This window comes from Lycium barbarum, chromosome 1, assembly GCF_019175385.1.
Source record: "Lycium barbarum isolate Lr01 chromosome 1, ASM1917538v2, whole genome shotgun sequence".
NCBI classification, from domain to species: domain Eukaryota; kingdom Viridiplantae; phylum Streptophyta; class Magnoliopsida; order Solanales; family Solanaceae; genus Lycium; species Lycium barbarum.
The window spans coordinates 8,977,459-9,049,547 of NC_083337.1; the positions used below are offsets into that span (position 1 = coordinate 8,977,459).

A 72,089-nucleotide genomic window follows, 5' to 3' on the forward strand; every position below is an offset into this window, starting at 1 on the left:
AAGGCAATACTTCTGTTTAGAAGCCATTAAAGTAAAATTCTACAAACCTAAAGAAACTTACACTTCATTAACATACATTTAAATATATATATATATATATATGTCCACAAAACATAAAATCCTAACTTCATAAGTACCAAACTACCATCATCAGTTCTAATTTCATGTGTACCCATTCCAAATTGCCCCTTCGTCAACTTGGCCAGTGTGCTGGAATAACCTTTGCCTTACAAATCGTAATTCTCTTTGCAGATCATCATTTTCTCTACTTAGAGCACCGTAAAGAGCCCTCAGAAAATCTATGTCTCTTTTGATATCAGCAATTTCATGAGTAATTTGCAAATTTGCAATATTAGGATGGATTTGGTTATGAAGATGGGCATGTTCATGTGCTTGCCCGTGGCCATCATTAACATGTACAATATGTTGATTTTGGTTCATTTTATATGTGATTATATCTGATTTTCAGAAGTAAAGTGTTTTTTTTTCCTTCTTCCAAAAGTTGTGTTGGTTTATATAGAAGTATAAATTAGTCCATTTTAAATTGGAATAACTGTTGCATGGATTTGATTTAAATTGGATAAAGACAGCGGAGGTTTTTCAGTTTCATGAAAATAACTGTTGCAGAAACAGTTACTCCGTTTTTTAAGAATGCTGGTAGCGGCAGAACTTTTGTTTACAAAATGGTAGAGTATGTCGTTTCAGGCATACTTCATGACTTTACATACAAAGCCTGCTGGGAAGGGCATAACTTAAATTTTCAAAACTAACAACTTAAATACATTTCATTTTGTTTTTTTCTCAAGTGAATCTCTCTTTATGCAGGAAGTTTAACAAAAAAATGACACCAAGATGCATCTACGTAGCCTTCAACGGCAAATGGGACGCCGCCTACAATTATGTTAATCATGAAACCAAGCTAATACCTGTCAATGATGGTGTAAATTTTCAATAATTCACTCGACAGATATTTACGGGGCATACACAAGATACTCAGCAAAAAGAGGCCAACATATGGCTTGACACCAGTGAGAAAACATCCAAAGGGATGCGTGTAACAAACGGCATTGATCTTCACACTTGCTTGTACCTGCTCAACAACAATGACAACTTCAGAAATTCCCGTTTCATATTAGAGTTCAATTCAGCTGATGCGGAGAACAACCCATTACAAGAACATCATAATGAATCTATCCTAATGACAGAAGGACAAACCATAGAGGAAATTGACAGACAACTCTGCATTGCTTATGAAGAAGACATGTATGAAGTTGGATTGGATGACGAACAACACAACCCTATTGGACATTACCTTGGGATTCCACATGAGCAGAGCGAGATAGTAACTCCTAACCAGACACCTCAACAGCTACAATGGCAACCGCCAAACATTGAGCAAGTTGTAAACAATGACCTTTCTCAGCATCCAACTTCAATGAATGTTGTATCACTTACTCCGAGCATGACAGTTGAAGAGACACAAACACAGCCATGCAACAAAACAAAGACACTAAAGAGGAAGAGGATACAAAATGATACACAAATTTTGACACCTAGTGCATCGATTGATCAAATAGAAGTTGGCATTTTATTCAAAGACAAAGATACCGCGAAAAAGTGCATGAATAACATTGCAATTACTCGTCATCAACAGTACAAGGTAGAAAAGTCATGCACGCAACGGTATTACATCAGATGTGTTGACCCAACCTGCATTTGGCGTTTCCACAGTTCAAGGTTCAGAGGATCAGAACTTTTCAAAGTAGTTAACTTTGAAAAGAGACTTAATTGTTCAATAAATTTCATCACCTCTGACATGAGGAATGCAACTTCAAAAGTCAAAGCGGAATACATTACAGACCTAGTACACCATACACTACAAGAGATAACACCCAAATTTGTCATTGAAGAAATGAGAAGCAGATATGGCTTGCACATTGGTTACCACAAAGCATGGCGTTCCCTCCAACACGCTTATAATGTCATAAGAGGAAGCCCAGAAAATAACTATAGACTTCTACCGCAATATCTTCACATGATGAAATTAAGAAATCCTGGAACAGTTGCTAACATCAAATGGACCGCTGACAATAAGTTTAAGTATGCTTTTTTCGCCCATGGAGCATCAATTGAGGGTTGGAAACACTGCAGACCAGTAATGATGGTGGATGCAACCTTCTTGAAATCAAAATACCGCGGTGTGCTCATGATAGCAGTAGCAAAAGATGGAAACAACTGCATATTTCCTCTCGCATTTGGTATTGCAGACTCTGAGAATAATGAATCCTACAGGTGGTTCTTCAGACACGTGAAAAAGGTGTTTGGCACGCGCAAATACCTATCAATTCTTTCCGATCGCCACTCATCAATTGCAACTGCAATCAAAGAACTGTATCCAGATACCCAGCATGGAATATGCATCTACCACATGGAGAAGAACTTGCAGAAATATTTCCCATCCGAAGCGATCCTATCACTGTTCTACAATGCAGCAACTACCTACAAACAGGCAGAGTTTCTTACCTATATGTCACAGATACAAGAAATCGATCCAAAATCTGCAGAATACATAGAAGAAGAACCACCGGAAAGATGGGCACGTTCATTCCACACCAATAGGCGTTACAACATGCTCACAACAAACAATGTTGAGACAATGAATTCTGTATTGAGGAAAGCAAGGGAGTTGCCAATAATGGCATGTATTGATTACATCCAGAACAAGCTGCAAAATTGGTTTTACCAGAGAAAATTGGACGCAATAGGACCGTCCCATGACCTGACATGTTGGGCTGAAAAGATTCTGCTTGAAAAGATAAGTAGAGGCTTCACAATGAAAGTAAGTACATTTTACCAACACACACTTCAATATTAGTTTGGTGAGCAATGCATAGTTTAATTTTAACCAAACACAAAAGTTATGCTGGATAAAGGAAGAACTATGACCCTATTTTTATACTTCGTTCTGCCGAAAGGGGCAGACTCTTATTTTAACTAGCATGGAATTATGCCGGTAAGGGCATAACTATGACACTGTTTTTATGCTCACAATGAAAGTAAATAGATTTTATCAACACACACTTCAATCTTAGTTTTATGAGCAATGTATAGTTTAAAATTAACCAAAGACAAAAGTTATGCTGGACAAAGGAACAACTATGACCCTATTTTATACTTAGTTCTGCCGGAAGGGGCAGACTCTTATTTTCACTGTACAGGAAGTATGCCGGAAAGGCCATAACTCTCATATAATCTGAAAATTGCCACAAAAAATATCACTCATTTATATTGTCAATTTTCACATGTAAAAAACATAACTCTCGTCAAATTTGTTGTGAAAGATGAAGGATATCAATACAATGTAGACCTGAAGAATATGACTTGTGAGTGCTTGGAGTTCCAAACTGATGAGTTACCGTGCACACATGCCATGGCAGTTATAGACAAAAGAAGTTTGCCAAAATCTACATACTGTGCGGACTGGTTCAAGAAACAAGCCTGCCATGAGACATACAAAGGTGAAATACTATCAGTTGGAAATCAAGACTCATGCATTATTCCACAAAACATTATGGATATTAAAATAACGCCGCCTGATGTTAAAATAAGACCTGGAAGAAAACAGACAAAAAGATATCGCCCAAGAAGAGAATCGACAAAGTACACATACAGATGTGGTAGATGCAAGTTCTTTGGACACACTAGGGCAACCTGTAACCACAGTCCAGCTCTCAATTCATATTCAAGAAGATACAGGAAGAGGAAATTGTCATCCTAACATCACACTCTTATACATGGTTTATATGAATTTATCTTATGATTCTGGACGCATAATGCACACTCTGCCTGAAAGAAATGGCAAAACTTTGGTATTACGAAGACTGAGACTTCAAGCATCTTATCACACATTTATTCTTCTGTCCATTCTTTCTTTTATTATTTTCTTTTATTAAGTTGTTATCTTCTTGTTGCTGATAATAAAAGACTATATAATAGCAAGAGATAAATGTCCCTACATGAAATCTACAATTCTCTACCATAAAACATTGAGGAAAAAAAAATCATCAACTTTAATTATCCAGTTTTATAATTTATGCCTCCTGTGGCATGTATAACAGTTTTTGCCGGGAAAATAAAATTGGTATCTCAAAGACTACATCCAGGTAAGTTTAATAGATTTATGCCTTGGGACACAACAATATTGTTTCTGTCTGATGTTTTCAAGTTTTACATTTATGCCAGAATCGGCAGGTCTTCCGCTTACAAAATAAATAAGTATGTCGTTGGGGGCATACTTATGTGCTCTGTTATTTATACAATATTTTAAAATGCTGAAAAATTGGATAAAACATTCAGCACAATACAATTAACACTAAGTAAAATATTTCATTCATTAATACTAAAATTTCATTCATACAATTTTTGGAGTGGAAAAAAAAAAAAACAACAACATAGACTAAAAATAAAAATTCATTCATACTAAAATAACAATTATGGGGTCTCAACTAATCCCAATAAAATGCGTTCTGACTGGTGAAAAAAGTTAAAAGGTTTTGTCTTTGTTGCTGGTTGTGGCAAGTTCTCTGAACTTAATTTCTGCCGGAAAGGGTGAAACTTTTGTTCATAAAATGACAAACTATGCCGACCCCGGCAAACTCCTATTACATAACCACGATAAAGTTGTGATGCAAAGGGCATAACTTTGGTTTTCAACAAAATAATAGCTTTCCGTCACAAATAATCCCCAATAAAAAACATTTTGGCTGGTCAATAACTTCAAAGGGTTTGTCTTTGTTGCTGGTTTTGGTAAGTTTTCTGAACTTAAATTATGCCGGAATGGGCAGAACTTCTATTTACATAATGAGAAACTATGCCGACCCCGACAAAATTCTATTACATAACAACCATGAAGTTGTGATGGAAAGGGCATAACTTGGATTTTCAACAAAATAACAGCTTTTATGAACAGAGAAGTTGAGATTAAAAATGAACACCATCAAATTACAAAGGGGCTTAAAGTTGAAATTTATAACACAAACAAACTATACAATCTTATAACATTTACAAAAAACACAACGACGCACGGAAAAAAAATTACATAGTGCAAAAGTAACTAAAACAAACTATTTTTTTCCTTTCTTCACATATCTAGCTCAACTAAAACAAACTATTATTTTGCTTTCTTCACAGATCTTGCTCTCTTTTTCATCTCATACTCACACTCCATATCGTTAGGCTCATGATAATCACTTCCAGCTGTATCTGGTGGCGTGTCATAACCCTTTTTGAGCTTATCTTTCCCATGACAAACTAAATTGATTGATCACTCTTTCATGTAGTCCATCAAACCAGAACCATCCCAATCAGCAGGATTTTGACCACTAATCAGCATATCAGCAAACTTGATAAAAAAACGACCACAATTATAATATCTGAAAGTCATAAAAGAGAGATGTTTTAGAACAACAGAAAAGAAAAACCAATAAAAAAATCAACAAAAAAACAATGGAAAAAGCTAAAAAAGATAAGAATGAAACGTACGATCCTTGCTTTGGACAGGCAACCCAGGTATATGTCGGATTACTGAAGTTATTGTATGATGGCCTGAATAATTGAAAATCATTGACCATCAACAACTTAGGGATCATACCACAGTAGGCCTAGACAATGCGAACCAAACGATCATCATTATGATTGAGTGAGTTATAAACTACCAGTTTACGCTCATCAATCATGAAAACAGCAAGTACATAGTGAGAAATTGCTTTAGGATCATCATATCCTGGGCGAATAGGAATTAATACCCTGTCGACATTCTCCCATGATATACCACATTTTCCTCTTTGCCCATACACAATATTACTCAGCAAAAATGCATCATCACTGCCGCCAGCAAACAAGTGGTAATTAACCGGGTCTTCGTAGTATCTATTGATGTCAAATTGCACAAGCTGATCAAACATCATATCTACGGTTGTGTACTTAACAACATTGGTAGCTGGAGTATGATACATCATTTTCTTCCTCAAATAATATAGCATCACATCAATATGCTGTGTTAAGGAAAAATAAATAGCGATTCAGCAATAAAGAAAAAAAAAACAATAACTAATAGAAAAATAAGAAAAGAAAAAGTAAAAGACAATCACGAACCTCATCATTAAGCGCATAGACATCATGGTACAGCTCCAAAAAATACATCCTATATTTTGGCTCAACATCACCCAACTTATAAACTTCACGGAGTTGGTTCAACTTTCCAAGATACATTACCTCGTCTTCTGCCCTGATTAAAGAAATGGGAACAAAAATTACAAAAATACAAGCAGAAGTTTGGTTCACAAAAAGGAAATTTTATGAATAAGGTTTGCCGGAAGAGGCAAACCTTATGCTTGAAAAAGGGAAAAGTATGCCGGAAGGGGCAAGATTTAGGTTTCAAAAAGTAAAAGTATGCCGGAGTGGGCAGAAAATAACTTTTCAAAAGAGATGAGTATGCCGGAGGAGGCAGAAAATTAGTTTGCAATAAAATGTGAAAGTATGCCGGAAGGAGCAAGAGCTAAGTTTCAAAAAGTAAAAGTATACCGGTTTAGGCAGAAATATAACTTTGCGAAAAAAGGTAGTATGCCGGAGTAGGCAGAACAAGAGTTTGGAATAAAAGGGTGGATTATGCCAGGAGGGGAAAAAATACAGAGATTGTACTTAAAAGACTGAAAAGAAAAAAACATAAACCCAAAAATAAGGAAGAAAAATGCAAGAAAGCACACAATAACTAAAAACTTACCCAGTAGGTCGAAAGCTACTTGGTGGAAGATTTCGAGGATTGATAAATTTTTTCCGAAAGGTCACGGCAAGTTTGTGTTACACCCCGTATCTTGGAACTAAGGTTAGACTCATATCATTAGAGTTTTAGTGGAAAAACTGAAGGTTTGAACGTTTTGCGAAAATGGTTGATAGGCCTACTTCGGGCAGCGATAACTCCTTGATTAGTTGGGAATTTGAGAAAGAACCCTCAATGAAAGTTGTAGTATGTAGAAATACCTTTCTAACGATATAAGGACCAGGTCAATCAGAGATCAGAGTAAGGAGATATGATCGTCTCAATATGGCTAATAGTAAGACACTTAAAATTCTATAGAATCGGCTAAATTTTCGATACGTCCGCCTTAAGGTCAAATTTTGTGAAAATCCGTTGGCAATTTGAGAAAACGTAAAACATGAAAGTTGTAGCGCTTTGAAATATATTTCCAACGGTATATTGTGGAGCCCAAACAGAGCTCTGTACAAGAAGTTATGACCATTTTACCGAACACTGCGTAGAACCGACACACGTCGCTTTGCAGGGCGCGTGCGAAGGCCCCACATCGCGGGCCGATCGTACAACTCTGAGTATCAAGCAGCAGAATGTCGCGTGATGGCCCCGCATCGCGGATCCATCGCGTAACAGGTCGGGTTCGGGTCAAAAGTCAGGATTTCATGTTTTAAGTTATATTTAAGCTTGGGGTTTATTTCCCTAACACCCCTAGTCACGAAAAATCACCCTAAATTCATAGAGAACAAGTCCCAAACCTTAAGAACCTTTCAAGGTAAGTTTTATCATGGTTCTAGGTTGAATTCAAGTCCCTAATCCCTTTCTAACTTGAGTAAACCTTTCCAACACAATTCTAACATATACTTTAATGATCTAAGCAAGAAATAATTGTTCCTAATCTAGGGTTATCAAGAAAACCCATCTCAAGGTTCAAGAATCAAGATTTAGGAAATCTTCTCCAAAATTCAAGTCTTTAATTCAAGATTTTGGAGCAATTAAGGTATGTAGAACTTCCATCCACATGTGGGAATCTCTACGTTCTTCCCATGCTCCGTTTCTTGATATCCATGAAGTTCAAACCCTAGGGCATTAAACCCAACATATTGGTAGCCCGTAATTATGTATTTATGTACATAAATGTTGTATCTATATCCGTTATTGTATTCCTAATATTCCATTACGGTTATTAGGAACCCTAGCTTAATCCATGAATCATGAATTCTTCCTCATGTGTTCTTATTATGTTTATACGAAACTTTATGATTTTATGTAGCAAGTTACAAGCATGTTTTCAAGTCAATTATATATATATATATATATATATATATATATATATATATGATTTTGAACTATTGTTATTACTCATGAATCAAGAACATGTTTGCAAGACTATGATAAGTTATCTCATGAAATCATATTATAAGATATTTCATGAAACCATGTTACAAGTTATTTCGTGAAATCATGATTACAAGTTATTTCACGAAGATCATGGGCTTCTTAGCCAACTATATCATGTTCATGTTTTTGGGAATTGCTTAGTTAACCGAGAAGGCTTAGATAGCCTGAAACTACGTTGCCACCGTAGGATAAGGGTTGTCAGCAAGGAGGCAACACCTTCATTATGCAGTTTGGATCCTTACATGCTTATTATCACTTAAATCGCATATCCCTGGCAAGGTGTGAGTGTTCCCCTGGTAGAACGCAAGTACCAGATCATGTTGTCGGTTATACTATAGCGTTCCCCACGTTACAAGTAGTTTTACATACATGTATTTTCCATTGATTTACTGTTTTCAGACTTTACTCACGTTTCATGCTCATGTTCAAGTTACATTCAGTTTCGGTTAATGTCCTGTACCTATGTTGTGCCATGTTCTTCATTTCAGTAGGTTTTACATACTAGTACTATTCACCATGTACTAACGTCCCTTTTGCTCGGGGCCTGCACTTCACGGTGCAGATACTGATTTTCAGGAGCATACACCTGCGCAGTAGGATCACTTCAGTTATCAGGTTATTGGTGAGCCCCACTCCTCTCGGGGTTCAACATGGAGTCTGCATTAGTATTCAGTTTATGGTAGTCCAGGGTCATGTCCTGGTAGTTAGTATTCAGACATGTTTTAGAGGTTTCATAGACATATATTAGTTCACAGAGTCAGCTATGCTTTCATGTTTGCAGACTATTATGTTTTCATGATATTTCATGTTATGAGAAAATTCTAAAACTTTATTCCGCAAATTACATTTCATGATTCATTTAAATTGCATCATATAGATTGTATTGTTTTGATGCCCATGTTGACAAGCAAGCCATGAGGTTCGCTCGGACACATGCAAGCAAGGCCCGAGTGCCGTGTTACGCCCAGGCCATGGTTCGGGGCGTGACAAAGCTAGTGTAAGGCTTGCCTTAGGCGAATCCCGTATCGGTTTAGGCGAACCCACATCGGTTGGGGAGGAGAACGAAGAGTGCTTTATAAGTGCTTGGATACCTCTCCCTTATAGACTCGTTTTAAAACCGTGAGGGGCGAAGGCCCCAAAGCAGACAATTTCTACAAGCGGTGGCCTGGGCTGTTACAGTTGGTATCAGAGCCGATGGTGGGGCAAACCTCAGCGAAGACGCTAAGTCCCAAGGGGGGTGAGTGTAAGGCTTACCTTAGGCGAATCTCATATCGATTTAGGCGAATCCCACATCGGTTGGGGAGGAGAACGAAGAGTGCTTTATAAGTGCTTGGATACCTCTCCCTTGTAGACGCGTTTTAAAACCGTGAGGGGCGAAGGCCCCAAAGCGGACAATTTCTACAAGCGGTGACCTGGGTTGTTACAGTTTGCTTTTGAAGTAATGGAATGGGCACATCCTTCTGTACTGTTCATCCCAGTCACTTTCGTCCTTCCGTGACCCAAAAAGAAGATCGTTTCGTCCAGAATATAGCATCCATCCGGGTGCCGGGGTATCACCCACTACTTTCCTTTTCCTCTGGCGCCTTGTCTTCAAGGAAGATAACACTTCCGCCACTTCAACAACAGGTTCTTCTTCAGCAATAGGAGGGGTTTGACTAACAGTATTCTATTTGACAGCGGAAGAAGCGACATTTACAATATCTTCAAAGGACACATATCGAAAAATTTCCTCTATTCCTTGAGAGTTCTCATCCTTTCCATCAACAACAGCGGACTCCCTTGGAGTACTGACTTGAACCGGGTCTGCATTGGCTGGTTCACTCCTCAATAGCTCAACCGCTTTAATAGGCTCGGGCATAACACCAATATGAGGAACAACAGCGCGTTCATCACCCTCGTTAGAAACTTGAGCTTCAGGTGTTTCACGTCTAATATGCTCAAGATTTTGAGCCATATCTCCTTTTGGTGGAGATACGATGGATTCTTCGCAATTGACATCACCAAACTGTTCACCGCCCAATTGTTCCTCCACAACAACCTACATAAAGTAACAAGTTAAGAAATACAACATCCGTCATCAAAGCAAAAATATTAAAATAAAAAATTAACAAATTCTGCAAATGGTAAAAGATTGAGAATTATGTCGAAACAAGCAGAAATTAGTTTCACAAAAAGGAAAATTTATGAATAAGTTTCGAAAAATATGCCGGAAGGGGCAAACCTTATGCTTGAAAAAGGGAAAAGTATGCCGGAAGGGGCAAGATTTAAGTTTCAAAAAGTAAAAGTATGCTGGAGTGGGCAGAAAATAACTTTCCAAAAGAGATGAGTATGCCGGAGGAGGCAGAACATGAGTTTGCATATAAAATGTGAAAGTATGCCGGAAGGGGGAAGAGCTAAGTTCAAAAACTAAAAGTATGCCAGCGTAGGCAGAAATATAACTTTGCGAAAAAAGGTAGTATGCCGGAGTAGACAGAAAATGAGTTTGCAATAAAAGGGTTGATTATGCCAGGAGGGGCAAAACTATGATTTGCATAAGCAAAACAGAAAAGAGCAAACAAAGTGTTAAAAACAACAAAGTATAAATGTAAATTTACCAAAGGCAATTCAGCCTCAACATTTCCAGTTGCATTTCCTTCAGCTTGAGATACAATGGATTCATCATGATTAGGCGACACCAACGTATCACCCTCTTCTATCCTATCATCTCTGGCAGGAGATAAATATCGTTCGAGATGATCAGAAACCACCACAGCGTCATCTTGAATTTGCTCAAGATTTTTAGTCATATGTCCTTTCGGTGGAGATACGTTGGATTCTTCACGATTGGCGTCACCAAACTGTTCACCGGCAAATTATTCCTCCACAACAACCTACATAAAGTAACAAATTAAGAAACACAACATCCATCATCGAAGCAAAAATATTAAAATAAAAAATTAACAAATTCTGAAAGTGGTAAAAGATTGAAAATTATGTCGAAACAAGCAAAAGTTAGGTTCACAAAAAGAAAAATTTATGAACAAGTTTTGAAAAATATGCCGGAAGGGGCAAACCTTATGCTTGAAAAAGGGAAAAGTATGCCGGAAGGGGCAAGATTTAAGTTTTAAAAAGTAAAAGTATGCCGGAGTGGGCAGAAAGTAACTTTCCAAAAGAGATGAGTATGCCGGAGGAGGCAGAACATGAGTTTGCATATAAAATGTGAAAGTATGCCGGAAGGGGCAAGAGCTAAGTTTCAAAAAGTAAAAGTATGCCAGTGTAGGCAGAAATATAACTTTGCGAAAAAGGTAGTATGCCGGAGTAGGCAGAACATGAGTTTGCAATAAAAAGGGGGATTATGCCAGGAGGGGCAAAACTATCATTTGCATAAGGAAAACAAAAAAGAGCATACAAAGTGTCAACTACCAGATAAGTGTGCCAGGAAACTTAGGTTTAGAAAACAACAAAGTATAAATGTAAATTTACCGAAGGCAATTCAACCTCAACATTTTCGGTTGCATTTAGAGATTCAACTTGTTCAACATCTGTCTCCATGGGACATGTCACATTTGCTTGGCCTTCTCCAAAAACATCTTCAAATACCACATTTAGAGAAGCATTTGCATCTTGTAATGTTTTGCGCAATTTTCTTCTCTTGTAAAACCGGATTTTGCCACCCAACTCTGTCTCATCAACGGTTCTTTCACTAGAAACGGCTTGCACATCTTCCATCTGAATTACTTGATTATTTCAGCCTCAACATTAGACAAATCAACACCGTTGCCCCCTCGTCTCCGGTGGCAGTTTCAGCATCCCAAAATGCCTGTTCAATATCAGCAATATCTTCCCCAACATGAGACTGCACCGATCTTCTTCATTGCCTAACGGAAGATTGCTCAACATTTTTACGAGACATGGCTTGTTTAGTTTTCCTTTTAGCAGTAGTACTTTTACGAACAGATCTTGTGCTCTTGCGCCTACCCTTTTCAACATGACGAGGAGAATCAACATGTCGACGAATATTTTCAGCATCAGAAGCAGTTTGGGATTCAAAATTTAACCCTGCTTTTTGCAAAGCAGAAATCAGCTGATCCATCCGGGCCTTCTCCTTCTGTTGATTATTCAAAATCCTATCCTATTTAACATCACAAACATTTTCCAGGAACTGTGAAAATAAACAATACAGCAAAGTGTTAAATTCAAGAGAAAAAAAAAGAACAAAACTTTTAGAGGAAAAACAGAGAGGACCCATGAGAAATACCTCAATGCGACGCTCTAGAGAAGAGCTTTCAGTGGATTTGCCAGCAATACTGGTATCTTCAGATTCACTTCCATCACCACTTGAATTGTCCGGAGATTCATCAACCACCCCTTTACCTCGCTATTGAAGTAAAATCCATACAACAATAAATAATAATTACATCAAAATAGAAAAAGAAAACCACATTAAAAGTTGACACGAAAAGTAAAGGGCAATAAACACCATTACCTTTCCTCTCATGTATTCTTCGGATACAAGCAATTTCTTGACATCATTGAAATGTGGAGATTTATTACTGACATACGACAACATCAGAGGTTCACAACAATCGCCAATAATTTCAACATATTGTCTGAGATAGTCATTGAACCTAGACCAAACCCAAACGCTAAAGCCAAAAACAAAACCAACAACACCATAATCAATGTTATGTCTGTTTATCCCTTGCTTATATATTGATTTGAAACATCTCAGGAGTTCAACAAAACACAAAGACCCCCAATTAAACTGCTCAAACAATTCACTGTCCTCTATGTATACAATATGCTACCACAATACCTTCTTATCAATTCTACCGCCCAATAAAACACGACCAAGAATGTATACCTCTACTAGCATCACCGCATCAAGGTCATCTTCAAAATCTACATTTTCAGCACTCATCACATTCTTCAAATCCCTCATTTCCAAATTCCTTTTACCATCTTCAACACCAAAATATCTTCTCAAAAGACGACTGTCATTGGTTTTGTTATATTTAGCATAGAAAGATCTATGAGGTTCAATAATTGATAACCCAGTGACTCTCTTAAATGATTGGTCTGTAAATGTCACAAGTTTATCTTGTATATTAAAATGCATTTCATTTGTTTCAGAACACTGAACTTCCGACAACAACATAAAATTCACCAAGATACCCGACATTTTTATATTATGTAATTCCATAAATTTCCCAAAAGGATGATTCTTCAAAATTACCAACTGTTCTTTTGTAAGAAATTTCTCAACAAATTTAACAAACTTTTCATCCCCTCGCCATACAGCACTGATGCGTGTGTCTGTCCACTCTTCCGGAGGAATATAATAGTCAGCAACTTGTCCAAATTGTCATCTCATGATTTAGCACACTAACATGAGCAAAACATAAAATTCAATCAGGAAACAAAAGGGAAAAAAACACATAAAAAACATTACCAACAAAAATACATTACCACAATGCATTACCAAAAACGTAAAAGGAAAAAAAAAACAACAGAAAATCCTATTCAAATAAAATACAGACACAAACAATTGAAGGAAATAACTTATCAACAAGTAATAAAATAGTAACTAATAACTTACAGATGAAATTGAAACCCCACTAAGAGAAATCAATGAAAAAACTGATAAAGATGATATAGGAAACGTGACAAAGAAACTGCCTTCTTCAGCTTTAAAGTGAACAAACGAAAATAAAAAGTAAATTACAGAAAGAGCGGGCAAATATATATTGAACAAAAAAAAGAATTTAAAACTGCACACGTGCTAACCGCGTGACAAAACTTATGCCGAAAGCGGCATAATGTAAGTGTGTTAGGAATTTGTCGTTGTAGGCATAATTGTGTGGCTTTATATAGAAGTTCAAATTAGTCGATTTTAAATTGGAATAACTGTTGAAACGATTGTATTTCAATTGAATGAGGATACAGGGAGTTTTGCAGTTTTTTCTAAAAAAAAAAAAAAACCTAAACAGTTAGTGAAATTTGAATTGAAGTAACTATTGCAATTATTGACAAAAATACAAAGAGTTCTTCAGTTTTTTTTTTAAAAAAAGAATTAATACATTTTCAACTGGAAGTAAATGTAGAAATACCTATTAGATATATTGGGAATAAGAGTCACTTTTTCATTATCTTTTTTTATTTCTAGCGAAAAAAAAAACTGTTACTACGAATTTAGAAGTATGCCGGAAGGGGCAGAACTTCTGTTCCCAACGGGCAAACTTATGCCGTAGGCTGCAAGATTATTTGGCTTGACTTTTGCAAATTAAGCTCTTTGGATTTCAATTGGATGAGGATACGGCAAGTTTTGCAGATTTTTTTTTTTTAAACCAAAAACAGTTACTCAAATTTAAATTGGAGTAACTGTCACAACTATTGACAAAAATACAAAGAATTTTTCAGTTTTTCTTTCCATTTTTTTTTTTAAAATAAAACAATCAATACATTAATTGGAAGTAACTGTCGCACTTATTCGAGATGTTTTGGAACAAGAGTCACTTTTTAATTATCTTTTTTATTTTTAGGAAAAACAGTTACTTCCATCTTAGAAGTATGCCGGAAGGGGCAGAACATCTGTTCACAAAAATGGCAAAAGTATGCCGGTTAAGGCAGACTACAATAGAGCGCCGTTTGAAAAAGTGAAATTTCACTATATGTACAGAAATGAAAGACCCATTTACATATACCTCATTCGAAAAAGGGAGAAGCACAATAACATAACACTTGCCGTAAATAACAACAAAAAAATCAATTCACTTTCCTAACTCTTCTGCAGTACAATATATATCTTCAACAGCAGAACTCAACCGTTTCTCAACTGGAGTACTGCTTGGTGTAAGCAAATACCAATTACGATAACCATCATCTTCTTTGTTTCCATCTTTGCATCTCGGACGTTTTCTACTATCTTCAACAGTAGCTACTACTTCATTTACATTTTGTTATACTTCATTAGAAGAAAACACATGATCTCCGCATTGAAAAGCATTATTAATTGCAGCAATTTCTTTAACGCGGTCTTCATTTTCTTTCACAAATTCCTTTTCAAACTGAGAAAGAGTTTGAGTTTTATCAGACAGTTGACTTGACGAAGAAACAACAGCATCACAGAGCATATCGAGCATGAGAGACGTCTCATTTTTTGTAGACCTTGCTTTACAAAGCATATTCTCCATGCATTCCTGCATATCTTTTCCAAGATGTGCATCTAACTTCACCTCATCATTCACTGAATAACCCAAATCAGGTTGTCTTTTACCAGATGCACAAGCTTTACAAGATTTGTTTTCGCTATGCAGTCGAACTAAACTTTCAACACAATGCATCACATAATCAAATTTACTTTCCAAACTGTCAAGTCTACTTTCTAAACAAGTTCTTTTAGCACTTTCGGAAGCTGCTACACATGACTTTGTTTCATCATGTACACGAACTAAGCTATCCACAGCATTAATCGCACCAACAAAATTTTTATCCAATTCTTCGAAACGGCTATCCAAAGACTACAAAACAACGGGAAAAAAAAATTAAACAAAGAAGAAAAGAAAATGAGAATAAACAAAAACAACGAATGCAACATGCAAAGTATACATATCATATTAACAAACTCAAAAATAAAAAAATAAAAAGCCATACCTTTACTTGATTGACAATTGTAAATCGTTCATCATCAAGTTGCTTCTTCACACTAGAAAAGACACCCTGTATAACAGATCAATAAAACAATACATTACTTTTGATGTCACTAAATTAATGTTGAACAAGTATGCCGGAACCGGCAGAACTGAAGTCTGAAAATGAAAACAGTTTGCCGGTAGGGGCAGAATTCAAATATGAAAGGAGAAATGTATGCCGGAACGGGCAGATTTTAAGTTTGCAAAACCAAAAAATATGCCTCAAGGGGCATAAACTTTCATTTCCAAAACCAAAACAGAGAAGATTGCAAGATGTGTTACCTACTAAAATTAGTCTCACAATGAGAACAGTATGCCGGTAGGGGCAGAACTGAAATATGAAAGGAGAAATGTATGCCGGAAAGGGCAGATTCTACTTTTGCAAAACCAAAAAGTATGCCTCAAGGGGCATAAACTTTAATTTCCATAACCAAAACAGAAAAGACTACAAAAATGTCTCCTACTAAAATACTATACCACAAGGCCTCTAACTCAGAATTCAATTAAACAACTAAAAACACAAAAAGCAAAGTACAACTTACATCAACTATCTGAGAAGTAACTTCAGATGGCAAAACCGCACGGGAAGAACAAGGGCCCGAATCATCAGGAAATTTAAGTGCAACTGGATAATCCAGCATCTCTTGTTCCGTACCAACAACAACAGCATGGACAATAAATTTCTTGAATCTCTATAACACAATATAAACACATCAATTAGACAAAAACACAAAAAATAACAAGAGGGAAAAAGAACCAAGAAAAAGAAGCATCAACAAAAGGGAAACACATACTTTTTCAGCGTGGAAGAAATTATCAGTAATAACTTTATAATCAACTTGCTTTGAAGGACCCTAAGACAACATACGAGGAGACTTCAGACCATGAAAACTTGAAAACCCTCGAAAGATAGGGAAAACCTCCAACAGCCACACATTTAAAGCGTAAGGGAAACCACTAATCATTTAACGTGTAGATGACATGTTCTTGAAAGTTTTCACACAACCACGAATCAACCGTACCAACCAATTAAAACTAAGAGAACCCCAAGGATAAGACACTCGAAGACTGTCATCATCAATTATCTTCATTAGATGACCTTTAACAACACATTTCTCGTTACGACCCAACAAAACCCTCTCCATTATATAGACCTCAGCTAGTCTAATAGGATCACTAGATCTTTCCCAAAAACCACCAGTACGATTACTTGACTTGATCTGTAAGAAACTCTTGAGATCACACAACCTTATTCTATCCTGATTTGGAAAATAAAGTCTCAAAAATCTATTTGGTCAGCTAGACACAACACTAAAATCGCCAACACATGAATCTAACCAGTAATAAGACGAAAAGACTCGGAATCAAATACACACACGCGATCAAATATCTTAAACTTTAACGCACTATCATTACTAGATGAAAGTTGCGATAAGATCAAGCAATGGAAAATACTATCACTCAGGCGAACATCAACCAAATCCATAAACTGTCCAAACACACCCTTTTTCAACAAGTCCAATTGAGAGACACTAAAAAAGGAAAAAACCAAACTCCAAAAATGAAAATCACCACTCCACATGCCACCTCCTTCAACCTAGTGTTCAAACTTAACCAAGAGATGTTCCTCCTATAAAAGAAAAATTAATGTCAACAGAAACCAAGAGTTTACATAAGAATAAACCAAAAATGAAAATGAAAATAATTAACATATGCCATAATAAAAAATCAGCCCCTAGACTGGTACACAAATACCTGCATAATAGAAGAAAGAACCAAAACACATAAGATTGTATAAAAAGCTAACATTATTAACAAAACAACACCAAAAACACATAAGATTGCATAAAAACCAAAATTATTAACAAGACAACACCAAAAAACCAAGACACACATAAATTAACTTAATTCATGAGTTATGCCGGAACAGGCATAACTTTATGCCGGAACCGGCATAACTTCAGTTTCAAAAACCAAGAACTCTGCCGGACCCGGCATATGTTGCCTCAGACAAACACATTCTTCATAAAAACCATATTATTAAACAAAAACAATAGCAACAACATACAACAGTTGTTCACAGGCAAAACTTCAAAGATTCAACAAAAAGAAAACCAAAACGCATATCAAAATCAACTAAAACATATTACGACATTCATAATACGACATTCAAAAAACCAAAATATATACATGGGGAACGAAACTAAAGTTAAAAAAATCATACAGATACTATAACAAAACACTATAATTTTAAATAAAAAAGGATCAATTAAATATAAAAAATGACGAAGACAAAGATATCAATTCAACAAACAACAATTTAACATAAAAACAAATATTGAAATGAGCAAAAGATCAAAATTCGTACCTAAATTTTAGAACAGATAAGACAGACACAAAACAGGGGAGGAACGAAGAAGCAAAAAAAAGAAAAGAAAAGGGCAAATGACGAAATAGAAAGGGTTTTAATGGGGTAAGGGTAATTTCGTCAAAAAACTTTCATTAAACAGGCGGCAGGGGCAAAAATTAAGGAAGGCATAAATGAGGGGCAAAATATAAAGACCAGCCCAAAAGAAGGGCACTCCGCGCAAAAAAAAAACAATTCTTCTCTATTGGGATAATTTCAATATACAATCCACCATAAAATACAACATCTACGTAGCCATATTTTTAATTTACATCCTCATGGCCAACTTTTTTTTGCAATAATGTTTATACACACGATATACAACATTATTCACTTACTGTAGACAATGTATAAACCTTGTATAAAAGTTTATAATAATGTATAAAAGGGGCCATTTGAGGTAATATTAGAAATATGGCCATTTTGGGTAAACTTTTTCTCCAAATACACAAAGAGTTTTATTTTCCTTTCTCGAGAATTCCCTAATTCTGAGATAATCCTTTTGGAAGTGAATTACAGTTGGGTTTGATGAAAGGGATCCCTTGATGAACACTAGATTGGGCAATTTGCAGGATTGTCCTTCGCTGGAGGTGGTCTTTAATTTTTGTTCCTCAAATTGGTGTTCTTTAATTTTGCCCTCTGCCTTTGCAAATTCTGCCTTAAGACAGAATTTCGCAAGACAGAATTTTCAAAGGTAAAGGACAAAAATTAAAGATCACTAATTTGAGGGATAAAACTTAAAGACTACCAATTTGAAGGACAAAAATTAAAGACCACCCCAAATGAAGGACAGTCCGCGCAAAAAAAAAAAAAAAAAAGAACTAGATTACTTTTCGACAGGATTGTGTATGGGATGAGCCCATTTTCCAGCTGAGGCTCTCCAGGAATCGAACTTAAATGAGCCCATGCCTAACTACTAATTAACAGAGAACTTTCCTTTCTAGACATTATTTAGTAAATGGTCAAATGTTTACTTTTTTTAATAATTTATGAATCTTCTAGATCACAGTACCTTTTGAACAAGTTGAAAACCATATGAAGAAATATTAAATCACGGTCTATACGATTATAAGTTATTGTAATGTAGATAAGAGTCTAATATTCTTGTAAGATTGAGAATGTATGAGCAAACACTAGATCCAAGTCTAATGTTTTTGGAAGGTATTCTTTTAAAGGCTATAGTTGAATAATTTTTAAATTAGGAACAAAACCTAAATGATTACTAAAAAAAAAAACAATTATGTCATTTTTTTGCACGGATTGCCCTTCAAAGGCGCTGGTTTTTAATTTTTTTTCCCCCTCAAATTGCTGGTCTTTAATTTTTGCATCTCGCTTAAAAAAGTGACCGAAAATACCCTAAGGTTTTGGGTTCGATCCCCGCTCAGTCAAAAAAAAAAATCGCAACACAAGACTTCGCGAAAAATCTCAAATTTTTTTATTTTTTTTTCATTTGCCTTAAAGGCAGAGGTTTGCTTTAAGGCAAAAAAAATATTTTTTTACTCTGTTGGAATTCTACAAAAGTTATAAGGCCTAATTTTGTAACGAAACTCTGCCTTGCGATTTTTTTTAAAATGAGCCGGGGTTCGAACTTAGAACCTCGGGGTATTTTAGGCGAAGGGAAAAAATTAAAGACCACCCACGAATAAGGTCAATCGTGCAAATTTCCCAATTAGGCATACCTCGGGGTTGGTCTTTAATTTTTGCTCTTCAAATGGATTGATCTTTATTTTTTATCCTTCAAAATTAAACTTATGCCTAATAGGGCATAAGTTCTTTAAGAGTGAGGCACATAATTTGAGAGATATTATGATGCACAAAATATAAATTTATATCTCGTGAAAAAAATATTTCCCTTAAGGGACAAAATTAAAGACCAGCACAAAGTAGGTGCATATGACCCGACACTTATCTTATGGGCTTTCTAACTGAGCCCTAGGAGCCCGTTTGGATTGGCTTATAAGTTAGCTTATAAGTTGTTTTCAGCTTTTTTGAGTGTTTGGCTGGCCAGCTTAAAGTCATTTTATGCTTAAAATAAGCTCAAAAAAATAATTGGACCCATTTGACTTAGTTTATCTAAAGCAGCTTATAAGCTGAAAACAGCTTATAAGCCAAAAAAAATAAGTTGAACTACCCCAACTTATTTTTTTCAGCTTATAAACTGCAAACAGCTTTAAGCTGTAAGCCAATCCAAACGGGCTCTAGATGTTTCATAGATGCATTCAATAGCCAGTTTTCATTATGTTATTTAAGTTATGTATTTTAAATTAATTTAATTTAATTAATAGCCGATTAGACTTAACACAAAAGTGATTTTCTCCCAGTTTGTTTTTTAAATGCCCCCCCCCCCCCCCCCCACCTCTCCTCCCCCTCCAACTTCGAAAGCTTTTTTCGGTGTTGGTTAACAACTTAACATAGATAATATAGCATTTATCGCTATGCGAAGTATCGATTTATTCAGGGACGGATTCACGATGTTACTTGTAGATTCACATGAATTCAGTAGCTTTAATTATTTATTCTTAATATATGTATTGAGAAATTCGCTAAATATTTATAAAAAAAATTAATTATGAATTGAGATATCATTGTATATTAACTTGAAGTTGTTGTAGGAATCATAAATTTAGAATGATGGATTTCGGCCTCTCAGAATATGTAATGCTCTTTCCACTTTAAATTCAGTTAGGGTAGAAGGGGGCCAAGGAAGGATAAGGGGGTTATATAAAAAAAATTGCACTTCTAAAATAATGTGTTATTAACACTAATTTTAAAGGGAAATTTGCATGGCATAACTAACTACTGGTACATATTTATATTTAGTAGCTATAGTTTAGATTAATTACATCTTATAGCTAAGAGTAATATGTTAAATATAATTAATAGTTGCATATATATTTAAAGTAGAATACTTTATTTTTATTCTACTCCCTCCGTTCCCATCTCCTTCTACTCTCTCTATCATCCGCGCCCCACTGCCGTCAACCACCATCACTGCCAACGTCTCCAACGAACCACAACTACAAAAAATTTGAAACCAGGTAGCTCTCCGCCGCCGTTGGTTCGAATACAATTTTTTTGTGGTTTCAAATGCAGACCTGGTTTCAATGCACATAATTGTAGTTCTCCGCCGCCGTTGTTGGTTTGAATGCAATTCTTTTGTGGTTCCAAATGCATATCTGGTTTAAATTTTTTTGTAGCTATTTTTTGTGTATTCGTTTGCAATTTTTTTTTTTTTTTTTTTTTTGGCTAAGGAGAAAGTTAGGTGTGTGAATTTTGCAAATTCATGCTACGGAAATGGTTTTGCTGCAATGTTAGATTGTATACAACCAAATCTGCACTTCTCCACCGCCTGTCGGCGCAATGGACTGAGAAGTGCGGCGGAGAGATCGTTCGGATCTGAGCTTCTTCCGGTCACGTTCCGATGACAAGTGCGGCGGCTGAGGGATTGTATTCATTTTGTTATTTTTTAGATTGTATTCAATTTGTTATTTTTTTGTATTCAGTTTTTGAGTGTATTGGTTGATTTTTTAGGGTATCTATTTTTTGTATTCAGTTTTTTGAGTGTATTGATTAATTTTTCAGTGTATCTATTTTTTTTGTATTCAGTATTTTAGTGTATATACTACAGCTGAATCTATTTTTTGCTATTTATGTTTTTCGAATAGAATCGAATTTAAAATACAATAAGCAATAAACAATTTATGGGTCAAAATTACATATTCATAGCCCATATTTTAAATTACAAACCTACAGCCCAACATTTCATGGCACAACTTGACTATTCACCTTTATACAACAATATACAACTTTATACACCTACTGTAGACAATATATACACCTAGTATAAAAGTTTATAATAATGTATAAGACTAGTATATAATATTATACAATAATATATAACTTTATACATCTACTGTAGATAATTGTATAAACCTTGTATAAAAGTGTATAATAATGTATAAGACTAGTAAAAAACTGAAGAGGAAAAAATAGCTATGACGGGTAATTTAAAAAAGATGGGCTAAAACGGGTAAATGTTTTGTCATAATTGGCATACTGTGTAAAATTCCCATTTTTTTTTTTTGTATTTATGTTGTTTGAATACAACCGATTTTTAAATACAATTGAATACAATGTAAAAATAGCTACAAATGAATACAACTAAGTTGAATACATTTGACGTGAATACAGCTGAGTTGAATACATTTGACTTGAATACAACGAAAAGAATTTTTTAATACATTTTTACTCATTGTATTCATGAATACAGCGAGGTCGTTTTATGAATACAGTGAGCCATTTTATTAATATAGCGAAAAAAAGTAGCTATGCCATGTAAATATTGAAACTTTAGCTATGACAAATTTTAAACCCCAAAGTGTAGTCATTCATATAAAATCCCCAATTTTAAAAGGAGTTCCTACCAATATCTTGAGATCACTTGAATCTTTGACATTTAAATAAAAACCTCAAAAGTCTCTAATAATTGAATGTTCCTATTTTCTCATTATTCCGTTAAAAGTATGATATATTTATATTTGATAATAATATAACTTTAAACTTTTATTTTACTTTTGATGAGAAATTTTTATAGCCACACGTGTTATGATATTTAATAGCACAACTTTGCAAATTTTTTATTTCTTCTTTTAATTAAATTTCATGGGGCGTCAATTTATGTCACGTAAATTAGAGGATACAAATATCAAATTTCACCCACCCCTCCATAATTATATACATATAGCCATATAGGACATACTATTATTTAGTGACTTTTTGAATTATTCTATGTTAAGCGACAAAGCTTCCCGAATTTATGGGTAAGGAGTATAGTCTTATTTATCAATATTTTCGTACCTATTGATTCATCCAAAAATGAATAATGTAAGAAATGACAAGCTATAAAAAGTGTCACTACATTATACTTTAGAAGGAGACAACCAAAAAGACATTAAAGAAAAACGGGGTCCCCTTAACAATCAAGATTAGGAATCTCTCGTCCACAAGCAAAATAACAACAATAAATCAATTACATACCGTTCTATTGACAAACAGCCGCCCAAAAGCATTCACAATCAAACTTTTAATTATAACAATATTGTTTTTTCGGATATCTTTTTAATTGGTGTAGCAAAATAATACGACAGAAAACATATAATATAATATAATATGAAAAATTGATTTTAAAAGAAAACTTAATTATTATAGTGAAATATTATTATAAGAAATGACTGTTATGAAAAGATGTTACTATTATAAAAAGGTTTGATGGTATCCCATTGATTTTTTCTTCCCTCAGCAACATCCTATAAAATTCCAGCACAGCATTACAAGATTCAAAGTCAAAGTTCATCGACATTTCCAAATTGTTAATTGCAAAGGCCGCAAGTCCTTCACGGATTGGTTTGACATGATTGGTGTTTGAAGTTTTGGAGTTTTTTTAAAAAGCTTATGAATTAAATCTTGGAAAAAAAAGTTATTTCTTTGCCAGCCAGTTTTTCAAATCTTTCAAAACCTCAAAAGATCAAAACATTATATAGATAGTATGAACTGCTTAAATAAGAATTCTTGAACAACAAATAACCAGTTCAAATAATCACAACCACAATGTAATGGACAAAGCATTTTTCTCTCTCTATATCGAACGCCATTAGAATAAAGCTTTCCCATTGATGCAAAAACTGAAGAACTTTTCTCTAACGATATTTGGTTGAGAACTAAATTTTCAACAAAATTTCCAGAAACAATAATTTTGAACCTTTTGTTCAAATGCTAAAGTTTTTGAAAGATTTGTAAAATAGAATTTAGATTTTTCCCCAAAAAACACTTTTTCAAATTTTAACTCAAATGAACTATTATTTACAAAAATTCAAAAAATAAATAAATAAACAAATTTATATAAACTCTGACATTTCAAACAAATGCCACCTAAGCATGACAATATTTTGTGACTTGACTAATGATCAGAAGCTTAATAATCCAACTTCTAAGCTGTTCAAAATGGCAGCGACTTGGACAATTGAAGGCCTACTCTTTCTTGAATTCCCAACACAAGCTAAAGCAACTTTAGCCAATCTAACAAGTGGCCTAATATCACTTGGCAACACAAGTCTATTGTCCAAAAGTTCACTAAATTTCATTTCTTTAATCAATGGTAATGCCCATTTCACAAGTAACCCTTGTTGATCACTTCTCCTCCCACTCAACAACTCCAACAAAACCACACCTAATCCATACACATCACTTTCTTTAGAACAACCCCTTTTTTCATTACCAATCCAATATTCATCATCAATATACCCCATTAGCCCTAATTTCCTTTGATCATAATTTCGCAAGAAAAAGTACAACCCATAATCACAAACCCTAGCACAAAATTTGACATCTATTAGAATATTTGAAGGCTTAATGCAACCATGGACTATATGTGGCGCCATAACTTCGTGCAAATATTCTATTCCTCTAGCAGCACCCGCAGCAACTCTCAACCTACAATTCCAATCCAATAGGGACGTGCCATCATCGCGATTTTGATGCAAATAAAAATCAAGACTCAACATACCTCCGAATTCCATAACTACAATTCTCTCCCCGGGAGCCTCCGAAAACCCTAAAATTGGCACGATGTTAGGGTGATCAGCTAAAGAAAGCCATTTCATCATCGACGAGAAACCAAAGCCAGCATTGCTCAAAACAAGCCTTGGATGAATCCTTTTTATAGCAACTTGTTGATCTCCATTTGGCAATATACTTGCATATACAGTTCCTATACGGCCTTGACCGATGATTCTTCGATAATTGAATCCATCCGTCGCTGCATGAATATCCATTAAGGAATAAGAGCATGCAATTTGCTTAGTAGGAAGAGTTTCTTCAGCCTTGATTGGTTTTTTCTTGCAACAAATGAAGAGGAGGATCACAAGAATTGTGATAATAATTGCAAGTATAACCAAAATAACATTATAAACAATTATGATCTCTCCACGGCTCATCTAGGATTTTTTATTTTTTTTCCTCTATAAACTTTGGTGTTGTGATTCAAGAAGAGAGCGTTTAGAAGAAAAGATTTAGCTAGTTGGTTATAATGAATGAGGTGAGAGTATTTTTTTTTTTTATGTTTATATATGGAAGTAGAAAGTGAAAGAAAAGGGGAGTACCTTATATTGGACTTGGTGTGTACTCTTTGAAAAAGGTTGATTGGAATTATTGGGAAAGGAAGTTGGAAAATCTAAAGCATTAATTTGGTATACTTTTAGTTCAGGGTTGGCTGCTAACTGTCATTTGACAAACGAATAGGGGTTTGGTAAAATTCTCATTGTTAAAACAAGTTTATTCTTGTAATATATTAGAGAAATTTTTTTTCTTTATATATCTAGTATTCGAAATTTACTTGCAAGATGAATTTACATTTGCATCAATTAGATCCCACTAATTAAGGGGAAGCTTTGTACCAGTAGTTTTTCTATTTTAAGGTTCGAACCAAAATATTTAATTAATGGAAGAAAGATCTCATTTGTCTCATCGTACTCCTTAATGGTACCTGTCTTATAATTGTTTATAATTATGCGTATTATATTTTCTTAGTTTTATTCTTATTCTATGCCTAAAGAGGTTTGAATATTAGTATTTTAAAAGAGAACTAGTTATCGCCCTGTTCTAACTAAAACTTTTACTATGGTAATTAATATGATTGTGAAGAACATTACAAGCTCCAGTTGACACGTGTCTTTAATTTACAGTATTAATTTTCACAGTACACAACTCTTTTGGAAATATAATCTACCCCATTTAACCAATTTTATAGGGAATTTCCGCCAAGGGCGTGTTGAAAAATATTTTAAAATTTTAATATTTGATTGGTCGAAATAATTTAAATAATTTATTTTGAAAAAGAAATTTCTTAAAAATAAGAAAAATAACCTTTCTGGTTGAGTATTTATGAAAAATAAGTTTCATATATAAGTGTGCAAAATACATCAAATGACCCCTGAACTATACTCGAAATGTCGAGTTCACAATCAAACTATACAGACGATTTATTACACACCTGAACATCTAAAAAGTGAATTTAATACCACCCTACAAGCTGACGTGACACAAAATAAAAAAAATTATTAATAAGTGACGCGTTTTTTATATAAAAATATTTTTTTATTTCATTTTTTATTAAAATTAATGTTTTTGTAGCTCCCTCACCCCGAGCCCGCCCCGCCCCTCTATCACTCCAAACCCGCCCACCTCTCTTTCTTTTTCATCCCTGCACCCTTCCACCCTGCTCTGTTTTTTTTTTTTTCATTCTCCCTCTCCTCCCTTCACGCTTGCTCCATCCCCCACCACGCCGTCCCTCCTCTTCTCCTCCATCTTCACGCCACACCACCCCCACCCCCCAAACCCCTCCCTTTCTTCATCATTTTCCCCCTTCTCACGGACTCATTCCATTTCCGCCATTGTCGGAGCTCCTATGAGCTCGTCTCCCTTTTTCGTTCATCTGCACACCCTCATGCCTCCATCCATCCATCCCTCATTTTTTCTTTTTCTTTTTAATTGTAAAATTCAATTTTTTGTAAACCCCACCCCATCCCTCATTTTCTTCTTCACTTCCACCTCTGCCGAAGCTCCTCCACCACCACCATATTCATAGCTAAATATTATTCTTCTTTTCTTTTTGGGTCAAAAAAACAACATATTCATAGCTAAATTTTAAAAACAGATCAATTGGGTTTCAAAATATAACGGGTTAGAGGTGGAGATTTCAAAACTAGAAAATAAGATTCAAAGTTAGTTGAATTGATCTATTCGTCAAAAGTAAGAGAATCGTTCACTTATTAAATCTATTTTTTTGGTTATGTTTAGGACCTGTGATTTTAAGGAGATGAATTGAAAAATTAAAGAAGATGATAATTAATGCTCTTAATTTTTATTCTTTTTTTCTCTATCTCAAAATGGTAACTCAAGGTGAGCACATCCGTCGAAAATGGAGGAAACTAATAGCTGAATAAGAAGGAAGAAAGAGAAAGAAATGAGAAAATATAAGAAAAGAAAAAAAAGGTAAAATAATTCACTTTCTGACGTGGCACCTACGTGGCTGGGCGAGTGTGTAGCACCTCCCCATGTGCAACTGGTTATAGATGTATCAGAGGTAAAATAATTCACTTTTAAGATGTTTGGGGGTGTAATAGGTCATTTATATAATTTGAGTGTGATATCGATATTTTGGATATAGTTTAAGAGTTATTTGATGTATTTTGCCTATATAAGTGACATTTCAGGTTGATGGTGCTCCCACCTCCAATACCCCATACCCCACGACTGCCCCAGCCTACTCCCACCCACCTCACCCCCAACCTCCAACCCCACTCTGCCCACCCAGAAAAAATCACTTAACCATTCCTCTATTTCTGGCCTAACTACACAAGAGAATCCGCTGTTAACCACCACTCTAATAGGAATCGCCAGATTTATAATTATTAATGAATTTTATAATACAATTTTTTTTCCTGTATCTATGACTATGAACTATGTGAATTGAGCGGTCAAGCTTTCAAATCAAGGCCCAAAAAGCTCAATCAATAAGTTAAAGAGTATTTTAGAGTGGCTTAATGAAGTTACTTCAGAAGGGTGGAGCCAGAGACTAAGGTATGGATCCGATGGAACCTAGAAACTTTGGTTCAAGTACTGAGTTTATCTTAAGAAGCTCAATTAATGTAACATATATTAATTTAGAACCCAGTATTATAAAAGAGATTAAGATTCTGAATTCATAAATTTCAAATCATGCATTCGCCTCTGCATCCAAGCCTATACTGTTTGTCCTAGATTATATATAAATATTTTTGGGACAATATTTTTTTACTTATCAAACACCAAAAAATAAATAAGAAAACATCTTATTTTCAAGAAAAAAAGTTTTTTGATTCCTTCGTACCAAACACACCCTAAGTTTCACTGTATTTGATTTTTCCAGAAGGGTACAAATGTTTGATAAGCTCCCATCATTTAAGAAATATCTATTTTTCGTAGCTAAAAGTCATGGTTTTGATGGAAATTTTTTACTATGCGTGAGGCATGCCAGTTATTTGCTTGATTGACAAATGGACTGATGTAGGTCCCATTTTCCAATAATGATGGACATGATATGATAGATACCGATTATCATATCGAAATTAAAAAAATTTATATCGCGGTTTCAGTATTATAATATTTAGTATGGTATTTGGTATGTATTTTAAAAAAGTTTGGTATTCATTACGGTATTTGGTATTCATAAAGAAAATATCGAATACCATACCGAAGTATATAGTTACATATACAATTCATATATTTTTGTATTATAATACTAATAAATATATAAACTAGTATTATTAGAAAATTAATTGTTTAAACATTGGAACTTTAGCTACTCTATCTTAATTAAAATATTTTTTTTTATGTAATTGATTTACGAAGGGGATTGCTTGTACTTTCTTTTCAATATTTTTAAATGTGTAAGGTGTTAGTACAATATAATTAAGACGTTTCTTGAGTAGCCGCAGTCAAAATTCTTTACGATATGAGTAAATGTAAGTCGAAGTCGAACAAACTATTATACCAATTTACCATACCGCAAAATATCGAAACCGAACTTAAAAATACCGAACCATACCGAATTAATTTGGTATGGTAAAGGTATAGTATTTTTAGAAATCGAAAAATCAAAATTACCGTACCAAAATTTTAAATACCGTACCATACCCACCCCTAGTTTCCAAGCAATCAATGACCCATACTCTTTTATTGGCAGTTCACTATTTGGTTTTTTTCCTTTCTTTTTTGCAACACCTCTTCTTTATTTTATCTCAACTATATCTCTCTTTTACTTAAATTTTCACAGCTCTTTCTTATAGTCCTATCAAACAAATGGACCAATATCATTATTATTTATTTCTCTACGTGTCTTTATTCATATACTCTCCTGTCCTTTCACAAATTCATATCACTACAAGAAAGTATAGAAAGTATGGATCCTTACTACGTGTGAGGCATGCCAGGTATTTGCTTGACAAATGGACTGATGTAGGTCCCACTTTCCAAGCAATCAAAGACCCATACTCTTTTCTTCTCTATATGCAGTTCACTATTTGATTTTTTCCTTTCTTTTTTGCAACACCTCTTCTTTATTTTATCTCAACTATTTCTCTCTTTTACTTAAATTTTCGTAGCTCTTTCTTATAGTCCTATCAAACAAATGGACCGATATCATTAATATTTATTTCTCTACCCTTCTTTATTCATATACTCTTCTGTCCTTTCACAAATTCATTTGGCTGGCTCTTTCTTTTGCCATTAATTCTTGTACTCCTCAACCAAATCAACAGGGAAAAAAAATTAATCCTTGTACCTCAGAATAAAAAATTAAATTTGTGAAAGTTTTCATTTCACATCTAAAAAAATTAAAGGAACCTCAAAAGGATAAATCTTAAATAAGAAACTCACTCAAAATTTATATTTGTGGTAATCACCGGATAGACACCAATGCAATGAGAAAACTATTCCCTCCGTCTCAAAAAGATTATCTTGATTCGGATTAAGAAGGTCAAACTAACTAACGTTCGGTGTGAATTCGGACATAAAATCTTCAATTTTTTTGAATTAAAATTACATATTCAGAAACTATATAAAAAGTACTATAAGTCACAATAGTTAACACTTCAAAATAGTTAGAAAGTATTTGAAAAACTTATGATCAAATAAAATATTTTTGACTGTCCAAATAGTGACTAAAGCAGTCTTTTTGGGACGGAGGGAGTAAAAAATATGAAAAAGAGAGAAAATTGGGCACATAAATTGCTCGGCAAGTTCTTCTTCTAATCTCTCTAAAAGTTTCACCAAAACATATCCTTCTTATCTATGAGAAAGTGAAAGCACACATGTAAATACTCTAAAACCTCATTGTCGTTTTCTAACTTCATTTAAAAAAAAAAAAAAAACAAATTCTATAGTGGAGATGTACTTATTGTTAAAATTCTCTAAGTTTTGAAGTTTAAAAATCACCAAAAAGAACATAAACAAGGAAAAAATGACTGGAACCTTTATAACGTTCAGTCTTTAGGGGATAAATTTCATAAATCATCATATATTATGCATTATTTTCCTCAAATTAAAGTCACATAATTATATTTTTTTAACAAGAAAATCATTAAAAAATTCACCTTACTACAAAAAAGTCTCAATTGCTTGAAAACCCAACCTTCCGATTAGTGATAATTTTCTTACTCTACATTTTAACTCTTTTTTTTAATTTTTAATCTAATTTATACGGATCCAATCAAATGAGGACTGACTTGACCCAATTTTTTAACCTTTCGATAAGTGCTATTCCATCAAAAAAATTATAATTATATTAATCCATTTACGTCTATTTGATTTTTGATAAAAGAAAAGCAAGACTAAAAAGAGAAGTGAATCTAAAGGAGAGAGGGGCTGACAACGGGACCCACAAAACACTTGTCAAAAGCAAAGGTGCCCTCACACAACGATTTTTGATTGTGTCTCACCCATGGTAAAAAATTTCGTTTTGATGTTATCTTTTTCTGTTTTTTTCTTTCTGAAGTTGATTTTCCATACTGTTGTTTTGCTAAACGAAAAAGCAAGCCTCAATCATTTTATAGCAAGATGTTAAATTATGCAGAATATTCTTTGTGCTTTTTGTACTTTATAATGCATTTTCGTTTGGGATGCTTTTTGTCGTTTTAAACAAATTAAACTTGAATGTTTGGTGGAACCAAAAGTAGACATGATTAGAAACAGGGTGCGTTTTGTATAAGATATACTCCCTCCGTCTCAAAAAGATTGTCCTCTTTTGACTTGACACAAAGTTTAAGAAATAAAAGAAGACTTTTGAAATGTGTGGTCCAAAACAAGCCTTAGATATTCACTATTAAAAAACTGGCAAAATTCGACGGACAAAAACCGACGGACTGCGTAGCTTTGAAAAACCGACGGAAAACTGACGCAGTGCGTCGGTTTTGTGTATTTCTAATTTTTTTTATTGTTTTAATTAAAAAACTGACGGACAACGTCGGTTTTTTCCGCAAAATTTTGAAATTATATTTTCGCCAAATATTTTCTACAAAAACCGACGTCCCACGTCGGTTTTATTAAAAAAAATTAATTAATTTTTTAAAATATATATTAAATAATTTATAATTCATTTTGTTTTGTAAAATATTAATAAACGAATTTTTTTTAAAGAAACCGACGGACTACGTCGGTTTTTTTTTTGGTCAAAGGCTAGTCAACATTTAAAAAAAACCGGCGGACTACGTCGGTTTTTCCGTCGATTTTTTTTAACAATATGATAGAAACGGGTTTGGCATATCATTTGCTATCTTCCCCCCAAAAAAAACACTTCTCTCTAAAATAAAAAACCCTAACCCGCCGCCCACCCCCCTCTGCCCACGCCCGCCACCTGCTGCTACCCGCCGCTACCTACGCAGCCCAACCCCACCTACCCCAGCCCCGTTTTTAACTTGTAATTTGAGGTACTTTCTTTTTAAATTAGGGCTTTTAAAATTCTTTCAATTTTAGTTTTATTTGTAGATTTTAGGCGTAATGTTAGTCTATTTAGCTTTGTTAAACATCATTTGTAATGTTATTAATGTTGAATTTGTGAAAAAAATGTAATCTTTATTTGACTAGTTTACTTTTCATTTTTTTTTTTTTTGCTTGAGATTGTGCTATATTTTATGTTCATTGTCAATGTATGTGTGTTAGCTTAGTTATCATTGTTTGTAATAGGGATAAGACATCATTACCCTCCTCACCTAATAACGTTTTTGCTACGACACACCTTACCTAATGTTTGGTCCTATCACCCCCCTAAACTATTTAAAACTGTAATATTTTACCCTCTAAACGCTGATGCCCACTCTCATATGGGAGAGTGACATGCACTCTCCTTGCCACATGTGCATTTATTTATTTTCTTTTTTTAAAAAAAAAAATCAGCTTACGTGTAAATTTTGAAGAATAAAAAAATAAAAAACTGATTTTTCTTTTAAAAAAATTATTTTTAAAACCCGTTTTTTTTTTAAAAAAAATTGAAAACGCGAATTAAAAAACTGATTTTTCTTTTAAAAATTTTATTTTTAAAACCCTTTTTTAAAAAAAAAAAAAAAGCTGAAAACGCGAATTAAAAAACAGATTTTTCTTTTAAACAATTTATTTTTAAAACCCGTTTTTAAAAAAAAAAAACTGAAAACGCGAATTAAAAAATTGATTTTTCTTTTAAAAAAAATATTTTTAAAACCCGTTTTTAAAAAAAAAAAAAAACTGAAAACGCGAATTAAAAAACTGATTTTTCTTTTAAAAAAATTATTTTTAAAACCCGTTTTAAAAAAAAAAAACTGAAAACGCGAATTAAAAAACTTATTTTTTATAAAATTTTGAAAAAATTAATTATTTTTTAATATGTGGAAAACTAGATTTATATTCATATGTTAAGAAAATACAGATTTTTAAGAAAACAATTAAGTTTTTCCCTTTTTTTATGTTTCTCACTCTCTCAAAGAGAGTGAAACACACTCTCCTTGCCACGTCAGCGTTTAGGGGGTAAAATATTACGGTTTTAAATAGTTTAGGGGGGTGATAGGATCAAACATTAGGTAAGGTGTGTCGTAGCAAAAACGCTACTAGGTGAGGGGGGTAATGATGCCTTATCCCTTTGTAATATTATTGATGTTGAATTCGTGCAAAAATGTATACTTTATTTGACTAGTTTTTTTTTTTTTTGTTGGAATTATGCTTTTTGTTAGAATCCATAAGTTAGTAGAATTTTTATTGAGCATTCAAAATTAGAATTGATTGAGATTGTGTTTTTCAAAGTAGAATTGTTAACTTATAGTATTTCTATAACCTCAAAACTAAAGTGTAGACTTTATTTTACTAGATTTACTTTTCAATTTTTGGGATTGGTTGGGATTGTACTTTTCAAAGTTATATTAAAGTTAGAATCCATAAGTTATTAAAGTTAGAATAGTTATTGAGAATTCAAAGTTAAAATTGGTTAGGATTGTGTTTTTCAAGGTTAGAATGTTAAGTTATAATATTTCTATAACAATATTATAACCTCAAAACTAAAATGTAGACTTTATTTGGCTAGATTTACTTTCCAATTTTTAGAATTGGTTGGGATTGTGCTTTTCAAAGTTATATTGAAGTTATAATCCATAAGTTGTTAAAGTTAGAATCCATAAGTTATTAAAGTTAGAATTGGTTGGTGTTGTGCTTTCTTAAATTATTGTTAATTTTGTGAAAAAATGTAAACTTTATTTAACTAGTTTACTTTTCATATATATGCTTGAGATTGTGCTAATTGTTATGTTCATTGTCAATGTATTTGTGTTATCTTAATTAGAATTGGTTGGGATTGTGCTTTTCCAAGTTATATTAAAGTTAGAATCCATAAGTTATTAAAGTTAGAATTGTTATTGAGAATTTAAAGTTAGAATTGGCTGTGATTGTGCTTTTCAAGGTTAGAATTGTTAAGTCATAATATTTCTATAACCTCAAAACTAAAATGTAGACTTTATTTGGCTAGATTAACTTTTCAATTTTTAGAATTGGTTGGGATTGTGCTTTTCAAAGTTATATTGAAGTTATAATCCATAAGTTGTTAAAGTTAGAATCCATAAGTTATTAAAGTTAGAATTGTTATTGAGAATTGAAAGTTAGAATTGGTTGAGATTGTGCTTATAAAAGTTATATTAAAATTAGAATCCATAAGTTATTAAAGTTAGATTTGTTATTGAGAATTCAAGTTAGAATTGGTTGGGATTGTGCTTTTAAAAGTTATACTAAAGTTAGAATCCATAAGTTATTAAAGTTAGAATTGTTATTGAGAATTCGAAGTTAGAATTGGCTGGGATTGTGTTTTCTTTAGTTATATTTAAAGTTAGAATTCTTAAGTTAAAATATATTTCTATAACCTCAATAATTTGTGGGTATATTTTTGTAGATGGATCGTATGTGGATGTATAATATAAATAATAGTGATCGTGTGGGTGTACACGATGAATTTGTTGACAAGTTTACACACATGCAATGTCACTTAACCCTTTTCAAAATGAAGGGGTAATTAGGTGTGCTTGTTCTCGTTGCTGGTATAAGAAGTATTTGAAACCGGAAGCGGTTAGGGTTCATTTATATAGTCGTGGGGCTTATGTTTTAGTTTGGATTTCATAATGGACTTATGTTTTATGCTTTATGGAACTAGTTAATGGTACTTTTGGTTGGACATTTAAATATTTTTGAACTTTGAAGGTCTATTTAGATCGTATCTAATGTGTTTAGATAGTGTTTGATTGTTACTTAGAGTGATTTTATGTGTTGTAGCTCTTTTAGAATTGATTTGGAGCATTTTAATGCTAGTTTTGAGCAGCTTTTGGTACTGGTTTCTGTGCAGGTGTGGCTGCAGAAAATGCATGAATTGCATGCGGGAAATTTTCCAGAAAACCGACGGAAAACCAATGCAGTCCGTCGGTTTTCTGGAAATTAATTCTTAATTTTTATGAAAAAACCGACGCACTGTGTCGGTTTTTTATTTAAAATAAAAAAATTTAAATAAAAAATCGACGTAGTGCGTCGGTTTTTTCATAAAATGTATATTGTTTTAATATAAGATCACAAATCAGAAATTAAAAAAACCGACTCAGTCCGTCGTTTTTTTTTTAAAATTTTTTAGAATTATTGGATAAAACCCGACGGACTACATAACCGACGCAGTCCGTCGGAAAAAACCGACGTGGTCCGTCTGTTTCCAAAAAGCGAGGCTATGTAAACCGACATACCGTAAAGGGTCGGTTTCATTAAAAAAACCGACGCAGTCCGTCGGTTTTTCCCGTTTTTTTAGTAGTGATTTGTGTGGCTATAAATCATCTCATAAAGTTAAATTGTTTCTAAATATAGAAATGGGACAATCTTTTTGGGACAGACTAAAAATGAAAGGAGGACAATCTTTTTGGGACAGAGGGAGTATAATCTTTCAATTCATGTGGCACATTTTTTTTTTAGTTTGTCCAAAAAAGAATGTTACATTTTTATAATTAGACACAACTTAACTATAAATTTTTCCTCTTACCCACAATGAAATGATTTATAACTACATAAATATCTAATATTTATTTTATACCATAAATTCAGAGGCGAACCCAGGATTTTGAGTTCGGGGGTGCTGGACTCAGGAATTTTGAGTTCGGGGGTGCTCTATTAACTATTTATATCTGTTTCCTTTATATTTTCTATACAATTATACACTCCGTGATTAAGTTTAATGGGTGCCGGAGCACCCAAACTTTACACATGGGTCCGCCCCTGCATAAATTTTAAAAGTCTTTCTTCTTTTCTTAAACATTGTGCCATGTCAAACGGTAGCACATAAATTTGGACGGACGGAGTACGTAACATTTTATGCTGACATGATAATCTTTTTTATTACTGTTGAGTATATCTCAATCGGCCAAACATATTATTTCTTGCATTTGATGTTACTAAACTAAGATTATTATCGATAGTAGTTATCTATTGTTGTAGGTAAATCTTAACCAAAGCTAATGGCAAAAAAAGTTGTACGTTGTTGGTGCATATGAATTAAAATCTTTTGCATATAAGGAGTATTTAGCCAAAAAACATGGCCAATATCGGTTTCTGTAGCTAGTATCTTTTTTATTTTTCACCCGGTATCTGATATCTGCATTGAGGTTCGATTAATTTAGATTCGTAGAATGTAAAATCCACTAAAAGAGAGAAGCGCTCCTTATATCTGTAGAAATAGTGTCCAGTGGAACCTTTTCGATCCTGCATTTAAGAAATAACCATTGTCATGAAGTTTTAATTCAATGGCAATGCCAGAAATTTCATTTATGAAAATTCGGAACTTCATAATCATGACTTTTTTTCAATTACAATAGCTGAAAAGAGTCTATTTATAAATTTTATGCTATTTTTTTCTTACAGAGAATTCAAACTCGAAAACTTTAATTAAAAAGTGGAGGCATGCTATCCACCCTAACCGGGAGTGGTAGCTAGTACTTCATTTTCCTGTTTATTTATTTGTCGTGACAACTCCTTGTTTCCTAACCTATTAGCTTTTCTGGGGTCCCAATTCCTTGATTTCTGTTTGGTTATTGAGTCTTAGTTATAAGAATATTTAGTTACAACAACCCCAGCTTCCATTCAACCAACCTCATCTAATGCAAAATTCAGATGTGAAAAATCGTACTATTTCTTTTAATATATGCCAATTGGGCTGGATTGCTGAACAGGGTTTGCAACTCTTGGATACTCTGAAATGCACTTATTATTTAGTAACAAAAGACTTAATTATATTAGATATTATGTATCATAACAAAATACGGTCATACTAGACTGAATGAGTTAAGGTATTGGAGTCCTGCCTATTGTTATTATTACAAGCCATAATGTTCTGCCAAAATGTTCCTAATTTATCTGCTATATAGACATCAACAACAAATAAAGAAACAACTGTAAAGTGGACTATGTCCCCAAAAGTTTTGTCCATTCTTCTTAATTTCTTTAGCCAATATGTGCGCTACATAAGATTCTCAATCTACCTCATCAGCAACCTGCATTCACACAAAATTGGGTTAAAATTAAGTTCTTGTAGTGGAACTAGAATTTTGATTCTTGTAATGCTTAGTCCCTGAAAGCTAAAAGTTCTAATTTTATGTTTGTTGTCTATGATAAGCCTTTCATGAAACCGAGCACCTATTTGCATTATAGAATGTTTGGTTCAAAACTTATTAAGCGCATTCTCCTCTTTCTCATTTTCCCCCCTATTCGTGGACAGTCTATTCCTAAAAAGAATTAGAACAAAAAATATATCAATTAAAGACCCAAAGTCCTAATTGTATTTGCGGGGAGTTAAATACCAAACTAGGATAACCTATAATGTAACACTAAAATGCAAGAACAAATTAATGATAGGAGGTAGATGTGTAGAAGGGAGAAGGCAAAGAAAAGAATAGAACAATAGCAACACACCATCAAATCTTGAGTTAATGAGTTCAGAATAATTAGTTAATAATAGAAAAATCTAAACTGTCTACGATAAGCAGAAAATTATACTCAATGACATTGAAAATGGGTGGTCTTAAACTTTTGACCCTGTTCTTCCCATGGCCAAACTTTTAAGGTAAAAAATCAAACCTTATTAAACTTGAAGTTTTATCCATGGAACAAGCGAAATCAAACTTAAGATCGCTCACCTCCAAAACCATTCTTGTAAATCACCCCCACGTAAGCCTAGAGAGCTGACAAATATAGAAAGGACAGAATGAGCTTAACATATTCAAGTAATTGCACGATTTTCCCTTCAAATGGACTGGTCTTTAATTTTTTCCCATCAAAATTGAACTTATGCCTAGTGAGGCATAAGTTCGTCCAAGGTGCGGGCGCGTAATTTATGCCACTCTAGGCATAAGTTCAATTTTGTAGGGCAAAATTTAAAGACTGCTCATTTGAAGGACAAAAATTAAAGACCAGCACAAATAAGGGACGAAAGTGCAAAGGGAAATTTGCAGGATAGCCCTTCGCTAGGGTGGTCTTTAATTTTTGTCCTCTGTCTTTGCACATTCTGGCCATGCTTAGGCAGAATTTGTATGCACAGATTCGCAAAATTTTGCCTTGCAAAGGCAGTGGGCAAAAGTTAAAGATCACCAATTTGAGGGCCAAAACTTAAAGACCACCAATTTGAAGGGAAAAAAAAAATTAAAGATCACCCCAAATGAAGGTCAATCCGTGCAAAAAAATAAAAAAAGAAGTGCAAATGACCCTTACATGTTTGCAAAAGTGGCCCACGAGTAAACTCGTAAAAGGACTTTAAAGTTGGGCCTCATTAGCATGCTCAAAAGCACACACATCTATGGGCCTTCTAGTAAGCCAGCCTAATAAAGCTTTCTTGTCCAAATCCAATAGACATCATCTGCTGAAATTGCAATGGAGGCGATTGGGTGAAGAACACGAATAGCCATTTTTAGAGTATGTAACTGACAAATAATCACATAGCCAAAAGTAGTTGAAAATAGTTATTTTAACATGAAAATAGAATTTGGACAAAAGTACTTCACGCTTAAAAAGGGTAATTATCATGCAGTTTCACTTGTTAATAGTTCGAACTCCAATGTTTTTTTATAAATTCTAGCATTTCTTTATCAACTCCAACTTTTAGCATTTTTTCATCAACTCCAATGTTTTATCATGAACTCCAACAATTTCTTCCCGAATTCCCACAATTTTTTCTGAACTTCAACATTCTTTTCATGAACTCCAACATCTTTTTCATGAGCTTCATCATTTTTTCCTGAACTCCAGAGCAATATATTGGTGTGTTTCCGTGTTTTAGTTAAGGGTAATTTTGTCCAAATTTTTTCTCCACACTAAAAGTGGCTATTTTTCAATTCCATATCAGAAAAATGGGAAGCCCACGCCATTTTTAATAAAACTTTAGGACTTCTTTTCCTTAATTAAATTAGACCTAGGCCAAGCAAATTTGTTGATGTATGTCATGAGTACTTTGATGATGATATTGTATACTTCCAAACGAAGAGGTGACTCTAAAGTAAAATCTTCAATACCCATATGTTGTTGCTAAAAGAATTAGAAGAGCAAGAAAAAGCAAAGTTTGTTACTTTTTATTCTAAAGCAAGAAAACCTTCCAGAAAAGCAACAACATCATCCATATGCAAACGCTGCTAGCAGTTATCAAATATAACAAATTAAAGAGTTCATCCACAAGGATCGTGGTGGAGCGATAATTGGTAAGTATTTCTTCATCCTTAATTAGATGTCTCGGCTTGGGGCCATATTGGAAACAGAATGACCTTTGTTAGGGAGGTTTTATTCCTAAATGTGACTTTTGTCGGTGCGAATCCGAATTTAAACTTTATGGGTTTAATCTTTGAGATTCTTAGCATTGAACATATTGCATTTTAAAATTATGTGTTCAGACCTACTACTTGTTGTAATTTTATTGAATTTTATATTCCGTCGAAAGTATTGAGTTCAGATGAACCTAGAACCTGACTGCATCCGTCCCTAGTTAAAAATTGCACTAATTATTGGAGTATAAAAAACTTTACATTATCATTATATATAACTTAAATATCAAGGCAAGTTCAAACTTGCTTTTCTTCAAGAATCCTAAAAAGAAGCAAATTCCAGAAAAGTTAAGATTTGCTAACAACAGCTAACGCTGTAGGAGTATCATATATCCAAACTAATTTACTTGAAATATTAGTCTAGGAAACTTTGCACACATTAAAAGGGGTACCTTTTACATACTTTTCATAACTGTAATCACCAAATATGGGAACTGTTTATGAATTTTGTTCCTTGCAACTTACAAGGCATCATTCACCATCTTGTGCTCCATTCTTTTTCTCATCTAAATTTTATCTTTTCCTTTACAGGATAATCTTACGTATAGTCATTCAACTTTCAATTTATTGCACCAAAATCATAAAACTAACCATTGTATTATCGAGAAATAACTCAATTATGCTATCAAAACAAGTTTAAAATTTAAAAAATGCTAAATTCGATCCTCAAAAGCGCAAGTTGATTGCCACATGTATAAAATATCATATGAGTATAGTCACATCAGCTACTTAACATTCATAATATTCATGTGGAAACAATAAAAAAACTAACTATTTTCGACCCTACCAAATACCTGAGGTCTTTCACCACGTGGCACATCATGAGTTATTTATTTTAAATGGGGGTAAGAAAATGAGTTTTTTAAAGAAATTGTTCAACGTGGATATTATGCAAGGTGAGTTGCTAAAGTGGCAGATGTACTTTTCTGTTACAAAGTAAGTTTTATGAATTTTTGATAAATTGAAAATTGGTGATGCATGGTCTAAGAAATCAATCCTTTCCTTCACTTATAAATGCATCTTGAATTGACACACAACAATAATTCTAACACAAACTTGAAAAAAAGTGAGGATATGGAGATCAAAGTAGAAGAAGAAACATCCCAAAATCTTGATCAAGAAAGGAAATCTCCCCTCTTAGAAGAAAATTTAACCCTGCCAGAAGTAGAAAAAAATCTTATACAAAAGGCAATTACTCAAACATTTCAAAGCACAGCCCACTTAGCCAATCTTCTCCCTACTGGTTCTGTCCTTGCCTTTCAACTTTTGTCACCAATATTCACAAATCAAGGCCATTGTGACAAAATAAGTCAACTTTTAACTATTGCACTTGTTGGAGTATGTGGACTATCATGTTTCATATTGAGCTTCACAGATAGTTTCACAGACAAGAAAGGAAAAATTTGTTATGGATTAGCGACGATACGAGGGTTGTGGATAATTGATGGATCAGCAAGAATTCCACATCAAATTGCAAAGAAATACAAGCTGAAATTTATTGATTTCTTGCATGGTTTTATGTCAGTATTGGTGTTTGCTGCTGTTGCTTTGTTTGATCAGAATGTGGTGAATTGCTTTTATCCAAAACCTTCTGATCAAACAGAGGAGTTGCTTACTGCTTTGCCAGTTGCAATTGGGGTCATTTGTAGTATGTTTTTTGTTGTGTTTCCCACAAAGCGCCACGGAATTGGCTTTCCACTCACCTCTAATTAGTGTAGTTAGTGAGGATTTATATAGTCGATCCCAACTTGCATGTCTCACCACTATAAAAAACATGAATTTCCGGCGGATGCTTCCATCGGAATGCTGCGAGAATTATGATATTTACCACAAAAAGTCACAAGCCATTATCCCACAGATTTCGTCGGAAAATTCCATCAAAAGTTTCACGTTTTTTAGTAGTGTTTGAATGACTTGGTGCATGTATTCATTATTCTGCTTTTGTTTTTTTGAATGAAAAATTGACTGTTATTTTTGTTTTTTATCATCACTTATTGTAACTTGGCCATGCTTAAAATATGGAGCTGTAGATGACTTTTGTATGATAACTAGTAACTGCTTGCTTGAATAAAATTATAACTAACCAGTTATCACAACTATAACTGTTACATCCCGTATTTTTGAACGTCGGATTATTTGTAAGCTGAGGTGGGGCCCACACGTCAAGATTTTTTTTTGGGACATGTGACAAATTATATGAATCACATATGTGAAGTTAAACACAACTCAAGAAGGACCCTTGGGCCAAATCAAAGTGGAAGTCCTCCAAACGAATATTTTTAAGAAAACGTTTTCGGGTGACCTGACTTTGGGGGGGCAAAAACGGTATTATATGTTTGGAATTTGGAAAAATACCAAGAATTAAAAGTTGTAGATAATTGAATTATCTTTCCAACCATAGGTCGTGGGTTCCCAGATGACGTCGGTACAAGGAGATATGGACGTTTTAAGGTCGAAAGGTCAGTGGGCTAGGCCCAACTCGTGACCAACCGGGTTGGCCCAAAAAAAAAAAGATAAAAGGGGAGAAAATTTAGGCCCAAAAGAGGGGTGGCCGGCCATATGGCCCAAGCCCATGGTAATTCATTAATCCATGTATTAAATGAGACATTAGACCACAATTCTTTCATTTTCAAGAATCTTCAAGAACAAAATTGAGAGAAAAAGAAGAGCAAAAACTTGAAGGACCACACGGCCAAGTCCTTGGAAAATTAGGTCCTCAAAATCTTCCTCCAAAAATTATTAGCTTGTGGTTTTCCTACTCAATTAAGGGTCCTTTACAACTTGGTGTAGTTGTTTTGGAAGAAGGAGCACTTATTTCTTCAAGTTGACAACTTGTTCAAGTGAAGAAATTTGTAGAAAAAGGTAAGAATCAATTCCTTTTTCTTATGTTATGAAGGTTTGTTTATGTTGTAGTATGTAGAAATGAGTGGAAATTATGGAAATATGGAAGTTTGCAAAGTGGGTATGTATGTGTGTAGAAGGATGAACCAATTTTATTTGTTATGTTAATTGTGTTGTTGAAGCCTTGTAATGGAAATGGAAGGAAATGGTTCAAGTTGGTATGGAAAATTGTTGAAAATGGTTATAGGAAATTATGTGATTTTAATGTAGTTTTTATGAAATTATGGAAGTTGAATGAAAATTGGATGAAATTGGAAAGAAGCCATGTTGGCCGTGTGGTATATGTTGTTGAGATAATGTTGGATTTATTTTGTTTAACATGTTAGTTGTGTTATTGTGATCTTCACAATGCAAAGGAAGATTATATGAGTGAAGTTGACATGAAAATGGAATGTAGAGAATTATGACACATTAATGTGATTTTATGATATTAAGATAATGAAGTTGTTAAAGTGTATATTGTTGTTGGAGATGAATTAGTAAGTAGAAAATGTGTTGGAATGGTTTTGTTGCATATATAAGAATTTTGGATTGAATATGGAAGTTGATGGAATTGTTGAATATTGAATATATAGCTTGGAATACTTTTGGTTTATGTTTGAATGGTCTTATATTAGTATGTGAATATGAAAATATTGATATCGGGTTGTAAGTGCAAAGTTGGATTTGGAATTGTCGCATTATTTGGAAAATAAGACTATTTACGCTAGAATGCGTTCCTAGACGATTATTGATGTTGTATATATTGTTGTTGGTATGGTTGTTGTTGTTTTAGCCGAGTTTTAACCTCGGGGATGATATATATATAGGGGAGATGCTGCTCAAATTTTTATAGACAAGAATTGGTTAAGGTTGAAATTTTAAGTCTTATGAATAGTAAATTGGTAAATGTGACCATTTGTAGGTTTTGGACGAAACGGGATTTGAGTTTTGGCAAGCGTAAAGGGCAAGAAAGGTATGTAAAGCTATCCCGATTCTTCTCTTGGCATGTCCTAGATGTACTAGGCTTGGATTTACGCCTCGGGGAATATTCTGTCCATCGGAATCCGCGTTTGAAATCGTCGCTTTTTCATTCAATAGAATTGAATTCCTTAAGTATGCTTTGATGAAAAATTATGAAATTTTTTTCCAAATTGCTTACGAAGTTATGGAATGTCCTAGAACCTTTGTAGGTGACCCCATAAGCTTAAAAATACGTAATTTGAGCCCACCGCTTCATTGGTTCCGAGGTGGGCCCACTATTTCCAATTTTACCCTTTATGTGTCTATGACTTGTCTTCGAGCGTTTTCGTTAGAGATACTCTAACTACTCCTTTATCTACTAAATAAAAATTATTTTAAATATTTCATTAAGTCTTATAAATTGTTTTGAATCTTGAAAACGATCTCGGATAGATTATGCCTCCGTAACCCGTTATGACATCTAAATTTACTTACTATGTTTCCGTCCGATTTCATTGATTTGATTTGACATTCGATATGCCTCATTGAGTCTCTGGAAATATATATATGGTATTTTTAGTGCATTTAGTTTCTCACTACTCCGTTCGTGGATGCCTCAATGTTTCCCCCACTGAGCCCGGGCCAGGATATGTTGTCAAGCGTGATCCTTTGCATTGTTCGCCGTGCCTCGATGTGAGGGGGCAGGTATACGCGTACATGGGTTTGTGGAGTATGTTGTGCCATGTACGCTTGTTCTGATATGATTTGCTATGGCCATCTGATATGACATATTATGTTACGGGGTTATGCCCCTGTTCTGATTCTTCTGTGTTGTGGCACCAGCGTCGGGAGGGTGGCCACGTTCTGTCTGCCGAGTCCCTTGGCAGGGGCCGGATTTGATGTGACATATGTTTCTGTACACACTCTGCATGTTTTGAAAATATATATCTGATACTTTGGGTTTTCTATTTACTTTCTGTACGTTCTGTACCAGTTATGATTTTGTTTCTGTAATTCAGGCTTTGCATATTCAGTACATATTTCGTACTGACCCCCTTTCTTCGGGGGCTGCGTTTTCATGCCGCGCAGGTACCGACGACAGGTTTGCTGATCCGTCCGCTTAGGATCTTATTCTCCTATTTTGGAGCGCTCTCTTATCCAGAGCCCATCTTTTGGTATAGTCTGTCACTACTGTATATATATATTCTCGTTCATGGGTACGGCGGGGCCCTGTCCCGTCATATGATTCTGTCGGTCTGTTTAGAGGTCTGTGGACATGTTTGTGGGTTGGGGTCTTTCTGTACAGTTGCGTGTGTATGTTGTGTTTGGGCGATCTCATTCGCCGCGGCGGCCGGTCCGCATATGTTTAAATGTTGCTTCGTTGGCCCGGTGTGGTCTTTTGTTGGTATTTTCTGTGCGCAGGGTTATTTTGGATAGCCTGTAAAACAAAGGAAACTCTGCCGAAATTTTTCTGGAAATTATCTAACTTTGAAATATAGCCTTGTCGGCTTCCGCTATATACTTGAATGCGTTTGATAAAATTTGAGATAGCATTTGATAGATGTGTTCGGGTGCTCAGATCGGGCACTAGTCACGGCCTATGGGGGTTGGGTCGTGACAATAACTATGGTAATAATTAAATATATGGAGCAAGATGTTTCATTCTTAACATTGTATGGTCAGTAGCGGAGTTAGGATTTCCGCCGAGGGGTTCAAAATATAAAAAAGTAAACATACGAAGAAGCCTAAGGGGGTTCAACATCTACTATATATACATAAAAAATAATTTTAACCTTATAAAAACAGTGTTTTTTTCTGCCGAGGGGGTTCAGATGAACACCCTCAGTATAGTGTGGCTCCGCCACTGTGTATGGTTGATAGGTTGTTTGAGTCACTCCAACCTTAGGAGTCAGTTTGGTTGGTGGGATGGCATAAACTAGAATATCCTATTTCATTCGATTAGTTATCCTACCTTCTATATGCGATAACTAATTTCATCACTATAGTACAAATGGTAGGATAGTCATAACCAAATGCAAGACAAAATAATTTCATATTTTATTCCTGAATTATTATCTTTAGGGATAACTACGTATATATACATCTTAAGAAGAAATATTTATGAAACGTGACGATAGTTTTATCTTTATAAAACATAACATTACAAACCCTATACAAAACATGTTTTTTTTTGCTATTTTTTAAAAATATTTTTTCCTTCAAAAATTTATATGCGAAAGTTGTATGAAATGCGTATATCTCGATCAAGCTTAAAAAGTTCGTTCAAAATTTAGTGTATGAAAAATGTATGAAATGTGTATATCTCGTTCAAGGCTTAAAAAATACACTCAAAATTGTGTGAATGAAAACAATATGAAATTTGTATCTCGCTCAAGCCTTAAAATTTCGCTCACATTTTCATGTATAAAGTTCATGTTAGATTTCTATAAAATTAATAAAACTACAACAACACTGTATACAACTTTGATACAATATTTAAGACTTAAAATAATCGCTCAAATTTTTGTGTATGAAATGTATATATCTTGGTCAAGACTTAAAAAGTTCGCTCAAATTTTATGTATGAAGAACGTATGAAATGTGCATATCTCGATCAAGGCTTAAACATTACGCTCAAAATTTTATGTACGAGAATGATATGAAATGTGTATATTTCGCGCTCAAGACTTAGAATTTCATTCACATTTTTCGTATATAAAGTTCATATTAGGTTTCTGAAAAATTAATACAACTACAACAACACTGTAACAACTTTTATACAATATTCAAGGCTTAAAGTTTTCGCTCACAATTTTGTGTATGAAAATTATATTAAAATTTTTGCTTACACATACACATTTCATACACAAAAATTTAAGGTAATTTTTCAGCCTTTGAGCAAAAAAAATATATTATTTTTTAAAAATATAAAAAATATATTTTAAAAAAAATAATTTTTTTAAAAAAAAATATTTTCTGGAAAAAAATAAAAAAACGAAAAATGTATATAAATCCGTCATGTTTCGTAATATATCGTTATGTTTTGTAAATAGGGAAAACTATCTATATATTTTGTAATAAAGAGTCTTAAGTAGGTACCTTATGTAATTTTTCCTTATCTTTATCCCACCTACCAAATGACCTTAATTCAGTGTACAATATCCTACGAGATTGGGCCTCAACAAGTCGAGCTCCATTTTGCTCAACAGAATGCAAAGTCCAGAACCAAAATGACTCAATAAAAACTAAGTGAATCAAAATACCCCAACAAAAAAAAAGTTACAAAACTATCTTTAGCGCAGTAAAATACTGCGCTAAAGTTTTTTTTTTTTTTGCGTAGTGCAGTAAAATACTGCGCTACAGCGAGCACTAGAACAAAAAAATTTGGTAAACTTTTTTTTTTTGCCACATTTAGTGTGTTTTTTCATACTTTGACCAACGATTAGTCGTGTGTCAAGACTCCGAAACGTCAATATTTTATGTAGAACTTGATATTTTTTTTTGCATACAATAATGTAGGCTCAATACATCAAGGATAAGTAGACGTTCGGATGGTCATTTTAGGGGTTGAAACGGTGCCCTAAGTAAGTTATTTTTGAAAAAACTTAGTATTTGACTCTAAGGTTATTTTGGTCAACTTTATATGTCGAGAAAATTAGTCAGCTTTATTTTCAAAAGTTGAAACCACAGAAGTGAAATTGACATTCACAGCTACATTATCTTAGGATTTTTATGTTGAAATCTATTGCGTATCATCATATTATAAGTAAATAAAACTGAAAATTTCACGCCAATTTGGGGGAAAATTGAAATTGAATGGGATAAAAGGTGTTTTTTTTTTTTTTTTAAATCGACTTGGCCTAATCGCATAGATCTCGGAAAAATACCTAAAATAAAAAAAATCGCGTAAATCGGACGTCCGAGCGTAAGTTATGACCATCTAAAGTTTGACTACTTTACAACTAGTTTTTCTTCCTATATTTTTTAGAATTATATTTATATTCAAGATAAAGTTATGTCTTGATTAAAAAATAACACGCTTAAATTAAAACCTTAAAAAATAAAACACCCTAAAGTTTCCAAACAAAACTTACTTCGGGTACCTTTTCAACCCCTAAAATGACTATCCGAACGTCTACGTATCCTACATTATTGTACGCAGAAAAAATATCAGGTTCTATATAAAATATTGATGTTTCGGAGTCTTGACACATGACTAATCGTTGGTCAAAATATGAAAAAAACACTAAGTTTTTTTTCAAACAAAACTTACTTCGGGCACCTTTTCAACCCCTAAAATGACTATCTGAACGTCTACGTATCCTTGATGTATTAGGCTTACATTGTTGTATGCAGAAAAAAAATCAGGTTCTATATAAAATATTGACGTTACGGAGTCTTGACACACGACTAATCATTGATCAAAGTACGAAAAAACACACTAAGTGTTGCAAAAAAAAAAAAAAAAAAGTTTAGCAATTTTTTTTTATTGCTAGCTATAGGGTAGTAAAATACTGCGCTATGCAAAAAAAAAAAAATTCTTTAGCGCAGTAAAATACTGTGCTAAAGCAGTTAACGACTCCGTCTCCGTGAACTGCTTTAGCGCAGTATTTTACTGCGCTAAAGGTATTTTTGTGACATTTTTTTTATTAGGGTATTTTGGTTCAAAATGATTTTTTTGGGGGCATTTTGGTTCCGGACTCACACAATGCAATCCCTCAGTTGGGAAAATTAATAAATGTTATTTCTGCTATGAGTTTAAGTTCTACACATGAAAGAATATTTTATACAATCAGATTAATTAAAAGATAATTACACATAGCTCTCTATAATAAGCATTAATTAGCGGCATGAGAAACTATTAACAATTTACTACTTATAATAAACTAAAATGAGTTGATATTGCTTTTTGTTTTTGTGTGGGTTGCCCTTAAAAGGCACTGGTCTTTAATTTTTTCCCCTCATATTGCTGGTCTTTAATTTTTATCCTTCGCCTAATACCATGAGGTTTGGGTTCGAATCCCGATTCAGTAAAAAAAAAATCGCAAGGCAATGTTTCGTATCAAAATTAGGCTTATTCGAGTAAAAGTTAGGCCTTAAGACAGAGTTTTGCAAAATATCAACTGAGTTAAAAAGGAAAATTTAGAGTCCATAACTACCTCTAAAACTTATTCATTAGTAACAGCTACCTTTTTTTTAAATTATATTTGGTAGCTTAATTATTAATCAAATTACCATCTATAGCTTGTTTTTGTAACTGCAGTGTATTTCCCTAAAAATAAGATACACACAATTTTTTTTTCCAAATATTTTTCTCTCACCTATCAAATCTATTTTCTCCCTCACCCCTCTTTCTCTCTCCGTTCCATCTCCCAGTCCTTTAAATTGATTTTCTCTGACCTACCAATTTTATTTTCTCCCTCACTCTTCTTTCTCTCTCTGTTCCATCACCTACCCTAGATCTCATTTTCTCTTACGAATCAGAAGAATCCTACAGTAGTAGCAGCAGCCATGGTCGACGACGGAGTGAAGCTTTATTAAAAAGAGCCATGGTCGACGACGGAGTGAATCCATGGTCGACGTTTGGGTATTGTTTTCTGCGAGAAACAAAGAGTTTGGTGGGAAATGGCTAAAATGGGATACATGAAAGCTTTAATGGAAACAGCATGGAAGTTGTAAAAAGATGAAGTTGATATAAGGAAAAATGAATGGCTTACGAGAAAAGCAACTTGTAACAAATGGGAAAAAGAAAAAAGGTTTTGATTTTTGATTGAATCTTGTTGAAGAATACACTATGGTTTTGCGAGAGAAATGGAGAAAGATAGAGCAATGAGCACAACTACCAGTGGTAGTGAAGCCATGGTCGACGAAGGAGCGGAAAAAAGAGCTCTAACAACGGTGAAGGACGACAGAGTGAAACTTTATTAACTAGTCCAATTGAAAGTCTTTATCTCCGGATAACGTCCTTTTTGTAGCAATCTGAGACGACCCGCTTCTTTCCCATGAGAACACCATTAATGAGAGTTGTGGAGCTTCATGCCCACCAAATGTTTGATAAAATGTTTCAGTATATTTCAGTGTATTAACGAACAATATATTTAAATTTTCGTATATTTCAGTGTATTTCAACATATTATTTCGCTGTATTTCAATGTATTTATCTTTTTTTTTTTGGTGTAAATATAGTGAATGTTCCAAATATAGAGCCTATTTTTACTACACTTTGTTTTTACGACTTTTGTATTTTGCTGTATTTCAATGTATTTCTAATTTATGAAACAGTTTCTGATATATTTTATTGTATTCCATTGTATATACGCATACTATAACTTTATATTTCTTAAACAATTAACCATTGTATATACGCATACTACAACTTTGTATTTCTTAAACAATTAACCATATTTCATTATATTTCAGTGTATATTTTTCTGTATTTGGAAGTTTTTAGATCTTTAGTGGTTTTTGAATTCAAAAAGTTTTGATTGTGGTAAAAGTTGAGAGAGATTGTTGAGCTTTTATGGAAGAACAACCGTTTTGCGTGATTTATGGTAAGTTTTAAATTGAATCCCATAATTTTTTTAATATAAAATTGTTACATAAATAGGGTTTGATTTTACTCTTCAGTGATTTGTGTGAAATATGATTGATTTAATTTGACTTACCATTTAAAAAGGAAAAGAATATTATGTTAAAAAAATATAGCCTATTTTTTCTCTTAGATTTAAAAAAAAAACATGTTTAAAAAATAAAGCCTAAATTTACTCTAATGCGTTTTGTATTTCTCTGTATTTCGGTATATTTCACTGTATTTCAAAAATATGAGATACAACTGAAATGCAGCCAAAAGCAGCTGCGAATTGTAAATCTTCAACTTGTAGCTATAACTAGTTAGAAGTTATTAAAAGGTAGCTATTTATGTAAGTTTCATAAAAACAATTGCCTTAATGCAAATCTCTAACTTAAGGTAGAAGGCAAAACTTTAACTTAAGTCGAGTTTGTAGTCAAACTCTACCTGATGAGGCATAGTTTGACTGCAAACTTTACTTAAGGCAGAGTTTGAAACTCTGTCTGAAGGTAGCAGAACTCTACCTTGCGATTTTTTTTTTAAATTTTTGACTGAGCGGAGATTCGAACCCAGAAACAAAGGGTTTTTAGTGAAGGACAAAAATTAAAGACCACCAATTTGAGGGACAAAAATTAAAGACCATCCTCAAACAAGGACTATCGTGAAAATTGCCCTTGATATTGTACAAAACATTTTGCGCCATTAGTGGTCAACTCTTCCGTTATTTGTAGGTAAAATTTTCACAAACAACTACCTTTTAGCTCCTTCTAACAACCTATAACTATATGTTCTACATTTACAATTCATAGCTGGAGGACCTATATTTAGCTAGTAGATGCATCGACTTAAATAATATAACGGAAATACACACGCTGAGAAAACTGAAAGTGCTATATTTATGGAAACAAAATCTATTCCAATTTAAATTAAAATCAGTTTTTAATGTTCCCTGATTCACGCAAATATCCTCCCATTCCATATCTGATCTCATATCTCATTCAAACAGCTAACAAATAAAATAAAAAATTGAATTCAAAAAGTACATTCATATTTTTAACCAAAAAAAAAAAAAAAGGTTCAAAAACTAGTTCATCAAAAAACTTTGAAAAATAATAATATCAAACCAATGAACAGAGCTCGTTTTAAACGACGAATATATATTTGAATTCATCTATTGAAATATCAAATTAAAGTTGAGTTCATAATTGAGGTAACAACGTTTTCACCGCAACTTTTTTATTTTTTTGATTTTTCTGAAATTTTGAAAAATATAGTCAAAATATATCTGAAATATAGTCAACAGAAACCAGAATAAGTAATATTGAACATAATAATCAAATACAATTAAAATATAGCCAAAATATAGCCATAATTGAGGTAACAACGTTTTCACTGCAACTTTTTTTTTTAATTTATTTTTCTGAAATTTTTCTAAATATAGTCAAAATATATGAAAAATATATCTGAAATATAGTTAACAGAAACCAGAATAAGTAATATTGAATATAATAATCAAAATACAATTAAAATATAGCCAAAATATCTATGAAAAACAACTATTAAAATATCAATCCAAAACATTAGGAATTGAAAATTCAGGAAGTAACAAAAAAAAAACAACGAAAATATAGGTTAAATACACGGTGAAACGTAAAATCAGTATAAAATCTTACCTTTTTTGAGAATTAGATTTGAATTATGAGTGAAATTAATGAGTAGTTAATTAGAGATAAACAAGGAAGTTGAACTATTATAAAACTGATTTGAAATTGGAGGAACTTAAGGGATATTGGGCATAATGACGTTTATTTAGGGGGATAGGAGAGAGGGACCTTTTTTTTGGCTTAAATTTAGGGGTGTGGGAAGTTACCAGATGAGTGGTAAAAAAGTGATAGCTATAAGAAGTAAATATGTTATATTTTAGCTACTAAATATAATTATTGTAAAGTTTAGTTATGTTCCATAAATAGGTAATAATGTAAGCTATGCCAAGTAAATTTTTTACTATTTGTAGACCAGATTGGATAGGCCTTCCTTAAATGGGCTCATGGATTAAACTCATTCAGATATGGGCCAATCTAACATTCTTCCTCCACAAAGTGACCAAACCCATGTTCGAGCCCATGCCTGGCCTGCTCATTAGCTCTCCCTTTTTGTGGGGAAAATTAGGTGGAATGATTAGCTTTGAGACCTAATATTTAATCACTATGTATTTGAAATGTAACTGAGAAATAGCAATTTTTAATGTGGAGAGAAAATTTGGACTAAAATTCTTTTAATTGGTACACTTAAAAAGTTCAGTACGGTACTGTTGGAGTTTGAATTTTTGCCAAGTGAACAAATGAACTCAAAAAATCTTTCGTTGAGTTCTCACTTTGACAAGTATTGTGCTAGAGTTCGAAGAACTGATTGACAAAATCCTTGAGTTCTCAGTTGTAATAACACAAACTCAAGGAAACAACAACAACAACAACAACAATAACATACCCAGTGAAATCCCACAATGTGGGGTCTGGGGATGGTAAAGTGTACGCATGCCTTGTCGCTACCTCGGAAGGTAGAGAGGTTGTTTCCGAAAGACCCTCGGCTCAAGACAAAGCGAGATAAAAAAAGGTTAGATACAGACAAGGAGAGAAAAGCAGTATTAAAATGAAAATAACGAGAGCAACAAAGCTATGATAAAGCATCCTGAAAAAAGAGGCAATAGCTACCACATATAAATAAGGTAAAAGACAGTAACTACAGTTGATATACAAAAGCATACACTAATCTCACTACAAAAAATAACAAAATGTAACAGAAGACTAAGGGAAAGAAACTATACAAGTACTACACGACTACTACTACGGACCTTCTAAATAGGGCAACACATGACTACCTACTACCCTTCTACCTTAATCCGTGTCCTCCATAGCTTCTTATCTAAGGTCATGTCCTCAGTAAGCTGTACTTTCGCCATGTCCTGTATAATCATCTCTCCCCAATACTTCTTCGGCCTGCCCCTACCTCTCCTGAAACCGTCCATAGTAACCTCTCACACCTCCACATTGGGGCATCCGTGCCTCTTCGCTGCACATGACCAAACAATCTTAGCCTCATTTTCCACATCATATCATCCACCGAGGCCAGATCCACTTTATTCGGATATCTTCATTTCTAATTATCATGCCCTGAACCATGACCTGGGCGTAACACGACACTCGATGCCTGCCTGCATGTGACCGAGCGAACCAACTGGCTGGTTGGATTAACATGTGGTATACTGATATCTAAGTATGATAAACACATGCTAATCAAGTGAGAATAACTGACTGAAATATATATCTGTGCAGAAGAAATACTAAAAGTCTATAATACTGAATAAGTGGTAGCCAAAAGGGCTAACTGAATAATCCAACAAAATACTGAAATATCTGATTGACTGTAATCTATGAAGCCTCTACTGAATAAGGAAATACTGACTGACTATCGGGACAAGGCCTCCGGCATACCTTAATACTGAAATACTGTCTGCTAACTAACTGACTAAATATAAAGATAAATATAGGGCCTTGGAGAACTAAGGCTCACCACTGACTAGCTGCATCTGAAAGCCTCCTAGCAAGCTGCGTCCGCACCCTGTATATCGGTATCTGCATCATGAGATGCAGGCCCCGAGCAAATGGGACGTCAGTACACTGGAATTGCACTAGTATATAAAGCAATTGAATGAAATAATAAGCTGAACTGAAACGGAACTGAAATACTGATAACTAGACTGAAACAGAGAAGTAAGGATATGAATACTCCCTGTCCTGAATAACGAATAACCTGCTTACTGTCTGTGACCTTAGGTCCAATAATAATAATAATATGCATGCAAAATTTGTGGCATGATGCCTAAGTATACGTATACATAATCTGTGACCTTAGGTCCATATCTGTGGGCCTAATGCCCTAATACAGGTATTCAATAACAAGCAGTGAGACTGAGATATAACTGATAACATGATACTGATTACTGATTTTGAAAATGAAACTGGTAACTGTTCATAATAATTCTAAGTATTCATACTGAGACTCATGAGATAAAATTCACAAGTCTATATTGATTACGTACTGAGTTCATGATATTCAAATTAATCACCATGAACGAATTATGAAACTATAATCCTAGAAGATAACAGTCTTACAGCTATTTAAGAAACTAGGGTTAAACTGTATTCTGAGTCAATTTACTGATAAGTATGAAGAATGAAGCGTAGGGAGAATCATGAACATTCCCTAACGTAGATAGTTAGCCTCACATACCTGTAATCGCTCCAATCCAACAAACTAAACTGCTTTTTTGACGTAGAACGCAAACTCTAACTTTGAATCACTTGGGAAGGATTTACCTTGGAAATCCTATGTTTTGGTTGAAGAATCATGTTACTGGTCATGAATAATTGTTGGAATTACTTAGGAATCGTTAGAGCGATCTTACCTTGATGTGGGAGGAAGAGGAGAGGAGGAAAATGGATGCTTAGGGCTTTAGAACGAAATTGTAATGTCTAATAACTAAAATTTCGAGCTAATTGTTACATTTATGGCATGGGGCATTTTGGACCCCCAGGCTCGCCGAGCGCGGTCTATGGCTTGCCCCTGCCCCACTTTGGGGCTAGTTCGGCGAGCTCCCTTGTCCATTTTACACTTAGACGATTTTCTTGAATTTTCCCAACTTTTTGACCCTACCTCGCTGAGTGCGGTCCAAGGCGAGTCCTTTCCTCGCTTTGGGGCGAGCTTGGCGAGCTCCCCTGTCACTTTTACACTACGGTAACAATGTTCAGTAAAATGGGTATAACTCCTATACCATTGGAAAGCTATTTCAAAGGGATACAACTTTTATGTTTTAAGTTTTCTCAAATTATTAATACATTTTCACTAAATCGGGTTGGAAGGAAGACCTAGCGAAAACTTAGCCGATTCTATCGAATCTGAGCACCCCTCTATTATCCATTTTGAGACGATCATATATCCTAGATCCGGACTCCGGTTGGCCTGATCCTTATATGCCCAGAAAGGTGTTTCTATGTACTGCAACTTTCATTAAGGAACCTTTTTCAAATTCCCAATGAATCAAGGTGTTATAGTTACCTGAAGTAGGCCCCTTAGCCACTTTCGCAAAACTTTCAAACCTTCAAATTTCATATGAAACTCTAACGATACGAGTATAACCTTTATTTTAAGATATGGGGTGTTATAATATCTCCCCCTTGGGATCATTCTTCCTCAAATGATGGGTTCTGGTTAACTAGGCTGACAGAAACACGTGTTCACTTCTGTAATGAACACCTGAATGCTAATAAACTGAAAGGGATTGCTGAACTGTATAGCTTACTGAACTAAATAGCTATTGAACTGGATAAATGAGACTGACTGAGTGACTACTAAGCTAATTGAATACTGGAAACATAGAACTACAAAGTGAAATCTAAATGGGAAGATAAATTACTTTCAACATTTTCTGCTGACTCTTCAAAGAAATGGGGATATCTGGACTCCATGTCCTCTTCGGCTTCCCAAGTAGCCACTTCTGTTTTCTGACTCCTCCAAAGGACCTTCACTGAGGCCACTTCTTTCGTTCTTAACTTGTGAACCTGACGATCAAGGATCTCAATTGGAACTTCTTCATAAGACAAACTATCATTGACCGTTATGCTATTAGTTGGGATAACCAATGACGAATCTCCCACACACTTTCTCAACATGGACACATGAAACACTGGATGCACAACAATCAAGTCTTGTGGAAACTCAATCTCATAAGCCACTTGACTAACCTTTCGCTGGATTCTGTATAGTCCAATATAGCGGGGACTAAGCTTTCCCTTATTACCAAACCTCACAACTCCCTTCATAGGAAAAACTTTAAGAAACACCCAATCATCAACTTGAAACTCTAAGTCCATCCGCCTCACATCTGTGTATGAATTTTGGCGACTCTGAGCCGTTCTCAAACGCTTTTGAATTAACTTGGCTTTCTCCATAGCCTGGTCCGAACAACTCTACTTCACCAACTTCGAACCAACCAATCAGTAATCTACATCTGCGCTCATACAAAGCTTCATATGGTACCATCCCAATACTAGCATGGTAACTATTATTGTAAGTAGACTCAATAAGAGGCAAGTAGACTCAATAAGATGAAGGTGGTCATGCTTACTGAACTGAATGAATACATGATTATTGAACTGCTGAGATACTGAACTGAATGTTTACTGACCTGACTGAATACTAAGATGACTGAATACTGGACTGGCAGGAATACATGAGTACTGGACTGACATCTGATTACTAAGCTGACATGAATATCTGAGTATTGAATTGACATGAATATTATAACATGAGGTCCGAATAGTGTATCTGTCTGGTCATCGGTCTGCGGATGAAAAGTTATGCTGAGGTTAACCTTGGTACCCAATCCATTCTGAAATGATCTCCAGAAGTTTGCTGCGAACTAGGCACCACGATTTGAAATGATGGACACTGGGTCCCATGAAGTCGAACCATTTATCGAATAACAATTTAGCATAATCCGGTGCTAAATATGTCGTCTTAACTGGCAAGAAGTATGCCGACTTCGTAGGTCTGTCCACAATCACCCAAATCGGGTCGTGCCTCCTAACTGAATGAGGTAGACCTGTTATAAAGTCCATATTTATCATCTCCCATTTCCAAATAGGAATATCTATATTCTGAGCCAAGCCGCCAAACCTATGGTGTTCGGCTTTCACTTACAGACAATTTGGGACATTTAGCCACAAACCCTGTCACATTCTTTTTCATATCGTTCCACCAATAACTCTACTTAAGATCACGATACATCTTCGTCGAATCTGGGTAAATAGAATACCCGGATTTGTGAGCTTCTGACATAATTCTCTCTCTGAGCCCATCTACATCTGGAACGCATAATCTGCCTCGGTATCTCATGGTACCATCATCTCTCCCTTGTTAAAAAGCTGACGCTTTATGTTTTTGAATCCCCTCTTTCATCTGCAACAAGTAGGAATCACCAAACTACTTCTCTCTAACTTCAATGACTAAGGAGGAATAAGCCATGTTCTGGGCAACAACTCCACCCACTCCAGAGTTCGAAAGTCGAACTCCTAGCTTGGATAAGCGGTGAACTTCGTTCACCATATTTCTCTTGTCTGCCTCAATCTTAATTTCTTTTTGAGATACTTCCTAAAATACTTATAGTACTGTTATGCGCCAAGTCTTTGACTAGCACCCTAAAGATTAGAGTCTCGTGCAATGACACTTCCCTTGTGACACATAACTGGGCATGATCTTATAGCTTTTGTGTGATCGCCTTGTTACACCTCGGAAAAGTCCCCGTGCAAGAACGATGAATAAACCAACGAAGGGTATGAGTGCGTGATGTTGTACTAAGTAAGGGGTAATGATTCATGAATTTTTAGAAATAATAAGGTTGAAGATTTTCAGCACAGCCAGTAGTCGTAAATCAGTATACGGGCCCGTAAAGTGATTTATGGACCGTATACTACCATCGTCCTCCAGCTTGCCAAAAATATCAACTTTCTGTTAAGTGTTGAAATGGCTAAATACGACTTGGAATACGGCCCGTAAACCTCGAACGTAAACTGCCACGTTCTTCAGCCAACTTCTCTGTTTTGGGACATGCTTAAATACGACCACACTATACGGTCCGTAAACTGATTTACGGTCCGTAAACTGTGGTTTACGACCACTGTACACCCCGACGACAATTCATTAAAAAATCACATTTTGAGTTATTAAAAAGGGACCCAAGCTTCATTTTATTTCATTATGCATCTACACCATTCAAGAACACTCTAGAATTCTCTCAACACTTCATCCATGGAAATTCAAGGAGAATCAAAGGAAACCTAAGACCATCAACACCAAATCCATGCAACAAGAGTATGAAATGCTAGTAAAGGCCATCTACCTCAAGAAAACCCAAGAAAGGTGAAGTAGGGTTTTGGTGCAAAGAAGGTATTACTAGTCAAGACTTATTCAACCATAAACTAAGGTAAGTTTCATGACTTTGGAATGTTGTTTAAAGTATTAGAAGACTAAGACACTTGAATTGTAGTAAGACATAGGAAGTGCACCATTATTTAGTGAATAGTGTCACTATGGAATGATAGTTGAATGGAATCATGGAAGTTGATATGCTATGATTATAAATACGTTATAAATGACGTTTGACCTTGGAATAAGTGCAACGCATGAGTAAAAGTGACGATTAGCTAAAACCACTAAATGTGGAGAAATTGAAGGAAATTGGTGGATTTTGCTAAACGTATATAAATGATGATTGCTGATTTCTATATTGTGCATATTGTTGCGAATGTTTGGGAGCTAAAATAGAATATGGGAAACGTAGTAGGAACAAAGGAAATTCTGCCCAATCTTCCTTAGAAATAGTAGTCCGTCCTTATAATTGCTTCGCTAACGACGATACGGATTCTCTTGAAGGTATATACAAGTGCGGTAAAGGAGAACGATCAAGCGATAAGAATAGTAAACGTCAAAGGTATGTAAGGCTCGTCTCTTCTTTCAAAGGCATGATTCTTATGTTACGGTTTCATAAATTCTTTCATGACCTCATTGTTTTCAAATTTAGAATTCTATGATTCCAACGCATGACTCCTTTCTTGATAACCCGTAAATGTCTTCCCAATGCCTGTTTCTTTCCAAATAAAAGTTTACGATTTTGTAAGCTCTTATGATGACAATGATGAACATATTTTATCACAATGACAACGACGCCAAATATAAGGACGATTTCATGCTAAAGGTTACAAGTCATGATTTCAATGACGATATAAGAATGTTGAGCCATTTCTTGATTCTCAATTCTATTCATGGATAATGACCTTTTTTTTTTCTTAAGATACCAAAGATAGATGATTTGAGGCCATATGAGACTTACGACCCTATACTATGTTTTCCCTTAGCTCTATTCTTCATTGTTAGTCTCTCCTTATGATAGTTGTTCCTTCAAGGCGAGACACGACGATCATCATTAATCCATAATATGCTCGGAGGTTATCGACCTTACGTCACTCCGACAGAGTCATAGTTTTTCCTTGGGTTCTCATGCATGCCATGTATAATATATATAAGTATGTGATATGTATATGTACACTGGGGATATGGGGAAAGGTGAGGCGCTATAGACGCATGGCCACCTGATCAGCTGGCATATTATGATTCCATCCCGGACGCGGGATATATGGGTTATGGATCGGGCCGTACGTTCCTCGGCACTAACATATTATATTTATGGATTGGGCTGCACGTTCTGCAGCAAAGCACTATTATGCATGCATGGATCCGCCTTAAGAGGCAAGCAGTATTCGGTTATCTTCTTGTTGTACTTTACTTTCTTATCCTTACCTTATTTCTTAGATGTATGCCTTACATACTCAGTATAATGCTCGTACTGACATCTTTTTCTTTGGATGCTGTGTTCATGCCCATAGGTAGACAGGAAAGCGGTCCAGACTAATAAGAGTTACCAGCTGAGCTGAGGAGCACTCCATCTTCCGGATGTGCTAATTGGTTGATTCTTTTGTGTACATATTGTGTATGTCACTCAATAGAGGCTCGTAGGTGCTCGATGTGGGTTATGTGGTTCCACAGCGTGGGTAATATGTATAGCATGTATATGTATATGTGGATGTTGATATATGTCCTTGTATAAAAAGTATTATAGTTTGCAATGAGAAGCGATTTCTTTATAAAGTTGATAGGAGACCGGTAGATGACTGTGAAATGGGTTGAAGAAGTGATAGTATGAGCGGTGCTCGGCGGTTAGCCTCGGGTGCCCGTCGCGGCCCTTAGTTGGGTCGTGACAGAAGTGGTATCAGAGCGGTTCGCCCTCGGAAGTGTCTACGAGCCGTGTCTAGTAGAGTCTTATTTATCGGTGTGTCGTGCACCACATCTATAAACAAGAGGCTACCAGGCATTTAGGAAGACGACCATTCTTCTTCTTAATAGATCGTGCGATAGAGCTGTGTTATAAGATTATTCTTCCCCTAACGGTGCGTTATAATTTCAGCAAGTTGATGGAAGAGGAAGCTACGACATCCCAGAAGGGTAGGATGGCGGTTGAAGAAGGGCTTGATCGAGAGCCGCCTATGGATGTGGAGGGGAGCGAATTCCAGAATGAGGCCCCACCTCGGTCCTTCCAAATTTCACCCGTTTTAGAGGGTCATAGGGGAGCCTTAATTTTAGCCCCAGCATCTCCCGTTCCTCCACCAGAAGCCTCGACCCAAGAAATGACACAAGTTATTCTTTTATTGACTCAATTGGTAGCCGCTCAAACTCGGCGGCAAGGTGTGGACTATGATAACGGAGGTTTGAGAAGGGGAGTAAATTCTCCAGGGTCCGACCATGAGTTTAGAGGTGCTCCTTTGCGGTTTCCTAGACCTGGATTTGAGGGGCCTACTTATTCAAGGTCACCCCAGTGCCTCAGAGTTTCTAATTTACAGATTCGGAGTGGTCCTAGTCGGAAGAGAACCTCAGTACCACGATGTACTCGGTGTCGCAGGTTACATTCTGGGCCGTGCCGTTTGGGTTTAGATGTTTGTTATGCTTGCGCTCGGCCAGACCATTTTAGGCGCGACTGCCCGTCGCTATGTGGTAAAGATAAGACCCGAATTACAGCGGTGGTAGCTGGCCCTTCACCACCGACACGCCCTCCAGGGTCAGGGCCACAGGGGCTAGTAAGCAGTGGTGGAGACCGAAGAACGCCTAGTCCAAGCAGATCCCAGCATCATACCCAGGCGTTAGCTGAACGACGGGATCCTGAGTCTTCCCCTGATGTTGCTCCAGGTATATTGTTAGCACCCTTTTATGATTAATATGAATACGTGGGCAGATAATCCATATGGTAAGTATAATGTGACTGACTAAGGAGAATAATAGGCTGAGTGCGCCTGCTTCATGAGGCTATCCCACGTTATAAGCAGGCTTGCGGACGGGATTAGGAAGTGTCACTTCATAGGGTAGATTATAATCTAGATATAATGAGCATGTAACAAGGATGGTAACGTAAAGTATAGTGAGGAAATTCCTAAGGGTGTGCCAAGCCCTATACGAATATGAGGATGAAATCAGCGAGTGAACCAGCGAGCGAACTAGCGAGCAGCAGATGAGAAAAGCTTAAAGGACCTTGTTGGGGAACGCTCAGTGCAGGGAATTCTTCAATGACCGAGAGTATAGTGATAATAAATGACGAAAGTAGGATAATTAGTAGGAGAAAGGTCAGCATGATAGGAGTGAGGGGGGATGATCAGAACGAACAAAATTAGTTTCGGCAGCAAGGGATTGATTGACAAAGGTAGTATACCCTGAAGGACAAAGCGGTACTAAGTTGAGAATATAGTCCCTCATATGAAGAGTCAAGGGTTGATTATAAATGGAAGGAACTAAGATAAGTCGAGCAGGAAGGAATAAGAGCGAGAGTATAGCAAAAGGAAATATATGAAGTACACGTGCCTAAGGAATAGTTGTGTGGTAATTAAAGGAGAAAGTATTCCCTACGAATGTCCTATACCAAGTTAGCACAAGTGAAGTACATGAAATAAAGGGCTGAAGAGGAAAAGATATCCATGAGCTATGAATTTATTCTACGACGATGATGCGATGGAGTAGAGTTACAATTAATAACGATAGTGGTAGATTATGAAACTAGTGTCAAGGGTAATTAGGAGTAAAGGAATAGAAGGTATGGGGCGTATTAGTGGCGTAAGAGGTTTAAGCCCTGGAGAAACGAGGGTGGAGTTACGAGCAAATCTCGAGCGCCGAAGAAGAGGGCAAGTGACATTAGATGGGTGGCGTGGATGGTTAGAACTACCACTCATGGAAGCATCCCTATGGGGCAGGAAGTTGTTAATTGGAGTAGATTCAGATGTAGATCCATAATTACTGGATGAGCTAAGTAAAAAAATATTTTTGCTCAGATTGCTATGTTGGGTGCAATGTTTGGTTACGAGGACTGTAAAGTGGGTGCGCTAAGACGTTATACATGAACTATTACAGCCATAGATTGCTGGGAACGGTATGAGAAGACACAGTGTAGTTAGGAGTACGTGAAATCAAATTTACAGGTACGAGTAAAACCCTTAAAGAGGGGGGGAAGCGAATACAGAGGATACCAGTGTGAAGGTTGAAATGATGAACCTTACGGGAGTGTATTGGCTAAAGGCGGTAGAGTAATGTGACATCCAAAAGCAAGAATAAGAAGAATAAGGAGATCCGTGAGTCGGCAAAGATGGTAAAACACCGACGACAGGTAGGGGTGAACCCACAGTTCCTTAAGATTATACTATCTCCTCATCCCTCTAAATTACGAATCCCAGATGAAATTTAGTGAAGTATGAGTCCGAACATTTAGATGTTGTGTTCCTTAAGGTTTTGAGTGGTGCAAGATGGGGAGAAAAATTACAAAACTCGGATTGTGTGACATAGCTGAAGAAGAGTTGGAATCGGTTTAGGAAGCACTATTCAATTGGTGGAGGCTACTGTTTACTCTTCAAGTATAATGGAAACTCTCATCTCTCTGTCCTCACATTTGACTTAATTGCTTCCGGGATTAAATACCCTTCTAGCCCAAATGAAGATATGACACCGGAGAATGTTGTAAGTATAGTGGGTGATGATAATCACGAGAAGAAAGCATGAAGGCCTGAGACACAGAATAATTCATGAGATTAACATGGGTTTTATTGTAAGGTTACCCCGTTCTCGAGGAAAGGGTGTTAGCGAAAACGTCATTGAGAAGGATATTGATACTTATATGAATATGACCATGGATACGGTATACAGATGAATATGACTATGAATGCGAAGACAGACATGGATACAGGTATACGGATAGATGGGTATGAATGCGAATCGCGCAAAAAGAGTATGTAATTCGTAGATATTTACGCGTCGCCAATGAGACCAAGTGAACACTTAGGAGAGGAATAAGAGGTAAAATAAGGATAAGGGAGTCATGATGCCCGGGGTAAGTTGAAGGAGGGTATATGGTAAACGTAACTGAAATATCGAGTTGGAATTGTTGTGAGAGACAAATAGAATAATTACTTGGGACATGGTATAAGTACAGGTTACATACTTACTATAGAAGCCCGAGGATATGACAACCTGCGAGAGCGATAGAATCACGAAATAAAGGGGGAGTTAGGTTCCGATGCATTAGATCCTATAAGATCGTATGCAACAAGCAAGGTAGCTTATAAATATGTTAGAACTCCCACTAGGAGCATGTCAATAAAATGATGCTCAAATGACAAGAAAGTTGATGTATGAAAAGGTACCTTTGCCACATTAGATAGGTAAGTGCGAAGACTTCGAAATAAGGAGGTGGCTTAAATCAGAGTTTGGTGGTAAAATAATAACCGGGAAGAAGTGACCGGGGAAGCGGGAGAGAGTATGAGGTCCAATTACCCACATTTATTCCAACCCTCGGGAGAGATTCAAGAGGAAACGTCAATGATATAAGGCATGTGTGTCTTATTTTTATGCTTTTGGTCGTGTGTGGCCATAGGTATGTTGATGTCGTGATGTAGCCCTGTGAGGCGATGATATTATGGGTTATTGTGACAAGTTGGTAGTTCCATATAACAAAGGAAACTCTGGCGAAATTTTCTTAGAATCCCCGTTGACTTAACATTCGAGGACGAATGTTCCAATAGGGGGGAAGAATGTTACACCTCGGAAAAGTCCCCGAGCATGAACGATGAATAGACCAACGAAGGGTATGAGTGCGTGACATTGTACTAAGTAAGGGGTGATGACTCATGAATTTTTGGAAATAATAAGGTTGAAGAATTTCAGCACAGCCAGTGGTCGTAAATCAGTATACGGCCCATAAAGTGATTTACGGACCGTATACTGCCATCGTCCTCCAGCTTGCCAAAAATCTCAACTTTCTGTTAAGTGTTGAAATGGCTAAATACGACTTGGAATACGGCCCGTAAACCTCGAACATAAATTGCCATGTTCTTCAGCCAACTTCTCTGTTTTGGGACATGCTTAATACGACCACACTATACGGTCCGTAAACTGATTTACGGTCCGTAAACTGTGGTTTACGACCACTGTACACCCCGACGACAATTCATTAAAAAATCACATTTTGAGTTATTAAAAAGGGACCCAAGCTTCATTTTATTTCATTATGCATCTACACCATTCAAGAACACTCTAGAATTCTCTCAACACTTCATCCATGGAAATTCAAGGAGAATCAAAGGAAACCTAAGACCATCAACACCAAATCCATGCAACAAGAGTATGAAATGCTAGTAAAGGCCATCTACCTCAAGAAAACCCAAGAAAGGTGAAGTAGGATTTTGGTGCAAAGAAGGTAGTACTACTCAAGACTTATTCAACCATCAACTAAGGTAAGTTTCATGACTTTGGCATGTTGTTTAAAGTATTAGAAGACTAAGACACTTGAATTGTAGTAAGACATAGGAAGTGCACCATTATTTAGTGAATAGTGTCACTATGGAATGATAGTTGAATGGAATCATGGAAGTTGATATGCTATGATTATAAATACGTTATAAATGACGTTTTGACCTTGGAATAAGTGCAACGCATGAGTAAAAGTGACGATTAGCTAAAACCACTAAATGTTGAGAAATTGGAGGAAATTGGTGGATTTTGCTAAACGTATATAAATGATGATTGCTGATTTCTATATTGTGGATATTGTTGCGAATGTTTGGGAGCTAAAATAGAATATGGGAAACGTAGTAGGAACAAAGGAAATGCTGCCCAATCTTTCTTAGAAATAGTAGTCCGTCCTTATAATTGCTTCGCTAACGACGATACGGATTGTCTTGAAGGTATATACAAGTGCGGTAAAGGAGAACGATCAAGCGATAAGAATAGTAAACATCAAAGGTATGTAAGGCTCGTCCCTTCTTTCAAAGGCATGATTCTTATGTTACGGTTTCATAAATTCTTTCATGACCTCATTGTTTTCAAATTTAGAATTCTATGATTCCAACGCTTGACTCCTTTCTTGATAACCCGTAAATGTCTTCCCAATGCCTGTTTCTTTCCAAATAAAAGTTTACGATTTTGTAAGCTCTTATGATGACAATGATGAACATATTTTATCACAATGACAACGACGCCAAATATAAGAACGATTTCATGCTAAAGGTTACAAGTCATGATTTCAATGACGATATAAGAATGTTGAGCCATTTCTTGATTCTCAATTCTATTCATGGATAATGACCTTTTTTTTTTCTTAAGATACCAAAGATACATGATTTGAGGCCATATGAGACTTACGACCCTATACTATGTTTTCCCTTAGCTCTATTCTTCATTGTTAGTCTCTCCTTATGATAGTTTTTCCTTCAAGGCGAGACACGACGATCATCATTAATCCATAATATGCTCGGAGGTTATCGACCTTACGTCACTCCGACAGAGTCATAGCTTTTCCTTGGGTTCTCATGCATGCCATGTATAATATATATAAGTATATGATATGTATATGTACACTGGGGATATGGGGAAAGGTGAGGCGCTATAGACGCATGACCACCTAATCAGCTGGCATATTATGATTCCATCCCGGACGCAGGATATATGGGTTATGGATCGGGTCGTACGTTCCTCGGCACTAACATATTATATTTATGGATCTGGCTGCACGTTCCGCAGCAAAGCACTATTATGCATGCATGGATCCGCCTTAAGAGGCAAGCAATATTCGATTATCTTCTTGTTTTACTTTACTTTATTATCCTTACCTTATTTCTTAGATGTATGCCTTACATACTCAGTATAATGCTCGTACTGACATCCTTTTATTTGGATGCTGTATTCATGCCCACAGGTAGACAGGAAAGCGGTCCAGACTAATAGGAGTTACCAGCTGAGCTGAGGAGCACTCCATCTTCCGGAGGTGCTAATTGGTTGATTATTTTGTGTACATATTGTGTATGTCACTCAATAGAGGCTCGATGTGGGTTATGTGGTTCCACAGCGTGGGTAATATGTATAACATGTATATGTGGATGTTGATATATGTCCTTGTATAAAAGTATTATAGTTTGCAATGAGAAGAGATTTCTTTATAAAGTTGATAGGAGACCGGTAGATGACTGTGAAATGGGTTGAAGAAGTGATAGTATGAGCGGTGCTCGGCGGTTAGCCTCGGGTGCGCGTCGCGGCCCTTAGTTGGGTCGTGACACGCCTAATCGATAATAACTGAACTTGACACAATTCGATTGATGATCATTCTACTCATTTTGAATTCTTCTGAATTGATGCATATTCCTTATGGAGACTATCTCATTATGCCAACTTAATTGAATTGAGGTTCTTCATATCTCATGCTAACCCTTAGGGTCTTTAATTATCTCACTGGACTTACTGGCTATTTATGCATTTCCCCCTTAGACCAAGGCTAACGTCTTATACTTGCAAATTCATCTCTTTTGTTGGGATCCAATTAACTTTCCTTATCTTTTGTAATTCATTTGCACTCTACTGTATTCATAACTGGCATACTTTGTCTTAATGACTTAACTCTACTCACACTGTAAATCTTAGGAAAACCTCTTTTTGACAACTCTTAAAGGCTATTAGTCTGTAGTTTGCTCTCTTACAGCTTAGCTGATTTCTTCTTCCACTAATCACTCTACTCCGAATTTAACTTAAACCCTTGTTTTCTAACTCATATTCGGATGTATTCGAACTGTCACCCACTTAGGGTGTTCATCTGACTACGGAAATCAAATCATACTTCTACTAGTTCTGTTGAAATTGCTAATGCATTGTATCTACTCAAAACTTACTTACTATTTTTCTGTTAATCACCTGCTAGCTTCATATTTTCTTATTCTGCTCTGAATAACCTAAGTTATTTCTAACTCTCTCTCATCATCTGACGCTATTCTATGGTCGTATGCTGTCTTATCTGAACTGTAGATCACACTTAAGAAACATTCATCTATCTTATATGAAAAATTGGAACAACTAACCCCAAACTTTCTATATACTTCAAAATCATATCAGATTATACTCATTTGGGATAAACACTTACTCACATAACTTAAGAGGGAACTGTCACATCTTCTTATCTCATAATAATATTTACTTCTTATAGTAACTTACTACCGTCGTACTCTGTAACTATGATCTATTTAAACTTAAACAAACTAAAACTATCCCCGAAAATTTAATATCGTCCGCTCATGTTTTTCATTTCATACACCATCTCTTTTATTCACGGGTATAGTTCGTATAAAAATTTCATCTATGGTGATAACTGGGGATGCCTCTTTGTCCTGACGACTTGATGAAGTATCCAAACAGTCTTCACTGAGAACTGAAATACCAGGCTTAGCTGTATTACAAACTAACTGGGCTTGAGAATTCAGAGGAATTGCCCAAACACACATCAAGGCCTGAACAATACACCTCTTGGTGTCTCCTATCACACTAGTTGCACATAAGATTCTGAAAACTTCTGTGGCTCACACTGTTCTGTCACTGAGAGGTTGGTGCTCTTAAACTCTGTTTCTGGCTGAATTGACCTTTCTGATCATATCTAGACCTCGGTACTAGTGCACTGGCTACAGATGGAGTGGGTCCTGATGACCTTCTGTAGAAAATTGTCTGCCTTTACCTCCCTGAGATCCTTCATGATTTATATTTCCTGCAGACTTAGCTCCTTTGTTGATTTCTTTGTTATTCTCCTCATGTCGTCTCTCGTTTTCCTTTCTCAAGTGCATCATTATTATTTAACTCCCAAATTCATTAAACTACACCCTTTCTCGGGCGACATACACTTTATTCCACTTTTAATATCCCCTCAAGTCTTATTTGTTACCATCAAGTACTTCACAATTGTACCCATATGGGTAATCATCCTTAGTTGGACCTTGAATTTCATGCTCGTTGCTTGCGCATTCGAAACGTACGTAATTCGATAGGAAGAGAAGGTTACTTATTGCTCTAAGCTTCATGGCACAACCTAGAGTAGAAAGAAATGAGACAATCCTGAATGTCTTGGTGGTCAACTATTTATATGTGTGTGCGCCACACAAATATAAAAGTGACCCCACTGGACAAGGCTTCATAGACTCCCTAGGACTTGAACCTAGTTCTCTAATACCAAGCTTTATCTCACCCCGAACCATGGCCTGGGCGTAACCTGACACTCAGTGCCTGTCTGCATGTGACCGAGCGAACCAACTGGATGGCTGGATCAACATGTGGTATACTGATATCTAAGTATGATAAACACATGCTAATCGAGTGACAATAACTGACAAAAATATATATCTGTGCGGAAGAAATACTAAAAGTCTACAATACTGAATAAGTGATAGCCAAAAGGGCTAACTCAATGATCCAACAAAATACTGAAATATCTGACTGACTATAATCTATAAAGCCTTTACTGAATAAAGAAATACTGACTGACTACCGGGAAAATCCCCCGGTATACCTTAATACTGAAATACTGTCTGCTAACTAACTGAATATAAAGATAGGGCCTTGGAGAACTGAGGCTCACCACTGACTAGATGAATCTGAAAGCCTCCTAGCGAGCTGTGTCTGCACCCTGTATATTGGTATCTGCGTCATGAGATGTAGGCCCCGAGCAAATGGGACGTCAGTGTCACGCCCCGAACCATGGCCTGGGAGTAACACGGCACTCGGGCCTTGCTTGCATGTGTCCGAGCGAACCTCATGGCTTGCTTGTCAACATGGGCATCAAAACAACATAATCTATATGATGCAATTTAAATGAATCAAGAAAATGTAATTTGTGGAATAAAGTCTTGAAATTTTCTCATAGCATGAAATATCATGAAAACATAATAGTCTGCAAACATGAAAGCACAACTGACTCTGTGAACTAACATCTGTCTATGAAACCTCTAAAAACATGTCTGAATACTAACTATCAGGACCTGGACCTGGACTACCATAAACTGAATACTAATGCAGACTCTATGTTGAACCCCGAGAGGAGTGGGGCTCACCAATAAGCTGATAACTGAAGTGATCCTACTGTGCAGATGTATGCTCCTGAAAATCGGTATCTGCATCGTGAAGTGCAGGCCCCGGGCAAAAGGGACGTTAGTACATGGTGAATAGTACTAGTATGTAAAACCTGCTGAAATGAAGAACATAGCACAGTATAGGTATAGGACATGAACTGAAACTGAATGTAACTTGGACATGAGCATAAAACGTGAGTAAAGTCTGAAAACAGTAAATCAATGGAAATACATGTATGTAAAACTGCTTGTAACGTGGGGAATGCTATAGTATAACCGACAACATGGTCTGGTACTTGCGTCCTACCAGCAGAACACTCACAACCTTGCCAGGGATATGAGATTTAAGTAATAATAAGCATGTAAGGATCCAAACTGCATAATGAAGGTGTTGCCTCCTTGCTGACAACCCTTATCCTACGGTGGCAACGTAGTTTCAGGCTATCTGAGCCTTCTCGGTTAACTAGGCAATTCCCAAAAACATGAACATGATATAGTTGGCTAAGAAGCCCATGATTTTCGTGAAATAACTTGTAAACAACTTGTAATCATGATTTCATGAAATAACTTGTAAACATGGTTTTATGAAATATCTTGTAATATGGTTTCATGAGATAACTTGTCATAGTTTTGCAAACATGTTCTTGATTCATGAGTAATAACAATAGTTCATAATTATATATATATATATATATATATATATATATATATATATATATATATATATATATATATATATATATAATTGACTTGAAAACATGCTTGTAACTTCCTACATAAAATCATAAAGTTTCATATAAACATAATGAGAATACATGAGGAAGAATTCATGATTCATGGATTAAGCTAGGGTTCCTAATAACCGTAATGGAAGATTAGGAATACAATAACGAATATAGATACAAAATTCATGTACATAAATACATAAATACGGGCTACCAATATGTTGGGTTTAATGCCTTAGGATTTGAACTTCATGGATATCAAGAAACGGAGCATGGGGAAGAACGTATAGATTCCCACATGTGGATGGAAGTTCTACATACCTTAATTGCTCCAAAACTTGAATTAAAGACTTGAGCTTTGAAGAAGATTTCCAAAATCTTGAATTCTTGAACCTTGAGATGGGTTTTCTTGAAAACCCTAGTTTAGGAATGATAATTTCTTTTTTAGATTACAAGGATAGGTATTAGAATTGATTTGGAATAATTAGAGTAGGCTTACCTTGGTGTTCTTGATGATGCATGAGGGTAGGAAGTCGTTATAGGGCTTGAAGGAATGAAAAATAATGATTTGAACTGATATGGACGAATATATACTGTTCTGGAAAAATTCATTTTTCGGCCCAGTTAAATACTGGCCGTATTTCAAAATACGGGCCGTATTTTGAAATACTGGCCGTATTTTGAAATACGGACAACACTGCCTCTCTTCAGTAAAATGGCCATAACTCTTTGCACAGATGTCCGTTTGACTCCCATAATATACCGTTGGAAAGGTATTTCAATGATCTACAACTTTCATGCAGGAAGTTTTCCCAAATGCCAAATACATTTTGAAATACGGGCCATATTTTGAAATACGGTCCGTATTTAACCATTTGACATCAAATTGCCAAATTCCAGAATGCTCAGACCTTGGTTTCAGTTTACGATTTGAAATACGGGCCATATTGTGAAATACGGTCCGTATTTAACCATATGACATTCAACTACCAGTTTACGATTTGATTTACGGCCCGTAAACTGAAATACGGTCACTGTTCATGGGCGTAAACCACCATCTTACAGCTGAAGAGGAAATTTCCAATTCCCACATTCTTTATCTGGTTTTCTAAGTCTAGGATCATGGTCAAAGCTTAGGTTAAAGGTACGGGGTGTTACAATATCTCCCCCTTGGGATCATTCGTCCTCGAATGATGGGTCATGGTTAAGAACATGGCTGGACATGGCTTGAATTCATGAACATGAAAGAAACATGACGTAAAACATAAGAGCTTGACATGGTTACGTGGGAACATGGTCATGGATCATGAGAACTAAGTACGTGATTACATGGAAACATGTACATGGGGAACATGAAACTGAGTAGCGCCTACATGAATGAGAATCATGAAACATTTGTCCTCGATTTATGGCTAGTGGTTAAGAATCGCTACTAACTCTGGAATCTACAAAATTTATGGTAGGACTTCCTTCATAATCCGGACCCTCACGACATTTCTCAAACGCCTGCCAACTAACTAAAGTACCAACACACAACTCACACGGTATCTTAATACGCATGATGTGATATAACGTGATTACTGGATCTTGAATGTAGCTAACATATATATACTGAGCTGGCTTGAACACACGGATATTGGCTGAATGATTATATGATTACTATGCATGGGGTTTGGAAGAAAATCCATAGGCATGAATGACAGAAGTACTGGAAATAGGCACGAACATGACATGATTACCTGGGCATGAGACGCATGACGTGGGACATAAATACATGAAACTGGATGACATGAATACATGAGTGCTAAACTGTCATGAGATACGAATACGTGTGAAAATGGATATCGTAACATGGGATCTGAATATCGAAAACACAATTGTTACAACACGTGGGTTGAATACTAAGCGCGTGTAGGATTTGGATACTTAGAGACTTAATCAAAGACGTTCGTATGTCACCATGGTAATATGAGATAGGAGTATGACTTAGGCTTTGAATGTAAGCGCAACTCGATGCGAATGCAACAGACTTGAATCGTATAACAAGAATATGATCCTAACATAGGTATTCATAAATCTCTAGCATAGGCATGACATGAATATGTCGAATCAGAGTAGCATACTCTTGAGATAAGTACCACAGGTTATATGAAAAGTTATCTATTTGAATATAGGAATGCATCTTACTTCTGCTTATCTTGTTAGCTGTTAATCATGATTATGAATTCCTTAGCTCATCTTGCTCATTCTCATGAGCGAATTATAGAGGACTGAGAGAAAAAGAATTATTGGTACTATTCACATGAGATACTTTGCTCTAGAGAACAGACATGGCATGGTGCATTATACATGGAGGACGTAACATGGAACATGCGTATATGGGAACGTGATTCATATGGCATGAAACGTGAATAGGATGACATGGGGCATGGGACCATGAAAAATATGGCGTTTATATGAGTACCTACATACCATGGCGTATGGACTTGAGTTCATGAGTATTGAAGTAAGACTAAGGCGTTAGTCTGACTTGCATAGAGCACAAGTTGTAGGCTAACTCTTGGGTACTCAGAGACGTAAGACATGGATAAAACATTACCTTTAGAATTTAGATATACCGAAAGAATAGGACATGGTTCAACACAGCTTACTCTTATC

At 35.3% G+C, this 72,089-nt stretch overlaps 3 protein-coding genes and 1 long non-coding RNA gene across 4 annotated transcripts; 3 read left to right on the top strand and 1 right to left on the bottom strand.

Annotated features, from left to right (window-relative positions):
- The first annotated feature begins 1,816 nt into the window (after positions 1-1,816).
- Positions 1,817-3,778, top strand: LOC132609299 (uncharacterized). Its single transcript, XM_060323208.1, has 2 exons — positions 1,817-2,600; positions 3,342-3,778. Exons 1-2 carry the CDS (start codon positions 1,817-1,819, stop codon positions 3,776-3,778), a joined length of 1,221 nt encoding a protein of 406 aa, XP_060179191.1.
- A 20,309-nt stretch (positions 3,779-24,087) lies between these two features.
- LOC132626999 (serine/threonine-protein kinase-like protein ACR4) lies at positions 24,088-25,632 on the bottom strand. The gene has a single exon (XM_060342075.1). The coding sequence runs from the start codon at positions 25,276-25,278 to the stop codon at positions 24,250-24,252; it is 1,029 nt and encodes a 342-aa protein (XP_060198058.1). The 5' UTR covers positions 25,279-25,632; the 3' UTR covers positions 24,088-24,249.
- A 14,510-nt stretch (positions 25,633-40,142) lies between these two features.
- Positions 40,143-41,136, top strand: LOC132627065 (protein DMP4-like). Its single transcript, XM_060342180.1, has one exon. The coding sequence runs from the start codon at positions 40,234-40,236 to the stop codon at positions 40,930-40,932; it is 699 nt and encodes a 232-aa protein (XP_060198163.1). The 5' UTR covers positions 40,143-40,233; the 3' UTR covers positions 40,933-41,136.
- Positions 41,137-41,653: 517 nt separating this feature from the next.
- Positions 41,654-44,659, top strand: LOC132627121 (uncharacterized). Its single transcript, XR_009577789.1, has 3 exons — positions 41,654-42,081; positions 43,025-43,075; positions 44,152-44,659. It is a non-coding gene; the product is annotated as an uncharacterized LOC132627121 (long non-coding RNA).
- Positions 44,660-72,089: the final 27,430 nt, after the last annotated feature.

Coding starts and splice junctions, on each gene's coding strand:
- LOC132609299 (XM_060323208.1), top strand. CDS start 1,817: ATGAGGAATGCAACTTCAAAAGTCAAAGCGGAATACATTACAGACCTA. Junction 2,601..3,341: donor ACCACCGGAAAGATGGGCAC/GTTCATTCCACA, acceptor TTGTTGTGAAAG/ATGAAGGATATCAATACAAT.
- LOC132626999 (XM_060342075.1), bottom strand. CDS start 25,278: ATGAGCCGTGGAGAGATCATAATTGTTTATAATGTTATTTTGGTTATA.
- LOC132627065 (XM_060342180.1), top strand. CDS start 40,234: ATGCATCTTGAATTGACACACAACAATAATTCTAACACAAACTTGAAA.